At 39.5% G+C, this 60000-nt stretch overlaps 1 protein-coding gene across 1 annotated transcript; it reads left to right on the top strand.

Moving 5' to 3' along the window:
* Positions 1 to 5076: 5076 nt before the first annotated feature.
* On the top strand, positions 5077 to 36066 carry LOC121864307 (ATP-dependent RNA helicase SUV3 homolog, mitochondrial-like). Its single transcript, XM_042363399.1, has 17 exons — positions 5077 to 5465; positions 6913 to 7051; positions 7994 to 8126; positions 9546 to 9646; positions 9899 to 10020; positions 11624 to 11792; positions 14676 to 14787; positions 18485 to 18654; positions 21561 to 21729; positions 24754 to 24859; positions 25800 to 25941; positions 26962 to 27120; positions 28579 to 28758; positions 30058 to 30206; positions 31838 to 32031; positions 34351 to 34535; positions 35125 to 36066. The coding sequence occupies exons 1-17, from the start codon at positions 5314 to 5316 to the stop codon at positions 35188 to 35190; spliced, it is 2448 nt and encodes an 815-aa protein (XP_042219333.1). The 5' UTR covers positions 5077 to 5313; the 3' UTR covers positions 35191 to 36066.
* Positions 36067 to 60000: the final 23934 nt, after the last annotated feature.

The following is a 60000-nucleotide window of genomic DNA, read 5'->3' as shown; positions in this document are numbered from 1 at the left end:
CCATACATTTATTTATTTATATATTGTGCAGTTTTGGTGTTACAATGATCATTCATTTGGTGAAATTTTTTTTAATTTGCTGTATGAAACATTGACAGCTGATATTAATCGTAAAGCAAGTACTGTACCAATGATCATGTTTTGATAACTACTGTACTGCTTATTTATTATCTGGCACAATTTGTTTTCATTGCTTATATGAGATTAATGATCTGGTTTTCAAATACATTCAGTTCATAAACCTGAGACTGCCTGTACAGTGAAAGACACATCCAGAAATTATAACAGATTTGAAAAAATATTGTTTTTTTTTAAATAGCCGAGGCATTTGATATTGATAAAAGTAAGAATGAATTGGATGGGGACAGAAGACTTGAAAAATAGGATTGTCAGTGATTATTGTTTTGCATTGCAGTTTAATATCTTTGAAGATGTATATTTATTAGCTAATCTTTCAGTCCTTGTTAACATATATGTTTAAAATGCTGTCAGGACAGTGTTGAAATACTTTTTGTCCAACACAATTGCATCAGGTTAGATACTTCTGTGCAATAATAGTTCTTATGAAGATTTTGTTTATAAGCAAATATATGATTGACCTCCCTTAAATTTTGAAGAAAAAATTTACTAATGTGTCACAGTATATAAGATAATGCTTATATCTTTTAAACTTAATTCAATTGGCCTTTACACATAGCTGTACAGAAATCTTTCTGCAATAACTGATAACATGAAAAAAAAAAAGACATCTACTGACTTTAATTTTAGGGGGTTGCTGGGGTGCCATAATGGTTCATGTTAACTACTGGGTAAGTTTAAGTTTGTGTACATAGACTATTATAAAATAAGAAATGTTTGTGTTAATACCCTACAACAGGTGTTGTTTTAATAACCCACAAGCCTTAGCACCCTCATATAAAGTTCCCCTCGAGACCCATTGTGAGACCTCATACATGTACAAGGTTATTATTTGGCGCTCAAAATCTTAAAATCAATTGACTCGTATTTTTGCATACCATCTGAAGGCCTTTGGCATCCTTTCTGTGGCTACAGAGAAATTTTAAGACAAAGCTCACTCATATTCAGGGTAGCATCAACAGTCTACCAGCTCAAGCCCTGGAAGTGAGAACAGTACCGTACAGATAATCCTCTGTTTACGGTATCCCAATCTAAGATAATTCACGTTAACGATCTGATATATTAAGACCACTTTCCTATTTGCAATGTAAACAAACTCACATTAACGATATCCATCATTCCGCCAAGTTGGCATATAGAATACATCACTCACTTCATTTGTCAGCTGAGGCGTCATCTAATTGAAATGTCACCTCGTGGCCATCTAGTGAACTACTGTACAGTTCAGGCATTGTTTTTTCTTATTTACATGTGTGTAAAAATGGAGCTTGTTGCTTATCGGACATCATCAGTGTTTTTTGTTTTTTTTCCTCTACTTTGCAATGAGAGGACATCACAAAAGTTTGCATTGTACTGTACTCTTTTTTAGTGACTGCAGTTCTTTATATGTGACTGTGAAGTGCTTTCTCTGTTTTAGTGACTGAGAAGTTCTTTTGCTCTGACTGAAGTGCTTTCGCTCTTATCCCCCACCCCAACCGGACATTACATCGGAAGGTCAGTACTGTAATATGAGACCACTAACCCCTCCACCCCACCTCTACTGCAAATGAGAGGAGTTTATATACAATAGGTGGTGCATCAGGTGAGGCCAGTTAACATGACACCCACTAATCCCCTATCACACCTTCATAAGTGTTAACCCTTAAGCACCGGGTTAGTGTGCCACTGGCAGTACCCCACACCTGGGGGTAAATAGAGAAAAATCAACTTTTCCATAAATAATTTTTAACCTTTTTAAATGATAAAACAATAAAAAATAAGTAAGAAAAAACTATATATTGACCCTCTAGAAACTTCCCTGGTCATGCGGAGGGGGAGAGATGAGGAGACATTGTTGGTTTGACAGCTGACGCTCGTGGTTCTTACGCACTTTGCAGCTATTTTTAGTTCACCTTTGTGTCAGAGGTGGCCAATAATACATACTGTATACTGTACCGGTATTTACTGATCTTAGTAATTATTTGCTCTAAATAATTCATTTAGAATATTTTATTTGCATTATTTTTCATAAAAAGTGCCTGGGAACACTCACCAGTCTGCCTGTCTGTCTTTGTGTTTGGTGGAGCAAGTAATGCATAAAATAATAATAATTCCACAATTAAATACATTTATAACATAATCATAGCATTATTTTTCAGTAATACTACACTACAATATAACTACACTACTTTTAGCAATATTACTTTGATACAACATGGTAAAATAGACAAACAATGAAAATAAAACAAACACAAAAGTAGGTAATTATGTTCAGGAAGCTTCCCTGTGGCCGAGCGTGTGGTGTGACAGGCAAATAGTCACACTGGAACCGGATAACCCACACTGGGCATTTAAACAGTGGCGGGAATAGGCGGACGTCCTGGAATGTCACCCGGGGCACGCTGGTCGGACGTTCTGAAAAGTCACCCGGGGTGCGCTGATCAGACGTTCTGGAACGTCACCCGGGGCCTAAGGGTTAAAAGATGCAAAAAGTGATTACAGTTATTATTACATTCAGCAGATTAGACAGTATATTCCTTCTGTAGGCTCAAGACGACAATAGTAATATACATTATTTTATTTTTTTATGATATATTGCACATATACAGTGGTGTACAGTATACCTACCTGTGGTGTAATGGTCAGCATCCTCGCCTCGCAAGCGAACGGACCTGAGCTCAATCCTCGGGTAGGGTGAAACTATGGGCAGTTTCTTTACGCCATTTGCCTCTGTCTACCCAGCTAATTGGGAACCTGGATGTTAATCGATTTGCAGATCGTGCTCCGGTAAGAATCCCCTTAGCCTTGAAGGGGACATGGGCATGTGATGACGACTAGACTTCTTAATTAGGTGGTGAGTGTTGTTTAATTGTGTTGTAGTGCTATTAGTATTTTAGGATTTTTTTTATATACATGGGTGTCCAACTGGTTAGGAACCTATTCCATTGAACCCCATGTTATAATGAACCTGATTTACAATACAGTAATCTGATTTGCAATTGGGTTTCCATTAACCCAACCCCATTGCAAACAGAGGTTTACCTGTACAGTACTGATACTTTTCTCAACAAGAAAGCAGCATATGAAACTTAACTCAAGACCCATCAACCCAATATAGTAGGAGTTATGAAACTGTTGTATAAAAACAGGATGCTTGGAGAATTTTGAAGCCACATGCAGTTATATTGAGGAAATTAGAACATTGAGAAATTTTTAATTAACTGTATATTTATTGATAGTGTACAAATTCCCAACACACACGCACACACAAAAGTGAGGCATGACTGGAGTCATTCATGTGGTTTCAAGTCGACCAGCCCTGATATAGCTACTACCGCACATGTGGAGGCCCCCGGATAGTAGAGGCCCCTGGGCAGCTGCCCACTTTGCCCACTCCTGAATCCGGCCCTGGAGCTGAAGTTCTCGGGTCATTACGAGAAGAAGGTAAATCAGGCAAATAAATTATTGGGTCTTTTAAGAAGGTCGTTCAGATCTCTAGATGGTCCGTCCCTCGTAATGATCTTCAAGAGTGAAGTGCTTCCCCATCTGGAGTACTGTTGGCAAGTACTGGGCATGCACCGGCTCCTGAATGTACCTGAACCCGCTCCAGTGTTGGTCAAGTCTGGTCTTGAAAGAGATCACACTCGGTGCCGTCACAACACTCGCTGGTAGATTGTTCCAAGAGTTTACAACCCTCACTCCGAAAAAGTTTGCCCTCACAGTTTTCTGGACTTGCGGCTTCTTCAATCTTGAGTTGTGACCCCTTGTGGGGCGAGCGTCCGCCAACTCTAAGTAAGGACACTCGACTGAGTAGTGCCCCCTGAGATGCTTATACACCTCAACTAGGTCCCCCCTTGCCCGTCTTTAGTATAAGTTAGGCAAGTTCAGATGCTCCAATCTCTCAGGGTAGTTAAGGTGCCGAAGTGTAGGGACCAGTCTGATGGCCCGCCTCGGTAACTCATTGTTACCGAGGCGGGGAAGCGGCTGTGAAGACCTCCATATTAGCCTCTTTTTTTTTTCCTTTTTTTATGGGATTAGCCTCGCCAGGGCACAGGTCAGTGACCCACATCAGGGCCTGGGGGCGAAAATATAATAATACTCCCTGTCCCCCACCAAGCATGCCGGCACCTGGGGCCCATCCACTCCAGTTCTCCACATCAATTGACCACCATGTGGACATGCTACTGGACTACGTATCTACGCCAAGAAAGACGTCCCCTACCAACCTCTCGACGTCTCCCTTGAAGCCGTACACGCCATCACAATCACACTAAAAGATATGTCCCTCAATATTGTTAATGCCTATGGCCTGGCACTTGGCATTATTAGGGACCTGCAACGCTTTGCCATAAACAGATAAATTGTACCGGGAAATTTCCCCCCACACACTCATCATTCTGTCACTTTATATAACGTGCTGACAAAACCCATGACCCTTCAGGCTTTTACGCCCTTAATGCATGAGTCATAGAGGCAAGTATGAACTCCGCATGCTTCCCAGATAGGCGCTGTAAACGCTTCACCTTGCACAGGGTGTAAGGGGTGCCCAATAAACTAACCCCCGGGGGGCAATCTAAAAAAAAATAATAAAGGACCACAAATAAATATAAAATATTTAAAAAGATCAATAGTGAGAAACTATATATGTATGTTGTGTTGACACAGTAAGAGAAACAATTGAAACCCTGCAATTGTATGTAAATTAAGCAGAAAGTCAGTTCAGCAACCTGAGAATTTTGGTGATGCCATATGGCAGCAGGGTCTAATGTAGATTAAAAATTTACACATGGGTATGTATTTGTTTATTTTATTAATTTTTTTAGGCTAAAGTTACAAGGGCATATTTGAAATATATATCTTTTCTTACATATAGTATAGTTTAGGGTCGCTGCCTCTTGAAAATATTACCATATCAATATTCGTTTAGATCCAGTAGGTGAGTGTGGGAAGGTTCCTGTTTAATAAAGATAGGGACATACTTATTGAGTTTCTAATATTATTTAAAATTATTAAGGACACTAATAAACGTTAAATTAACATCAAAAGGTGGATTATCATATAAACGAGAAAAGTTGACCTTGAACCTGTAGTATATAACATCCAAGTGTTGTTTACGGACGAGTGTACAGTGTGTGAAAGATACTTACCATAACATGTGTTACCTGTTGTAGTCCAAGAGTCTATACTTATATAAAAATGTCACATAGACTTAATTTACCAAGAACTTTACACAGATATTGCTGTTTTATGTCCAGAAATATATCAAGACAGTTTGGTGGGTCGTCTGCCTTCAGTACCTGGTTATCATATAATTGTACTAGTCTCACATTTACGGATAATGTCAGAAGGTAATTAACTAAGAAATAAATTAAGTATGAGGTTATTTAATGGATTTGATATAAAATTGTGGTAATAATATTGAGATTAGTAACACCAGGAGGAGTTGGATTTTTGTTAATTTTTTCTATGTTCTTATTACCGTAAGTATTTTAGAGGTGATAATTTTTTTTGGTTATTATGGAAGACTTTACAGCCACTTTCCTCTATCTCAGTAACAGTAAGTTCACTCAATGCATGTGTTAAATTATGGTAAGTTAGGTTAGGTTAGGTTAAGTTAAGGGGTGTGCCTCCAACTCGGCCCACCTTGCACTCTTCAAACTAGTATCTGACTGGAGGTTCAGGAATGAGTTTAAGTTATGTTTTATGTCTCTTTTGGTTCCAGCAATTTGCCTATAATTGATGTTAAACTGACTGGATAGTAGTTAAAGGATAGTGATCAATCTCTCTTCTTGAAAATCGGTATCACATTCGCTATCCTCCGGGATTCTGGTACTACACCTGTTTTTAATGATATGTTAAACAAATTTGCTAAGGGCATACTAAGCTCTTCCTTACAGTCCTTTAATACTCTGGCAAATACCTCATCGGGACCTGGTGACTTATTAGGCTTTAGCTTGTCTATTTGCTTACTAACAGCGTCGCTAGTCACTACTATCTCGATTAATTTATTTTCTTCACTATCTTTGAATATATTCGGTGCCTTGGGCATCATGTTTAAATTTTTGGTGGTGAAAATTTTTTGAAACTAGCTGTTCAGATTATTGCTCATTTCTCCGTCGTTAACAGTTCGCTTGCCGGTATTGGTCCAATCTTGTCTCGTGTTTTAGTTTGATACATTTGAAGGAATTGTTTAGGGTTTAACTTCACCTTCCTTGCTACCTTGCTACATGTAGATGAACATCTCCAGTCAAACTGTAGATGGTAGCCTATTTTCAATATTTCACTCGTTAAAATTTCATTTTGTTAGGCTAGATTTTCAGTTTTCTTCTAAATGTTCCTAAATCTTTAATTACAATGTACTGTACTGTACCAGTATCATCACCAACACTACATGGAGTCTCTGAGCATAACTTACAAATATTTTTATTCGGGCTGTTGACTTCATATGTATCAAAGGGTGGGGAGAAATTTTTTTGTCAGAAGTCGCATTGAGAGTTATTATAGTGCATAAACAGATCAAAGTGCGTGTTAACAACAAAACATTCTTGTGGGAGAAATGTTTGTTAAGACATTATTTTTATTGTACTGTACATCAAAAATATTATTTCTACTTCATGCCAATCATAATATGCACACACACACACACACACACACACACACACACACACACACACACACAGCTATCCTTTCATCATTAGGTCATCATCTCATCACTATAGAGATGTCAGGATCAGCTGAGCGGCTCTTCCACTGTGTCATTGGATAATTTGCTTATTTTTATTTTTTTTATTTCAGACAAAAGGCACATCAGCCTTTGTGTATTCATCCACCAGTAATTAGCTGTGGGAGAAGACTAAAGCACAGATACTCTCGCGGTGGTGATGGTGGGGGTAAAGATGAAATATCACATCTCTTCATTCCAGTGCCAGTCAAGGTAAGAACTGTGAAATGTTTCAAGTTTGATATAAACTTTGGGTAATACCATCCAGTATATTACCTGGTACAGTATGGTAGTTCAGATGGACCACTTGAAGAATCTCCACCCTAGCTGTAATGTACAGATACAGGGGGGGGGGGGCATTTTTACTTGTGTACAAAAAAATGTACTGGATATTCTCTTTATGCGTTTGCCCTTAGGAACATTATTTCTTTTACGTGTATTGTATATACTGTATGTGTGTGTGTGTGTGTACACACACACACAGACAAATAAATAATACTGTATGTACTGTAATTGGAAAATCCTTCCACAAATAATCAGAAACAAATTTATTAAAAATATGACATTCTACCCTCAAGTCCGTGCTTTATTACTTATTAATAAAGCACGGACTTGAGGGTAGACTGTTACATTTTTATTAAATTTGTTTCTGATTATTTGTGAAAGGATTTTACAATTATTATTTATGTGTTTTGTGTGTGTGTCTACACATGCGCACATATTTACAATACAGGTAAAGGAAATTACTGTCTCTAGAACGAATGGCTCCCTGTCCCAGCCTCGAAAGTGCCGGCAACTTTAAAACTACCCACAGAGCTTCTTGGGTACATTCAGGGTGTCATCCGCGAATAATAGAGGACCGCGAAATAAAAATCCGCAATGGTGGGGGCCCCCCCTACTGTAATTATTGTAGTTTGAAGTGTAGCTCAACAGTTAACACCAGTTCTGACATTATTCATATTTTTCCATTTGATCTTTTTCTGAGCTCTGGGCTTACTGTAGGCAAATTTGAACTTGACGGCGTGTGTTATGTTGCATTGAAATCATCGAGTTGATTTGTCATATATCGGGGTCTACTATATGTCAATGGAATAGAACCGTTTTCTATCTTATACAGACTGGAGAAAATAGAATAATGTAAGTTTTCTCTTACAGGCGAGGCAGGATGAAATTAATGTGGGCGAGGAGATGGCTGGACCACTAAAGAAAGAGGACATCTTACGTGTCCTGAACCGTTTCTATACCAATGAAGATATTAAGGAATTAGCTAAAGAAAATGGATTAGACAGTAAGTGTTTTATAAATAAAAAAAGCTATATTACTTTTATTTATATGGTTTTTACTATTCCTCCATCTCTCTCTCATTTATTTTATTTTTTTTTACTTTGTCCTTATTTTTCTTTCCATTTCTTTAATTTTTCTCCCTCTCCCTTAGTGAAAGGACAATACCCTCTCCTGTGGCACCCTCAGGATCAGACAGGTGCCAGACCCTTGATATCCCCAAACCACAAGATGGTCAACTAAAGTCTGGTGAAAGAATCCTTATAATTTTCCAATTTATGACATAAAAATATAATACAGTACAGTACTGTGTTCATTAATAAAAAGTAAAACATGTGCAGTGTAGCTATAAATTGAAGCTTGATTCTGGTGCCAAGAAATATTGCCATATTCCCAAAAATGTATCATTAATATATATAATGGAGTAAATAATACAGTAATAATCTGCTGATCTTGAAAGCAAAACTGCCTACAAGTCATCAGTATCATCATTTTAATTCTATTTTCTATGCTCACTTGAGTTATCCGTGACTACTTGATGGCAGCACTCACTGATACACGATCTTTTGTAGTATCTTGTCAGATTCCTAAAGGCGTGGTCACACATGCCAAATATCGATGGGAAATTCAACAATTCAAGCAAATTTGTTTGTCAGAACATACCATGCCCAGTCACCGCAGTGACAGTTGATGTTCAGACTAGTCAACAGAATACAGTACGTACTGTATATCGTTTTAAAGTTATCAGTTGAGACAATTCTCTATTGTATGTACAGGTATTGATATATGAAATTTTACAGTATTATTTCAGAATATATCCTTCACAAATTATCCTCATTTGTGCCTGAAATTGGTCTTAGTTTGACACATATTTTCTCTATTACTGTACAGTATGAAATGGAAGCTAAAATTATGAAAGTAATGCAGTAAAAAGAAACCCGAGTACCAGATTAACTAAGCCACAGTGGTGTCGTTACTCAGACAGAATCCATTACATGGACGTCCATATCAACAGGGAGGTACAACTGTTCAAAGCAATAACCAGCATATTACACTATTACAGATATGCTTATTTAAGCTAATACAGTCTGAGTGACTGTGTTGAGGTGCTGGTGTGTGAGCCCCACCATCATGGTACCTGTTCACCAAACTACTGAATGAGTGTATGTCTGTTTGCCTTGGAATTGACTTCTCTCCAGCCAGGGGCGTAAAGAAACTTTGGTTTGTGACTGTACATCTACATTGTGTGATTTTCTAAGAATGTCAGTTTTAGATAGCAGTACAGGTGCCCTCAATGAAACTACACTAATGACAGTTGTCTGGATGACATCCTAATATCAAGTACCAGCCATAAAATGAGACTTACCAATATCAGTTCATGATTCTTTTGAAGTTGCTCTTTTAAATTTCATAATTTTTATTTCAGATTACCTGTATCAACAGACCTTCATAAGTTTCCGAAAGTTCTGCCTTGACTCAGAATCGTTGCCAGTTGATCTCCACATTATCATTAGTGATATAATTCAAGTGAGATTTAGGGCATGTTCGTTTGGTTTGTTGAGATATAGACAATACTGTATACATCATTCAATAATTTGCTATTTGTTTTGAATTATTTTCTCTTCATGTAATTTTTTATTTTGCTTGAGAGTACTGTACAGTATCTCACTTTGTGAATCGTATACTACAGTACTGTATAATATTTGATTCTTTAAAAAAGATTATGTCTAATTTGTTATTGCCAAGTTTCATAATGTACTTAGTGATATATTTCCATAGGGTGCAGGCCATATCCACGACATATACACAAGTTTTATGAAGCATGCCCAGAAGATATTCCCACACTTAATCTGTATGGATGATCTTTATAAGATATCAGATTTATCAAATCCTCCAAACTGGTAAGTAACCCTTGACTTGTTACATTATACTAAGATATACTGTACTGTACAGGTAGTTCTGCTATAACGCGATAATTGTGTTCTTGTAAAATATCGTGTTATAGAAAATCGCGTAATAGAAATAACAGGGCTTATGGAGAAAATAGGGTTAGGTGCAGATTACTCGAAATCGAAAAAATTTAGTAGTTAGCCTAACACAAAGGATAGCACAGTCTAAATAAATGTTACATTCATATCTAATAATGAAATCATACAGTAAATTTAACACTTTACCTTGAAAAAATATGAATGTAACTTGATGGGGGAGAAGGGTGATTTTGAGGTTGATAACATCGAGCTTCTCTTCAAGTGTTATATCCTTTCTTTTACGATAATCACCGGGAATTCTATCATCAGAACGCTTTTTGGAGATATTCTTCTTTACCATATTCACAGTTAATACCACAAAATTGGAGAAATAGTAAGCAAAAATCGCGTTATAGCAAACAAGCGTTCGCGTTATACAAATATTGTTCCGAATTCATGAATCGCGTTAGAGCAAATTCGCGTTATCAAAACACGCATTATAGCAGAACTCACTGTATTAGGAGGGTATCCAAATTGAAGTTTTGTATTATTTTTTACTTTCTCTCTGCAGTGTAAAATTTGATATTAAAAAATACAACACTACATAAAATTTTCATTAGCATGAGGAACCAATAAGGGAAACTGTTTACACATTATGAAAATGTTCCCGGTTTAACGTGAGCTGTTACCATATCACAGTGTCATCATGCCACCTTGTCTCCGATAGTTTGCTACCTCTGGCTGCTCTCTGGGTTACACAGATATCTCTTGTTTTTTTTTCAGTTGTCCTTATTAGCCCCTCACCACTGTGAAAGCTAAGTGACCCAAAAATAACAAGAATGATGTTGACAGCAAGAGACAAAGTAAATCTTCATTAGAGAAGAAAATGAAAGTGATGGAACATTTTGAAAAGGGAGACCACACTGCCAATATTACAGGTGCAATGGGTTTTTATGAGGCAACAATATGTATCATTTATACTAATGCAGGTTTTTTAAATACCTGTAGTTCACAACTCCTATTGTCACAACATTCTGTGGCAGGTTATTAATGTACAGCCGTTCACAACTCTTACTGTAACAACATTTTCTGGTAGGTTATTACTGTGCAACTTCACAATTTTGAATTTTCTTTACTTGGGACTGTGACCTTGAGTGTAAGAAGACCATTAAAAATTATGTCTTAAATGTTTCCTTCGTGGAGTAGCAGTGCACTGTGTGAGATACGCAGTTTAGACGTGGAAACATTCGCCAATGCCCAGAAAAGTTCCTTAGATGTTCAATTTTTACGGGGATAAAAATATTTGTCTCAATACCCGGAAATATCTCAAACCCGTAAACACCAATTGTTCCCTCTAATGGGGAGATTACTGTATTACAATTTATAAAATGAGAGTTATTTTACAACCATCTAGAGTATTAAAGTAAGCATTACTGAAATTGAAGTATTTTATTTTGTGTTCCTAGAATAGATTGAATTTATTGCATTAGATTTGTGTTCTATTGTGTTTTGGTCATTCCTCATTTTTCTGTTTCAGGTATTCTGAGGCACGAGCATTGAACCGCAAGATAATATTTCATGCAGGACCTACCAATAGTGGGAAGACGTATCATGCATTGGAACAGTTTCTGAATGCTGAGTCTGGGATATATTGTGGACCCTTGAAGCTGTTAGCTACTGAAGTCTTTAATAAAAGTAACAGCAGGGTGAGTATAAATCAACAACAGTTAAATAAGCAGAGTTGTGCTTTGATGGGGTTTTCATAAAGTTCTTGGACAACCCATTTATGATTTAATCCATGTTGAATAGGTCAATATAATCTCAGGTTACAATAAGGCTGTCCTTGGCTGACCAGTTTGGGGAAAACATTTAATATTGAAGCATTATTTCTGTACTTATTAATATTGTATGTAAAGTAATTGAATTATAGCATTTCATTATTGTGTATATGCAGTATACCTGTAGATGATATTTTGCTGTAATTTCTGCTAAAACATAACTGTGTGTGATCTAAAGGTGAGTGGATGTGGTGGCAGAGAGTGTATAAATGTCTGGGCTCTCAAAAGCAAGGGAAGGTTAAAAAAAACACACAATGACAGTGGTAACTCTTAGTCCTTCATATAGTTTAACAACCATTTTTTTATGTACATACAGCTTTATTTTGCATTGTACTTCACTTAGTGTGCAGCACTGAGCACGCAGTAGATCTGCAAATATTGATGTAATGGGGCTCATCCTCATAGCTTACCCAAAATACTATAATAAAAATGAAAACTATTGTTGTACCTCAATACACTGGACTAATTAGGGCAGACCCCAGTCAGTAAAAAGTGAATCTAGGGGGATGGACATAACCCTACTTCTCTGGACTATTTCAAGAAAATCAGACATACGTCTGATTGTCAACACTTGTTTTCACTGATATGACTGTTTCATACTGTAAATTGTCATATGTAAATACTATACTGGTAACCAATAATGGAAATAGGTTTTAAGAACTAGGTACATGTTTGGGAAAAAAGGAGCACGCACACACACACACACACACACACTCTAAAATCATGATAGTTCAGTTGATTTCTTCATGTGTACAATTTCGGTTTTGCAGTTCAAGTAACAGTTCTGACAACTTTAGCAAAGTATCCATCACCAAGCCCAAATTATTTACAAAAGCTGATGGTTGTAGTACTTTTTTCAGCCCCTAATACTTTGCTCTCTCTGCACTTGATCTTGAAGCATCACTGTTTGTTCTTTAAAAATGCTTTATGAAATTGCCATATTGCCATTACAGTTCAGTAAAATGAAGCAACCCATCTCTTACTAAAAACACAACCAATTTTCAACAGTTGACACTGAAGAGCCTCGGTGCACTCAGTTAACTCATCTTGATTATTAAGAGACCTATGATATATGGAATATAATTTATCACAAAATATCTGTAAATTATTTAAATCTGCAACTTCATTTATAGCCTCATCTACACCAAGGTCAAGCCTGTGACTAGCACCGTGCCAAACAGTTGCATTAGAAAAGTCCAGAAATAGTTTAGCAATCCTGGAATTTTTCCCTAATATCACTGATGCTCCAAGAGTTACAAGTGATATCACATTTTCTTTTATGTACTGCATTTAAAAACCACCAATTTATAAGCAATTTAGAAGACCATCATATATAGATTTTGCTTTTGCACTAAGTTTCATATATTCTAAGTCAAAATAGAATGATATAGGATGGGAAGATTCACCAACTGCTGCTCTCAAGCACACTACTAGAATAGTTTTGCCATCAATGGTAGTTGATTCATCAGTTAAATAAACATTTTGGATTGTTTTGAAATTACTGGATATTTGTCACCACTGTTATTCACACTTGATTCCATATATGTGGTGTGCAATATCTGCACACCTACATCACATTAGGCACACAATTTGAACCATAAATGCCAGGTTACAATGGCCAATTATCACTAAATATCAAGATATCCAACATATACTGTAATTTATATTATATCGACAAACAGGTATGGTATATACAGTATAGAGTTGTCGATATTTACCATAGAACAAACAAAATCATCGCTGGTTAATAGAAACTTGACAAAGGGCAACAATTAAGCATCTCCATTTGTACAGAAATTAAATAAAAAAAAGCATAATTGAGAAGTAGGTACGTACACACCATGTACCGTTGTACCCATACATTTCCATTACTGCTCGTAACCACAGAATTTGCGGAAATGTCATTTTAATGTGTTTGTGTTCATTATGAATAAAGAAAAACTGGGAGCAACAGGTGGCAGGAGGTAGCATTGGTGGATGGACTACTGTAACACGTGTTTATGCCGTTTCACTATAATTCCTATATTATTTAGGTTCATTTGGTACTGGGTTGATATAACATTATCATGAAATACAATAACCAACTTAACTGAAAAATTAATCTGACACTCAACCTCAGATGAATCATTGCGTCATAATAAGTTCCTTATTTTCAAGCTTGAACAACTGATCACTCTCTTTCCCTCACCTTGTTAACAGTGCTCTCCATCTCTTATGCTTACTACAACATCTCTCTTAAGCACCTATTAAATAACATTATAGTGTATTTATCAACAATTAATCAATAATATTATACAAGGTAGTGTATTATGCAGCTGCACAAGTAGCCAAATTTCAAGCCATATATATCACTCAGAAGTAATATACTGTGTGTGTGTGTGTAAATATCTATTTTAGTATTCAATACAAAACATCAGTTTTCTTACCTGTAATAATATTTTATATATGTTTAAAACAGTAGCTATAGCAGCAGTGGCTAGAGCGGTACAGTACTATGCAGTACTAGTGACAAGCTTATGACTTCTAATTAATCTTGTTTTTGCATTGATTATGGCTGGGCCACTGTTCCTTATTATGTGAGGTGAATATTTAGTATTATTGAATATATTAATAATATTAAAAGCTTGTAATTAGTTTTCAGTGATGGGCTAGGGTAATTTTTGTCTGCTTTTTTACTGCATTGGCAGACAAAGTAGACTTAGATTCTCATTAAAAAAAGTTATATTTATGTAATCATGTTTTTTCCTATAGGGTACACCCTGTGACTTGGTGACTGGAGAAGAAAGAAGGTTTGGCAACACTGATGGCTCGGCAGCAAGACATGTAGCGTGTACTGTTGAAATGGCATCTGTGAATAACGCTTGTTAGTTGTTTGTACACTTATTCCACCTTATGTTGAGGAGAAGAGAAAGCTTTATAGGTAGATGGAAGGCTACATTGAAAGATTTATCTAATGGGGTGTGTGCTATGTTAGTACTTGGAGCACTCTCAGCCACTACCTATCTTTTCTAGTTGGCTTGAAATTCACAAGTTACTGAGTGAAAGGCTGAAAGGCATTAGTCATAAATGAAGGACTAGCCCTATTATTCCATTTCATGACTTAGCCTGGTAGCTGACAACTCAGATAGAAATACGCTGGAACTGATTGAATTTGACACTTGAAACCCCACTGAGACTGGGCCAGATGAAGGTCAGGTTGTGTTTATGGTGTGGTGCTCACAGCTCATTCCTTATTACTTTAAATGATAAACTGTTGCTTCTAAAGATCCTTGTCCATTATACCTGTGGATTAAGCCCAGAATACCGCTCGGGACTCATGGCTAAAATTCACAAGTTATTTGATATTTTTAAATTTGAGTAACTAAATTGGAAGTGTAGATAATTGATTTTAACTCTGTCTTATTTTAGACAAACAGTCTACTTCTATTAAATTTCTTGACTGAGGACTAAGAACCACTCTTAGTGTCAGAATGCTCAAAGAAGAATTCCACCTTAACCTATGGTTCTCCCAATGTTTTTTAGGGTCTTTTCTATTTATATTTTTGAGTGAATCACATGCAAACTACTTTTGGTTTCATCTATATTGAGAAATTTGTAAGGATCATGTGAATAATCTTGCTGTCCCGCTCTCCTCTCCTCCCAAGATCTGCACACTAACTCACACACGTGTAAGAAATGTATATTCTCATTATGTTTTTATCCTTATAATATGTTTTTTTTTTTCATTTTTTGTGTGAACGATTGTGTGTACATGGAACAGAGTAAAAAAAAAAAAATAGAAAATTAAATTACTTTCAGTATATTTACCCAAAGTTATGAGTTGAAAAATACTGATAAAAAAAATAACACAGCTTGGCCTGGTAGGGGGAGAGCTGGGGGGACATGCCAAGTCCACACACACAGACACACCAATGCTCCTCATTTTTTATATTTTATAGTTTTATATTGTACAGTATTTTCTTTGTCTAAGCCACATTAGAGTACTGTATTGTAATGATATGCACCTGGGGCACAGAATCCCTGGTTTTTCCGACTTCCTCTCGAGTTTTGCCCACTGATTAGAACATTGCGAAACCAAAAATTGACCATCGTTAAACAAGAAAGGGTGTTAAAAAGTTTTATATCACTAAGTGAATGATTGATAAATGAGGGATACCTGTCGTTAAAATTTAAGTATGTATACGGTATTTTCTAATGAAACACTGTTATATATGACATGGTGGTGTCTCGATAATTCTTGGGTTAGATACAAGAAGACATTGTGAATTATAAAATCGTGGATTACAGTATACGTAGTTTAAATAATTTAAATTAAATTTGTATGGTTCCAGAGGCCAAAAAATACCTATACCCCCCCTGTACTGTAAACTGTTCCAATACTGCTTTAATAAACACTAAACATCGTACATAATACAAAACAAAAGTCGTTCAGATTTACTTAAAACTCTTTTTCATGGAATTTAATACCACAATAACTCGTTTGCAGTTTTGTTTTGTTTTTGGGGGGGTATTATTTTACAATAATATTTTATTACCCCGATACCAAATACGTAAAAGTAAATACCGTATTATGGGAATTTTGCTGAAATTACATGTTGTTTAAGTAAGAAGGACAGAGGGGCACCAAGCACTCAGGAATGGGGGAATGTTCAGTCCACCACCTCACCATCACAACTCCCACATACATTTCACTTCGCACTTCTCAGTTTTCTTACAGTTTCATTTTTTTTCTGTATCTAAGTTACATTACAGTATTGAATTTATATTTATATTAAATTTTCTTTATTTTTAAGTCAAATTAAAACATTGAAATGATACGTCTTCAACTTTTATGGTATCTTACGGAAATAAACACTGCGACAGCCGGTGCCTGGTCACGAATTATGAATATTTTACCACAAAATTTAAAATAAGAGTTAGTTATAGGGGTCCCACATGGGTAGACCAGAACTATTCATGTTAATCCAGACTCAATCCGCATTAACAAAAATTAGTCCATAGTAGTTTGCCAGAATCCGGATAAAAAGTCTGAGTGAAGAGGGTTTTGCTGTAGTATTTTTTATTAATTCCTCACATTTACTGGTACAGGACAATATACAGTACAGTAGTACCCCGATTCACGCGGTCAATTGAACCCATGGGGTACCGCGGAAAGTGAAAACCGCGTAAAGTGAACAACAGAACATATGGGATTAATTCCAATAGAGACTGGAGTTTGGGGGTCGGGCCAGTCTACCTACGTTGTAGTAAAAATAACATCTTAAATTTATGATGGTATGCACACACAATTAATAATTAAGAGAAATATCAATAATATTAGGTATTTTAACACTTACATTAGTAGAAAAGATGGCTGGGCACACGGGGATGGGGGGTTGGTTCCGAGGCAGAGGGCAGATTATTGGCCCTCACCTGTATCACTTGTATCAATTGTATCACTATCCACCACATAGGCTTACAGGGCCTCTTTGTCAAACCCCTCAAAGTTCATACAAGTCCATATCCTCACTATCACTATCACTGACTTGGGCCGGCTGTGGTGGGTGGCGGGTGAAGAACTCAATAATGTTTTGATGACTGGGCGATCTTGTGCGTATCCTGCCCGCGCCGCTTCCTGCGTATATGAGTAGATGCACCGCGTAAAGTGAAAGTCCGGTTCTGGCGAGGTACCGCGTAAATGCGAAATCGCGGAAAGTGAAACAGCGTAAAGCGGGGTATTACTGTACTGTATATTAATTTATCTTATTCTTAAAAACATTTTGATAAGATCTACTGTACAGTAATGTGAATCATCACAGTCCAAGTTGTACCAGTCTTAAAAATAATTAAATTTTAGTCCCTTTATTAATGGAGGGTGAGTGTACGTATGTATGTATGAATGAATGTAAAAACTTACTATCAACTTTTATTGAGTACGTCAGCAGTATCAAGCCTAAGCCCACCAAGCTTCATGCTCATTTATGGATTTTTTGAAATTTAATATACAGTATATATATTTTGAATACAGTGTAATATAAATGTATTATTTATATTGTACACAAAATTTTATTAAATACAAATAAATATTTGGTGTAACTTGAATTAGGTTCTAAATTAATCAGAGTTATAAATGTGAATCATCATTATTTGAACGGTCATAATTGGGGCTTCTCTGTATTATTGGCTTGTGTTTCTCTATCATCTTAGGCAGGCTGTTCTTTTTTTCCTGCATTTATCTTCACCTTTCAGCCATGGGATTGGGATATAGCTCTTTTACTTTTACTACCCATCTGGAGGCCTTTTACCTGCTACAATATGGGGAAAAGCCAAAAAAGCTTAGGGAGTGAGAAATTTAACTCGGGAGTTCATTAATATACGCACTGTCTTCCTATAATTGCTGTCTTGCTCACTGGAGAGTGATCGGTGATTCATTTAGCTTCCACCAAGTTGCCAGATAGTACCGCTCTTTGAATGAATCGAACTGGAAAAAGTGACATCACTTCTTAGGCCATTTGTACATAAGTTGTTACTGTAGTACAGTAATGAATAATTTTTTGATAACATATCCCTATTTTCTGCAGATGATGTTGCTATAATTGATGAAATTCAGATGATACGTGATCCAATGCGCGGCTGGGCTTGGACTCGAGCATTGCTAGGTCTCTGTGCGAAGGAGGTTCACATCTGTGGGGAAGCTTCAGCTATTGGTCTAGTAAATGAACTTGCAGTTGCAATTGGAGAAGAAGTAGAGGTAAGTCTGTGAAATGTTGTTTATTAGAACAGTATAACTTACTGCAGAAGGTATGGGATATCTTGATTTGAGAATTTGATGGAAGTTCTTAAAATTTTCAAGTAATTAAGATAGAAAATTTAATACACAAAATAGAGAAGATTCTGAGGAGTAATAAGTGTCACATGCAAAAGATTTTATATTTATGAGGAGCTGCCATCTTTAATAAGTTAATACGAACAAGGTTAAGTAAGAAGATAATATAGAAAAGTTAATACATTATTTTGTTTTAGTCTGGATGTTTGTACATGTCAGCCTATGAGTGCTCCTGTTATTTACTGGAGCTAGTGAGTTACTATGTAAAATTCTTGAGAATTTCTTCCTGAACACTAACGTCACCAAGAGACTTTGTTGGTGGGAGAGACGTCAGGGAGTCAGGTTTACTAGGATGATGGCGTGGTAGTTGGTTAGTTACAACTTTGAGTAGACCTTAAAGTCTTTAAAAAAAAAAAAACATCATTTCAAATCCTCCTTCTTTAAGACCTATCAGTATAATGCAATAGGAAGGATGGGTAATCAGTTTCTCCAAGGGATTAGCATATTAACCCAAACTGTCTTTTGGAGGTCCTGTACAGTATAATGATAATCAACTGATGGCCCTCCTGGAAACTCACTTGGTATTACAAGACCTTACTACTTGCTTTAGGGTTCCACAAGAGAGAGAGATATCAGTATCAGTCCTCCATTTGAAATATATATAGTTTATATATATATGGGAGGGGGGGGGGGAGGATACTCTATAAACATGGGTTGCTGTGTTATCAAACGAATGAATAAGCAGTTGCATTCTTAAGCTTGAAGTGCCTCAAGAAGAAGTTCCATTGGACAGCTAACATTTGTGGTGAAGATATTTGGGTATTTCAGAGTCTGTTGTATCGATGGCATTTGCCAAATTTTATTTTTTAACTATTGAAATAATTTTGCTGCATTCTCAAATTTGTGAATATGATTTACACTGTTGAAATACAGGAGAATGCCACAAGTTTGAGTACAGTACAGTACAGTAGCATCTCAGAGTACATAGGGGGTTACATTCTGGGAGCCTCATGTAAGATCGAATTTCACGTATACAGTACTGTATTTGGGTCCCCGCTGTATGTATATATTGAATCCATTTTTTGTACTAACCTAACCCTACCCAACGTAAACAACTGTGTGAATGTCCACAAACCATGTACCCTGTCCAGTATAGAAACATCTTAAATGGTCAATAAGTGTATATAAATTTTATAATAGAAAAATCAAAAGGTGTTTGCGTATCTCACTTTTACAATGTTTGATGGGGCACACGGAAGACTCTTTCATGTGTAACTAATGTGTCACTTCAGAGTTAGATACGCCACTCCTTGATTACTCCAATATCTTGACTTTTTCTTCAAAACTTTTCACTGTATGTTCTTTTATATATTCATCATTCTCACCACCACTAGCACTGCAACTAAATTTCCTCTTAGGGGCCATGATTGTTGTAAAATATACCAGTAGAGAAAAACTTTACCAGTGTGGATGACTGGGAGATGTTCATGGAACCATTGTGAAAAAGAGGATGCCAGAGTTAGCACTCAGAGCTGGTGAACTATGTTATGGTTATTTTGCAACTTATAATTTCAGGTAGATATATGAACTTTGCTTCATAATGTTTTTATTGTTACATGCACACACAATCTTTCTTACAGAATGTGCAAAATAGGATATAAAAGAAATAATTATCATATGGTCAAAAACTTGCAGAAAATAAACATGTCTTCGTATTATTTTTATTTATTCCACAGTACAGTACCCTGTATATATTATTTTATGTACAACGAATAGCACCTCTGGGCGATGTGACACAGTTTAGCCGCTCAGCCATCCAGCTGACTCACATCGAGGAAGGGAGGAAGGGGCGCTGCAGTTACAGCTCGCTGCCTTCACACACAAACATTCACTTCCCACACATACAAGTCCATGCTCTTCATTTGTCTTATTTTGTAGTTTTATATTATATTTTCTTAATTACCTAGCCACCTGTTGTAATGATTATATTTTTAATTTTTCACAAATGAGCGCAGATAAGTGATAAATACCAGGAGCTAGTGAGAGATGCTGGGTGGGTTGGCTTGCTCAAAAGCGGGTTCGCATACTGTACTCTGGATACTTTTACATTGAAACCCTACTTTACACTATTCTCAGGACCAAGAGTCTAGCAAACATAACAGCTTTGCCAAATACAAGTAACTTATTATGCTGGCAGATAGGGTTGTAGGATCTCACCAGAAATATCAGGTGCATGTAACAATGCCATGTCCACACTTCACCCCAGTGATCTAGTACTCATTTAAAAATGATCTTTGCATGTGAAAACATAAATGCATATTCATGTTATACATACCTGTTACAGTACACGAAATTCTCTCTCTTTCATATATATATTAAGCTGTTATTGGAATATGTTTGATCTTTTTCACCATGAACAAATCCAAAATTAAATAATTGTACAGCATTTAAAAAAATATTTGTACCAATAGTTTATCTGAAGATTCTATATTTTTTTCACAATTTGTTTATTTTATTGTGTATGGAAAATACAAACTACTACTTGCACTTTTATAACATTAACTCAGTTCATATGATTTTGAGATAAATTGAGCCATAATGCAAACCCTCAGTGAGCAAGCTTGTGGTGTTTTATTATATACTGTACTGTACTCATAGCTAACTCTGAAATACCCCTGTACTTTTATTTTGGAATTTAAAACTAGAGTTTGGGATTTTCAAGTAAAATATAATGTAGATCTGGTATACAATGCCCAATATTGTTTTTATTATTGTTTTCATTTTTTAAGCACTCATACCACACTCATGGTACATTTCTTATTCTTGTACAGATTAGAAGATACAAAAGGTTGACAGATCTAACTGTCGAGAATTATGCTCTGCAAACCTTTGACAATGTTCACCCAGGGGACTGCATTGTTTGTTTTAGTAAGAGAGACATTCACCACGTCTCACGTGAAATAGAACGGAGGGGCCATGAAGTTGCTGTCATTTATGGAGGTAAGTGAAATGTTGGGAAAAGTGCAAGTCTGAGAAAGTATAGCTTTTCTTGGATAATTAGTTATTATTTATGGCCTATGTTTTGATTAGTGACCCGCAAGATTCTCCTACTAGAACATTCCCTTAGTAAAGCCTGCCTTGTCTAGAGGCTCTACAGTCTAGAGCCAAGGATAATGTCCTGTTGGATAATCTAAAGGTGTGTATAAACATCCCAGTCAAAATGAAGATTATGAAACTAACTACAACCCTGGTCAAGTTATTGTTTTGAAGGCCAGAAACCCACAAGGGACAATCACAAACAAAAAGTCTTATTGCCTCTACTGCTGCTCGTCGAACCCAGAGTTTCAGACTCACAAGTCTGAATTTTGGGGTTCATGGAGCAGCAGAAGAGGTGACAGGACTCTTGTTCGCGATTATACATTGAGCCAAATCCCGTGGTTGGTTCACTTGCCTCAAATCCTTGAGCCTTAAAGATATATCCTAAACTTCACATGTGGTCAACTGTTGCTCTGCTGCTTTCCTTTTTTATTTTTTACACATTATCATTTCTTTATTAATTTAATCTATTTATTGTAAGTTAATTAGTGTTTTGTGGCTAACCTGCCATCTATTTTTATTTTATTTTTTTACGGGGAATAGCTTACCCGGGCACAGGTCATATATTTTATACAATATTTAATGTGTAATTGTGAATACCTATTTACAATTTGATGTTATAATTGCCCCATAAATATATTTTCCAGGGTATTTTTATGAAATTTTCAGTATAACATGGTGTGAAAGGCAATGGTTTTGAGCAGATTATGCATGTATTGTTATTGCATTTCAATGACCTTTGGAGAAGCAAATCATGAATTGGGTGGAATCTACTTTATCTACTGAACTTGGTTTTATTTTTATTCAAGGAACTTAATTCACGGAGTCAGAATCTGTTTTCAGACAAGCTAGAAGTGTTCACTCGAAGTCTAACGATGTTTTGAACAATTGGCTCATAACACTGTAAATCATGGGTAGTGATTTCAGAGATGCTAGCTTTTATTCTGTTGTGGGTTTTTTTCTATTGGTCTGGAAAGCTCCTTGTTTAGTTATGAACATATCTTGTGCTTGTGATCCATAAAAAAATAACTCATAATTTTACTAATGGCAACAGTGTTTTAACTGTAGCATCCAGACTTAAGGTTAGGCATGTGAATACCTCCCTACTTGGACTTGTGGTTGTCCCTCTGCTGAACTTTTGATTACTGTGCTATATGTTGTGTGCAGCCTGTGACACTTACAGTAATTGTGTGATGCAGATGTGAGGTAATTTTAAAGTGATGATTCTTAATAGAAGATTATAAATCCAGTCACTCTTTATTTTCCGATAAGAGAAAGGGGGAGGGAAGCAACGTTAATTCTGACTACAAGAGATAGTGGTCTTCCAGTGGATGGCAGATTTACCCATTTTAAAGGGGTTTTGGAGGGATCCTTGGGCATTTAAAGTTGTTTCAGAATAATTGGAGTGTAAGATGAAAAAACTACATAGCCACATAAGAGTACTGTACAGTATTGTAATGATTTCTGCACAACTTTACAGTTTCACTACATGTAACAAAGGCAACATGCCATCTCACACACCACCTCGTCCCCCAGTTTCCCCCCTTCCCAGTGAGTTAAGCTATCACTAAACAAAATTTTGACCTGACGTTTAGTGAGAAAGGGCCTAAAAAAATTTTAGCGATAAATTGAATTAACATTCAGTGAATTATTACTAAATGAGGGATACCCATATGAATTTACTATATGTACAGGTATGGAACCATGGGACCATTTATCTGACATGCTTTGGGGTTTACCAGATTTTTTTTTTTTCTGTAATTTGGAGCACCAGGCCAAAAAAATTACAAATGCAGGATACTGTATACTGTAAACCCTTTGTAACTGACTGTAAAGACTCTGTTCAAATCACTAGATTCACCTCTAATAGTAGCTTAAATTGTACATTGTAGTATTAAAACTTAAAATTGTGGACATATAAACGTCAGTAGCAAAAGCATATAAAAGCCATTAATAAAGGAAAAGTTGCCACAAGTTACAAATTATCGCTCGGGTACGGAAAGATCCTGATTATGTACTGTAGATGATCACCTTTGTTGAAGGACCTAAAGTTTTCATTATCTATTGATGATGATTATCATTTAAGTGTTTAAATAGAATCATTTGAATTCTTGTGTGAATAAGCTGCTATTTTTCTGTATACAGTCGACCCTTGTTAAAACGGACTAATAGGGGGGGGAAGGGTGTCCGTTTTAGCCGATTGTCCGAATTAACCGATTTAGGGGTTAATATTGCATAATATTGCATTATATTTCAAAGAAAATACAGTGAGTTTGTCCTTAGCCTTGTGTATGTCCGAAACTGTTTGCTTTTTAACACCATACTCATCACAAACTCTAGACACCGAAGCACCAGCCTCTAACTTCCTTGTTAGTTCCAGTTTCTGGTTCACAGAAAGGGTCACATACTTCCTCTTTATTACTCCCCCTTGAAGACATGATGTAAAATACAAGGCTGAAAGATGCCTAATCACTGAAATAACAACGAAAATATCAGGTCAACACAACACTGATACTCAAATATGGCGCTAAGTCAACAATGACTGGCGGTCTGGCGAGCACGCGCCATCTATCGGACAATCCCAGAACCAGAAATTTGACACGGACAGTCCCTCGCTTAATTCAGATTTCGTCCGATTTATCGATATCCGGATTAAAGGGGTCCGTTTTAACGAGGGTCGACTATCTGTAATATGATTCAATATATATTATAAAAGAAAATTATCAATTTAGTAAAAAATGAAGAAAGATGCAATTAAGAATTAATATTTCTTCCCAATCAAGTGAGAGAAAAGGGTGAATACAGTACTGTATAACATGTTTCATAACTTTATATACAGTATTCTTTTGTTTGGTTGTTTAAACTGAAACAACTCTTTCATTAAATTTCTACCAATGGATTTACAGTTTATTGTATTATGTCTTTCAGGCCTCCCTCCAGGCACCAAACTTGCTCAAGCTTTTAAATTCAATGATCCCAGTCATCCTTGCAAGATCCTTGTTGCTACAGATGCTATTGGCATGGGCCTCAACCTGTAAGTTATATTCTTCAGATCATTACAGTCTCAATGTGCATTACAAATTTTCATCTTTTTAGTATTTGAAATGCAATAAAGTTCAACATTTAAGTTTTTTGTTTAACTTGAACTGTTAAGTGTTTTGGGAATTTTGTTTTTATAAAATTTTACCAAATGTATTTTTAGGTTTTCAAGAAATTCACTGTGTAATTTGATGTCTGTACATAATTGTTACCACTAAACCAGGGGTCGCCAACATACAGTATTAGTGTGGTGTTAGACCCTGATTATGGACACAGGAAGGTACCATAACATCTGTAAAGTACCAATGAAACTGGCTTCCCTGTATGTCTCTACCTATTCTGTCTTTCCAACATGAACTGCATCAAATCTAAATTTTGAACCCATCTGCTAGATGAGCATCTGAGTGATGACTCCATCACAGTTGCCCTCTCAGGATACAGACCAGACTATGCAGCACTAGTGGACAGTATGCAGTGTCTAGTTTCACACTAAAGTAAAGATAAAGACACATTTTCTCCACTTTAAATGTGTATTTCTGTAATTGAACTGTACTATACTGTATAGTTGTACACCACTGTACCCTTATCAATTCATATTTTTCCCATTTAGTATGTTTTAGTAGCTCTTGAAATTTATCCTTCAGTTACGATGAGCATTCATTGTAGGAACTTTTGTATCTTTTTTTTTTTTTTTGGAGGGGGGGCAATATCCTAGCATTTTATTAGCGTTTTATCTCCATTCTCTAATTCATTAAATATTTTAGACAAATTTGCGACAAAAAATTAATGGCCATTTTGTATTGGTTATATATCAAACCATGTTTTTCCCACAAATTGTGAATCAATTTGCATTGTGCACTGTAACTATGCAGAACACAATTCTGGTCAAATGGTACTCAAGTATATAATATGGAATATTTACATTATCTTTGCAGGAGTATTCGTCGCATCATCTTCTATTCTCTCATACGACCAAATATTAATGAGAAGGGAGAAAAGGAGATGGAAACCATCAGTGTATCTTCAGCATTACAAATTGCCGGAAGAGCTGGTCGCTATGGCACACAATGGGATCACGTAAGTTGTGTCTACTGTACTTTCAAATGTCTTAATATATGTTCTCTTTCGATTAGTTAATTTATATCTTTTTCGTTGTTTCATGGTTTACATTACACACTGTTCTTTTATTCATATATTTTAAAAATATAAGTTTTTCCTAACATAGTGAATTCGAAGTGACAGAAACGACATGTACAAGAGCAGTGTGTGGCATAAACTGGATGTGAAGGAAAAGAACTCCAGAAATTAGTTGTTAAAGTAGTATATTGGGCAAAGAAAAGGTCAGGGTCTCCTAAGGTGGCATAGACATAATGAGGGAATGGGATGTGAAAGGTTAGTAAAGAGGGTTTATAATTCAGGGGTGGATAGTAAGAGGGAGAGAGTAAACCAAGAAGGAGATGAAAGGATAGGGGAAAAACTCAGAAGTAAGGGAATGGACCTTTGGGAAGTAGTATCTTGTGTGATTAAGCAGACACTATGGGTGATGCAGGCTTGTGTAGAGTGGTGGGTAAACCAAGACCAAGCAGACCAATCAATCTATGTGGAATATTTGCTTGTTCCGGGGAAGTAACTTTTGAGATTTACTTGCCCGGTGTATCTTTTATTTGTTTACTTACTTATCCCGACAAATTTTGGAGGATTTTTTTTTTTAATGTGAAAAGTTAAATAAACATCTTAATTTTGTTTTAGTTTATTGTCTGTATCAACTCAGAGATCACTTGTGTTCATCTAAATGCCTTTTGCCCTCACCCTTTTACTTGCTTCTTATTCATATTGATACTTTCACTTCAAATTGTAATGCCACTGGTTAGTCAGCAATTAATGGGAGGGAATAGCTATGATGTCACTGAGGTTGTAGCTTGTGCCTCGGCATTCTTACATTAGATCATTGTAGGAACAGAAAAGTCGGATATATATATATATATATATATATATATATATACTTCATTTTTAGTCCATATAACACGCGGACAGTAGGTCGAGGGTTCGATTCCTTGCTGGTGAGGTCGTTGATTATATATTATATATTTCCCCCAGGGCTATGTAACTACCATGAAGTCCGAAGATCATTCAACTTTAAGTCGACTTCTGTCACATGTGCCGGAGGAGATTGAACAGGCAGGGCTCCACCCGACAGCTGACCAAATAGAATTGTTTGCTTTTCATCTGCCTAATTATACTCTCTCCAACCTCATTGTAAGCATAAAATATTTTCAATAATAATCACAATAATAATAGTAATGTTGTTAATAATGATATAATAATCACATCTAGACTTCTTTTAACCACAGATCTCCAACAATCATATATTTATAGAGCTGTCAGGTTCTCTAACATGATCTTCTTTTTTTCAGTTACTTATGAAAATATTAGGCCTGTTACTCTTAAACCAAAATATACTTTTATGCATTCAGATATAATGAGTTTTATTGTGTTTAACTCTGACACGCAGGTTACCCGTAGCCTGGAGACATATGTCATGGTGTTTATAGGTTAGTCACATGATAAGATTTCCTTACCCTTAAATCCCTCTGTTTCCTATTGTTGTAAACACAAATTTAAGAGACTTAGTGACATTCCTACAGTGATCCAAATTGACCATTAGGGATCCAAATGATTATGTAGTGATCCAAGTGATGGCATAGTAATCCATATGATGTTATAGCAAGTCAAATGATCCTTTTGGGATTCTTATCTATTTGTGATCTAAATGAACTTGTTAGTGATCCAAATGATCCTGTAGTTATCCAGTTGGTTGTTTAGTGATTCAGATAACCATTCTGCCTTTTCACTACCCACACCTTGGTTTTGGGTGGGTGTAAACATGGTAACTATGAAGATGATGATGAATTGTTTGATTTTTTTTCTGCCTTTACATTTGAATAACTACTTATTGAATGGAGCAAAGATGAAACAGGGTACAGTTATGTGAAATGGCTATAAACATAGATTTGAAATGAATGTAAATGTTTTTTTAAAATCTTGTGAAACATTTCCTAGATTATTCCAAATTTGCAAAATCAGGATCCCTCCTACCAATTTGTCCAGTTTAACAGAGATGCACTGTACAGTGCTTAAAAAATGTGTAACTGATCTTAGAATAACTTTTATCTCTGTTGTAAAACATATGCTTGGGTGATTTTTTTTAACATTTGTATTGGTATACCATTTTCAGTCAAAACATTGTTAGTGTGCTCAAAGTTTTAAACATGGCTCATTTATATCAGGAGATTTCTTATTGAAATAGTTTACATGTTAAAAAGTTAGTAAACAAACACCACAGTCTTGTGTTTAAGTCTTTTTGCTTAAATAAAAGATACAAGACAATAAGAGAATACGAGGGTGAAGCAGATTTGACAGTTCTAATGGAAAGATAACGAAGAGTGGAAGTCAGTGTACAAGGGGAACAGTGTTGGTATACTGTAAAGTGAATGTGACCTAAAAAAGAAGCATTTGAAGAGTAGGTGGATTTTTTACTTTATACAAAGAACCTACATGTTAGGTTATGATTAATTAATATATGAAATTTACAATGAGCAGAACAGCAATAAAGGAAGACATCTAGGCACTAGTTGCAATAAGTTTTTGAGTTAGTCAGTACATGGATGATTATATTGTGAATTTACAGTAATCCTTAAATGTCTCTTCCAACAGGATGTTTTTGTGAATCTATGCACTGTGGATTCGTCACTATACTTCATGTGCCTGATGGATGATTTCAAGTTCCTTGCTGATTTGATTCAACACATCCCTCTCCCACTACGGTCTCGTTATGTCTTCTGCTGTTCCCCAATCAATAAGAAAATGCCTTTTGTGTGTGCAATGTTTCTAAAGGTAATATAACATATTAGAATTGGTAATACAGTATTGAATTTGGAAGCCACCCTTATGGTTCCATAGCTTAGATGGTAGAGTGATGACCTTGCAAGCAAATGGTTATTCGTTCAATTCCCAATTGGAATGGAGGATATGGCTCCCTTCTAGTACACTATTTGTTTGTGCCTCCAACAAAAAATTAATATCCTACATCATAGGATGCACATGCCAGTGGTGGAACAAAATTTTGGAAGACTAGCAACTCACCAAGGAGGTGGGGTAATATCCTAATTGCTGGATGATAGAATCAGATTATTAGCACCTGCCCAGCCACATGTTTAGTTTGCTAGCCTGCAGGCTGCCACTGTCAACCCATTTTGAACACGTTCTAATCCTGTTAACACTAGTTAGTGGTGGTGAATGTAGTGATGATTATGAGTGTTGGTGGTGATGATGGTGAGTGATGTGGTAGGGAGTGAATACTGGCAACATGCCGAGTCCACATACACGTTCACTTCACTTCACTTCACGGTATTCATGGCTGATTGTGTCCTAGTACAGTAATGTACTGCACACACAGATTGTATGCAGTGAGTGAGCGAACAAACTTGTATAATGACAGCAGACAATGAGCTAAGGGTCTCATGGTACTAGAATGTGAGGAGATAGACCATGAGATACATCAGCCAATCATAGGCATCCTTTGCAGTCGCTTGATAGTAGTAGTCAATCATAATGCATGAGCACTCTAAGCCTACCCACCCATGCGCTTTGCATGTGTCAGCACATAATGTAATTGCTCAGAAATTCATTAGAATTCTGGGATCAGAGTTTTTTTTTTTTTTTTTTAGTGCTCGAATTTTATTTTTCCAGGTAATGAAAAGTTCTGCGGATCAAAAATTCCAACTAACGGGGATATTAATTTTCTTTAGCTTGGGATACACTAGCCAAAAAGCAAGTTACACAAAAAAGGAATTTATTGTGACCTTGTCTTACCATTCTGTTTCCTCTTATTGGTTAAGATACTTATAGTCTGATGAAGGTGGATGGAAGTTAATCCAGTTTGGCAGACTGTGAAGATTAGTCTTCGTAAAGAAAGTTTGATGAGAACTTTTCTACAGTATAGTTTGCTAAACTCGCCATACTGAACACTTCCTGCATAAGTGGTGTGATTTGACTCTTTGTTCTTCAGAAATTTCTCACAGGGTGACTCATTAAATATGAATTTTGGGTTGCTGTATGGTCTCTGATTCTGTAAAAATAATGAATATAATCTTTAGAATTAGGATGAGTAATACATTTCTTCATTTTCCACAGTTTGCTCGCCAGTATTCTCAAAATGAGCCGGCCACGTTAGATTGGTTGTGTCATCAAGTCAAGTGGCCCTTTTCAACTCCAAGCACTCTTTTAGATTTGGTACACCTAGAGGAAGTTTACGATGTCTTCGATCTTTACCTCTGGTTAAGGTTAGAGACTTAATTTTTAGTTTTACAGATGTTTGTTAAACTAATTTGAACTGTCTGTGCTTCATATACACGTTTACCTGGATGTGCAAATTGCCATATTATCAAGAATTATTTATTTTTTTTTGTGGTATGCTCTGACCTTGGATAAAATAACAGTTACACCTTCAAGAATTTGCATCCAACACAGAAAGTTACAAAAGGTAGAATGCGACCATTTTGCATACTACTGTTTATAGAATTGGTATACCTGTACGTGTACATATACAGGTAGTCCCCAACTTACGACCGACTCGACTTACGTCCACCCGCACTTATAACCGCCTCAGTCGTACCAAAATGTGGTGAAATTATGTATTTTTGAGTCCCAAAGTCAGTACACAGACAAAATTTTCATCTGTAATTCACTTTAAAATGGCTGGCAAGCTTAAAAGTGAGTGTTTTGTTGTGCTGAGAAGAAAAAGAGACACAAATTTTCGATTTTCTATGTGTTATTTAAGCATTTCCGACTTACGACCATTTCGACTTAAGAACCTGGATGTCGGTCCCTAGCCCCGTCGTAAGTCAGGGAGTACCTGTACATGTACAGTATAGGATCTTTGAACCAGAAACCAAAAATAACATATACAGTACAAGTATATACAGCTGTACTCTCCCCAATGTACTTCACTTTACGGTGAATTTATTTTGATGTTGGCCCTCTTCTGACGTTAAAGTGACAACAGTGGCAACGTTGAGTCTGTACCACAGATTTTGTTTCAATATACGATTCGACAACTTTCACTTTTTTTGCCGTAGTCAAAACCATATTGCCGTAAACTCCCAAGTGTCTCCTTCAGTTATCTGCAAGTAAAACAAAATTATTTAAAATTGGTAACATATTATTGGCGAACCCTGTAATATTGTGGCCTATTTATCAGAACTTAAAAAAAAAATATTATGCATCTCCATGTGCACTGGTTTATTCACTGATCAGTTAAGTGCAAAAATAGCCAAATTTACCCATCATGTATCTATTAATTTTAAAATAGAAATTAGAAATTAAAATGTTATAAGACAACAGTTTAGTAGTGCTGTTACTGTGTGTGCTGTGTAAGTGCCTCATCACCTCACCTCCTGCCTCGTCACTTCAACCCCTGCCTCACCAGCTCACTTCGCAGTGCGTTGCATATTTTTTATTTCTGTATTATTTACTTTATTATTACTGTATGTACATTTAAAAAATAAATATCTTTCCACAGTAATTATAAATAGAATATTTTATGTGGCAGCCAACGCAAGGCAAGGTGCAAAAACTGAACAGAAAACGAACACAAAAATTCAGAAATTGTTGAATAATGTGAAATTATTCTGAACTCGGTTAATTCATATTTTTCGGTAATTTGAGTGACCCAGAGCCCCGTTTTTGTTGAATTAATAAGGGTATAGTGTACCTTAACTATATTCATATTTATTTGCTTTAGAAAATAATATTGGTTAATTTACAGGTAAATCAAGTATTTGAGGTAATTTATGCTGCTAGATGTTACTTGAAGTGTTTGGTATTTTAAAGAAATGTAGGGATGCTACTGCAGATAGGTGTATAGTAAAAAACATGACCCAAATATATGTTTATGTAAATTGTTGTTTTTCAGTTATCGTTTTCCTGACATGTTTCCTGAAGGAGAGTTAGTAAGAGACCTACAGACTGAACTGGATGGAATGATTGATGATGGGGTTACACAGATTGTCAGACTTCTCCGTAACGGGGACACTCGTATCTCAAACACTGCAGCAGACACAGAGGACACGTTCATCATGGATCAACGGAAGAAGAACAAATTTAGAGGTAAAATATTTCTTTGTCGTGCATACCAATAATTATTAACCTTGTAATTTGCTCTCTTCCTCTGTCCTCCTCCTCTCTCACATAATGTACAATAAATACAGTAGACAGTAGAATGCTGAACTGGACAGGTATCTTGTATAAGTTACAGTACTTGTAAAACTTTTGGCTATCTGTGTTGTATGTGACGGATAGAGGGAGAGAGTCTTTCAAAAGTAAAGAAATTTGTTTATCTGGAATTCATTCCCCATGTAAAGTAAGGGACTTACAGACACTCCACGGGTTACAGATGGGTTCCATTCCTGGAGGCTATCTGTAAGCCAAATTATCCATAAACCAGAACTGACTCTTCCATAGGTATTCATTTTTTTTTTTTACGGGGATTAGCCCACCCTGGCACAGGTCACTGACCCACATCAGGGCCTGGGGGGCGGAATGTAATAATAATAATAATAATAATAATAATACAGTAATAATAAAGAACCATAAAGAAATACAAATATGAAAAAAAAAGATCAAAAGTGAGAAACAATACTGTATATGTGTGTTGTGTTGTTAATAGTAAGTGAAACAATTGAGACCCTGAAATTGTGTGTAATTGAGGCAGAAAGTCAGATCAGCAACCTGAGACTTGGTCACAATTTTTGTGATGCCATACAGCAGCAGGGTCTACCATAGACAACACATTATGCTTCCAATATCTTCCCAGGCGGTAGTACCTCTTGGTAGCTGCCTAATACCTACTACCTGTAAATTGAACAAACATAGTACACATAATGTTTATACAATTACTGTACAGGTATGGGACCATTTATTTGGCATGCTTGGGACTTGCCAGTTGGGGTTTTTCTCATTTGTAAACAAAATACAGTAATTAATACTGATATCTTCATCATCAATATCATTATTTTATTACCATTTTCCACCCATGTGTGCAGATTTCCTAGCTGCAGCTTCTCTCATTAGGTTCTTTTCTCTTAGGTATTTTCTCACAACCTCTCATCTTGTTATTCTTGGCCTGCTCCTAGCTCTTCTCTCCTCCACATTCAAGCCTATGCATCTTCTTGACCCAATTGGTCTTCTCCATTCTCTTCACATGCCCAAACCATCTCAGCATGTCTCTGTGCAAAACCTCCCCAATTCTTTTTCATATAAGCTCACTTAAATCTATGTGTGTCATTCTCTATAACAGCCCATGTTTTACTGCCATACATCACACTTCTCACACTTGTGGTATACTTCTCTTCTTTCACATGAAGAATTGATGCTCTGCATCAATAAAGGCAATAGCTCCCTAAAATTCTTCCAGCCACCTTTGACTCTTGCAACTGAGCTAGCTTCTGCACCACCTATGGCACTGATCGTGTCATCCAGGTACCATAGCAGAATTCATTGACACAGTCCAGGGATATATCCCCATGGTTGACCTTTTCCAGCCTTGCAAAGGCCACATGATCACCTGCAAATAAGCACATTCAAATTCAGCAGTATCCTGTAGTCTGCCATTTACACCCTGCACCTCTTGTCTACCCACCTTCCACACTCACTACACAATATTGAATTGTTACGAACATCCTTCTTACAGACAGCACATAACCATTTTCCACCACAGATTTTTCACCCATGACATTATTAGTTTTGTTCTCTCTACTTTCACCCTCATCCATTGTTTTAGATACAACAGGTTGTTCTGTGGAAAATCCTTGTGATTAGAGGTCAAATAATAGTATGACATGAATTCTTGATGTTCTACAGGGTGTCCATAAAGTCACACATCATAGGAAATTACATTTATTATGAGTATATAGTTGTATTATTTGTTTGAAATGATTTCTTTGAATGTTCCTTTACATTTTTGGCTGTGCATGTTTAATCCAATCCAAGTCTTATCAATGCCATTTTCATATGTGGTCTTTTCATATCATTCCTTTACCACCAGTCTGAGGAAGGAAATAGTAATTCTGACTACCTGCTTGTGGCTAGGTACACGTACAGTAGTTTGAAATAGTAAAAAGATTTATAAACTTTGAGTTCTCATATACATGTTATACTCCATAGAGTGTTGGAGCTTCATACTCAAGTCCAATTTGTTTACACCTGCCTAAGGAAGCAAACTTAATGTTGACAACTGCTGTCATTTTGGAATTGGAAATTGGCAGATATTTCAATCCAAAAGCAGTGGTATTGCACTGACAGGTTACAGTGTATCCATTTTCCTTCCAAAACACAAAAAAGGATTTCACAAACTCAACCAATCCTTTCTTATGAAAATGAATAGATTGATTTTGTTATTTTATCAATTAAGTTTCATGTTTGTTATAGATCGCACATTCTCTTTGGGAAACTCAGAACATCTACGCCAAGGTCCAGAAACTCAAAAGTTAACACTTTCTGGTAGACCCAGCAAAAGAGCTCTTACTCGTGGCAGTTTGACAGAGCGGCTCTTAGCACAGGGTCTTCTGTCACCAAAGATGCTGGCTGAACTACAGCGGGAATGGCAGCAGCAGGTAGGTCATGATAGAGTAATGCAACCCACATATATAAATACAGTAGATATTTTCTTCCCTTGTCATAGATTCAGTTTGTTTGTTGAGAATTGTGGATAATATTACACAAAGCGTAATTTACTGATGTTTATTTATTCACACTGATGAAGCAAGATTTGTTTTTTGTGGGGGATAATCTCCGAGATTTTAAGTTTTAATGGGCCTGGACCCTCCTCCTTCACCTTCATGTATAAAAGGGACTGAGCCTTTCCATGCTCAGAAGTAGTAGTGCACAACTTACACTGTACTGTACATGAGCCATGAAGTTTGTCATCTGTAACAGAAGTGAATTTTATGAACTGAATCTATTTTGTATCTTCTAATTTACTTTTGTTTAATGACATTTATGTTGTAGTACCATATACAGTAATAGTATGTAATGGAATGTAGAAGTACAGTATTCCTTTGAGGTACAAGAGAAATTTGTCAGCCTAGGATTTAATTGCAGGTAAATGTAGTAAACCTGATTCATTTGTACATTTGATTTAATATAAAGTAAAATATATTGATAATGGGATAATCATGTAATTCAAACTACTTTTTATTGCAGAACAATGATGATGACAATGACAATCCACCTACTAAACCAAAGAGAAACAAACCAAATAGACGATAAAAGTTATGTTCTTGTATAGTAAAGGTCACAGTGAAGTGTCAGTAAAGTGAAGGAACACCGCTGTTTATAATTTATGAAAAAAAATTATGCAATGGCTTTGCTGTTCATATGTTCATAAAAAAGTTTAAAAATGAATTAGAGCTCACATTTATATCATTGTTATATACAGTGTTGTATTATACAGTTGAGGGTCCCTGACTTACTAATGCCCACCGATAGGAATGTGGTTAAACTTGAAAACAGTATTTTATTTACCTGAAGTCTTATTTTTTTACTTTCATTTACTTTATTTTGTCATTCTATTTCTTCATTTGTCTTAAATTAAGTGATTTTAGATGTATATAAGGACTTAGGCTATGATATAGTGGGATTTTAAACATTGTTCTGTAAGTACGGTAAACACATACAGTAGCATGTGTTTCGACTTACGTGCAAATCCAACTTAAGAACTTCCTCGGGAACGGAACCTGTTCGTAACTCGGGGACCCCCTGTATGGATTTACAGGCAGTCCCCGAGTTACGACCGTCCGACTTACGATCATCCGCACTTGTGAACGGGATCCCAATGCATTCATCGGAATTTTTTTAAATTAAAATCCCATTTTTTTACATTATTTTAATTAATTTATATTGTTTAACATCACTCAATTTACAAGGTATAGTATTTTCATTATTTGTTATATATGGGATATTCTTGTTGTTTTGTATGGGCAGGGTTGTGCTTTAACTTAACCTAAACTATGGAATTAACACTGTTCTGACTTAACAACAAATCAATTTACGGTCAGGGTCCAGGAACATATCCCTGTTGTAAGTCGGGGAGAGCCTGTATACTTGTATATATACTGTACTGTATTAAATAAATTTTATAAAATATGTTTGCCTTATCTAACCTCTTAATGGTCACTGACATAAATTACTTCATCCCTTGCCATGCACTAATTGGTTACTGACATAATTTACGTCACGTTAAGCTCGGGTTCCAGAAGCTTTGCTAAGGGTTCCAGATCTGTAGAATATCTAGTTTTATATGACTTAGCAACTCGTCACTATAAATACATGAGTGTGTGGAGGTCGCAAAAACTAGGTAAGGAGCTTATCGGCGTGCTTTTCACTGCTACACATGATTTTGGGGGTCCTTTGGGGGTTGTTTTAGCCAACAAAAAGAATATGGAAAATCTTTGATAAACTGAGCATGACTTAGGTTTAATTAATTGATCATCTATGGGTTAAAAAACTTGCAAATTTTTTACAATGAAGCTTATCTTCAAAAACTTTCCTTATACTGTACAGGAAGACTTCTTATAATGGACAAGATACATTCCAGAGAAGTGTTCGCTAAGGAATTAATCTGCTTATCGACGTTATTATAACATGGTGCTGAAATAAATGCATTCCTGAGTGTCAATTCTTACCTTATAATTGTCACATGATGGCTTCTGTGAGTAATGGTGAGGGTTCGTCAAACGTTACTATGATTTTTTGTAGATGAAGCAAAGACAATACTTCTCTATTATTTATAACTTACCAATACTGTACAATATCTGCAACAGTTATTAACACATGTTTTCTCTTTCACTCACTCTTGCTTGGAGCCTGTCTTAAAAATTTTATAGAGTTTAAAAGTTAAAAAAGGGAAAGGGTTTGTGGATGCTTGTTTAGAGCTCCTCACTGAATGGCAGATAAACACCAATTCACACCATGCAATCACTAGGCTCAAAAAAAATTTCTAGCTACCTTGTACTAGAGAGTTCCAGAGATCAAAGATTTGGCGAACGGAGGGATTACTGTTGTGGTGAGAGTGGGGTTATGTCAAATATGTAGCTGTCGGGGAGTTTTAAATCCAATTTTCATGCTTTTATTGGTTAGCTGCAATTAAGAAAAATAGGATTTTCTGAAGAAAAAAAATCCTCTGAACTCTTGCATCCTTTAGCTACATCACTGCCAAGTATATCTGATGTATGATAATATCTTATGCCCCCCAAAAATCATAAAAGATGCCTTACTCCATAGACAGTTTTGGTGATTCTCATTTACTGTTGCCATCATAACAGTATTACTGTATGAGAAAATGGTGTGTTTTGTTTTATTGGTATATTGTATATAGTACAGTATGCCCTTAAAATTTGTGGGGGTTAGGTTCTCAAAATGGCCTCGAATAACATTTGCTGAACGGAGGGGGCACATTTTTACTCGTGTGCAAAGAAATGTACATATACTCCCTTTATGTGTTTTCCCTTAGGACAATTATTTCTCTTACCTGTATTGTATACAGTATACACACACATACAATACAGGTAAAAGAAATTACTGTCTCTAGAACGAATGGCTCCCTGTCCCAGCCGCGAAAATGCCGGCAACTTTAAAACTACCCTTAGACATTCTTGGGTGCATCCAGGGTGTTATCTGCGAATTAAAAATCTGCAATTTTTAAGGGCATGCTGTATTGTATTTTTTTTATTAAAACTAAGAAAAGATTCATTTGGCAACACCTATTAGCCAGTCTGCTGAGATGTATTCCTTCTCAGTGTTCAGGTACCCTGTTTAGAGAGTAGATCTATGATGCATGTCTCATGAACTCCCTTGGAGCTCTCTCGTGCAAATAGCTATTTGTGTAGTTTCCTCAGTCAGTTTTAGACCACATCTTTGGCTATTAGGCATTTTATTTGTTGTTCTCCCGTGTTTAGTGCCACCAGTCCTTCCCTTATAACAACTTGAATCGAGATGCTTTAGCTCGGCACCACCTAACAGGCAAGTAGGCAAATTTCAGAGTATGAACCTCGTTTATTCTAATGAAATTTACAAATCTGGGGCATTCTAATGAGTTCTAAGCCTGGCAACAAAGAGGAAGGTGGTGCCTGTTGACACCCTTGCTCTCTAGCAACTAATATCATGCAAAATCAGGAGGGCACCAGGTGCCGAGAACTTGAAAGTCTTCAAAGGCTTGTAACCCAAAATAAACATTTTGCAAATAAAATTGGAAAATACTCCAAAACTTTTTAATGGATTTCCAATTTTAAAATATCTTTAGAATCAGTAAACATAGGAGCTCATTTTCTTTAGACAACCATTGTGCAGTTCTAAAAATTAATTCGCCAAAATACATGGAATCGCCAAAATAATTTGGTGGTTTTGTGCGGTTTCTGAAATTCGGTTCTCGGCAATGTAGGCAAAGGTAGTAGGTAGTAGGCAGCTATCAAACAGAGGTACTACCGCCTGGGAAGATATTGGAAGCATAATGTGTTGTCTAATGGTAGACCCTGCTACCATATGGCATCACAAAAGTTGTGACCAAGTCCCTGGTTGCTAATCTGACTTTCTGCTTCATTTACACATAATTGCAGGGTCTCAATTGTTTCTCTTACCACTATCAACACAACATATATATATATATATATATATATATATATATATATATATATATATATATATATATATATATATATATATATATATATATATATATATATATATATATATATATATATATATATATTGTTTCTCATTCTTGATCTTTTTTTTTATTTTTGTAGTTCTTTATTATTATTATTATTATTGCAGTGTTGTTATTATTATTATCGTTATCATTATTATTTTGTTTTATATTTTTTATTATAAATTTTACTTATCTGAATTATTATTATTATTGTTATTATTATTATTATTACATTATTATTATTATTATTATTATTATTATTATTATTACTGTACGTGCATGTATTACATTATTACAGTATTATTATTATTATTATTATTATTATTACATTCTGCCCCCAGGCCCCGATGTGGGTCAGTGACCAGTGCTTGGGTGGGCTAATCCACGTAAAAAAAAAAAAGAGCATATGGGCATTTCAATCTACGAAATAAGTATCACCAGAGCATGTATTTCCTATTAAAAAATCACAAGCAATTCTTATGAAACTTTATGTGGTCCAGTCTTTTCGGACTATTCTTTGACACTGGGTCATGCAGCTCATTAACTCAGGGTGTGGTTGTTGTGTTAGCGACAGCTTCTACACCTTAAGCAAATTCATGCCTAGGTAGCCCATGGGCCAACCATCCTCGTTACACGAGGGGCAACCATTATTATTTTATGTCATTTCCTACGACCTTTCCCCATATTCCTGGCCTGCTCCTGGCTCTCCTTCCCTCCACATTTAGACTCGTGCAGCTTTTGACCCAACTGCTCTCGTCTATTCTTTCCACATGCCCAAAACATCTCGGCCTACCTCTATGCAGAACTTCACCAATACAGTAAATCCTCATATAATGTCGTTCCGCTTAGCATTGTTTCGGTACTACGTCGTTAATCTTTAGATACCCAAAATTTGTTTAATATCCCGATGACTCGGTACAACGTCGTTTTGTGTCGTCACGGACTACTTTTTACGGCACATCACCCTCTCTCGGCTCGGCAAAGTCTCGGTGACTCACCGCCCTCCTCCTCCGCTCCTGCCATACTCCTCCCCTCCCGCCATCCGCCTCCTCCGCTTCACTACCCACCACACACTCGCTCAACCACCTCCGCCCATCAGTGAGTACCAATACAAACTTAGTACAGTAGTTGTATATGTATGCACTATTTTCTATAGAAATGGCAATGATTTTCTGTATATGTAATGTATTTCTTGGGGCAAAGGGCGGCTCTGGAACGTAACTCCCGTATTTTATCTATTTCTTATGGGGAAAATTGATCCGCTTAACGTTGTTGCGTGTAACGTCACGTTTTTAGGAAAGTAACCCCGACGTTAAGCGAGGACTTACTGTACTGTATTAGCCACCCTCATGGCTCTGAACAAAGCCTCTTGTTTTTCAGTGCCACATTGCATATCCACCTCACCATTTTCCTATCAGCTCACTCAAGTCTGCTTATATTATCCATTTTAACTGCCCATGTTTCATTACTGTACAACATCACTTCTCATGTAAACCTCATACATTCTTTCATGTGAATGGAAGATCCTCTATTGCCAATAAAGGTAAAAACTCCTAACCTTCCTCCAGCCACTAAAGACTCTTATAACTAAGCAGGTCTCAGGTCCCCACTGATTGCATTGATTATGTCATGACATAATCAATGGTCGTTGTTGGCACTTTGTTGAACCAGGAACTGGGGTCCACACAAATAATATTGAAGGACTTTGGGAAATTATAATCGTGGTTTCTCCGAGCAAGAAAAACTAGACTGCATTAAAGGATATATTTCACTAAATTCTTGTTTGTCCATGCACACCCGAAGCATAATTTCAGTTCTGAACCACTTCTGCAAAGAGATTGCCCAAGCATACCTACCACCACAGTAGGTAAGTTTATAAAAATACATTGGGAGTTTCATTAGGTTAATTAGGTTATGGTCAGGATTGGTTACGTTAAGTTAGGCTATGTATTTTTAACGTATTTAACCCCACATTTTCCATCAGCTTCAAAGCCTTGCTCACTTGTATGGGAATTTAATATTCTTGGGCAGGGGAGTCGTTAGGTACTGGCATGTGGGGCCCGTGCCCTGAATGTTTTCTGTTGTGCCCCAAACCAAATCAAGATTAATGAAGTGAGACATTCGGCTTCTGTCTTGTATTGGTGAGCTTTAGATCTGTATATTCGAATGATTATCTTATTATGGTGGTAATGTTATATTAGATCTCCAGCTACGTTCATATATCTACCAACATTTATATATACGTAGTGCTACCTTTGGAAAATGAAGTAGAAAAGACCCCCAAAGGAGTCCCGGAGGGCCCGGTTTCCTAAATCGTTTTGGTAGGAATGACGCCCTGCTCCTGGGGGAAAAGAGCCATAACTCTGAACACAGCGTAAAAAAAATGGTCGAGACTACGTTTTTTTAAAGCTGAAATCGTCCGTCTGTATTATCTGGTTGTTTTTTGGTCTTTGAGCCTAAAACACACACACACACACACATATTCAGGTCATAAGATACCGGTAAGTGACCAGGTGAAAGGGTTGGGTCACTTACCTTTGACTCGAATATGGTGGACACCTGCTGTCCCTAGAGACTTGATCTAACTCTCCTTTACTGTAAATACTGTATGATTCTTGTCAATAATTACTCCTTAGTCTGTACTCACCCCTGAAGATATGAATTACACGAAAGCGCTTGGGAACTTCGTGCTTTCTAGTTTCCTCAGTGGCTATCAGCATATACAGTACGAGGATCACACGCACCTACAGCGATTTATTTGCACACACACACACACATATATATATATATATATATATATATATATATATATATATATATATATATATATATATATATATATATATATATATATATATATATATATCATAGTTATCCTTAAATCAGTCTTTTCTCCGTTTTCTGTAAATATTGTGTTACTTGGGTCGGTCAACAACAGGTGACACCGAGAAACGGCCTCACGCAGAGCTGTAACTAGAGACGAAAAATCTAAAGCTAAAATATATATCTTAGTTCGCCATATTGGGCAGCAGTTTGAGTAAATCTATCTTGACCCATTAAAGAGTTTACAAACTAACGCACATAAAACGTTATTGGTGCTATTTATGGTTTTATATATTTGCATTCACAATCGAAAAATTTTCCTTTAATATCTTGAAAGTTAAATCTTAAACGTTTTCCTGAATCAGGAGTCATTCAATTAGTACATTAATGTTATTTCTATAAACTATAATGCTTAAAAGGTGTAGTTCAATAAGCAGTATACCCTTCAAAATTTCTAAAAGTTTTCTTTGAAATCTTATAACCTCACCAATAGGTGGCGTCATGGTTTGGCTGTGTCAACTCTTAAATAATGGACATATGGGATAGTTATACTTCTCTTTATAAATTCCTTGTTTTGAGTTGAAATAATGAAGTTTGTTAATTGTAAGATGGCTTCGCTGTGTCCCGGGTGTTCTTTCTAATAATTGCACTATTCAAAGTGGTGTTTTTAATAATGCAGCTGCTGTTGACATTTTCAAGGCTTTTGGTGTACAAACTTCCGTAATGTGTCCCAAGTGTAGTGGGGTGGAGACTGCCATTACCGTGAAGATAGGTTTGTTTGGTTTTTCACAAAAGGATGCAAAACCGCCAAAATACAGGTAAAGTAAGATTTTTTTTTCCATGCTTTCACCCTGCAATTTCCTTCTACTTAAAACCCTGGCCACTTTGTGCGATCAAATTTCAAAATTGTACTTTCTTAATTGATAGAAATTTGTTTGGGATAAAAACGAATTTTTACCGTATTTTTTTTCCTATCCCCCTATATAAAAATTAATATAGAGTTCTGTGGTTATACTCTACTGAAACTTTACCCAGTATCCTAAGAGGTGACAACTTTTTACTTTAATCATTAAGTTTTTTTTCCGCCTACGATCATAAATCACCTATAGTGGGCAAGGCATGGAGGATGAAGGAAATTGCGAGGTAATGCACGGTGAAAAACTGATCGTATGGCACCTAAATGTCTGTAATTTTTACGTGAAAATTTTTTTTTTATTTATTTACCTTAAATATTCCTCCAAAAAATCTGCAGTCACCGAGTGTCGTCTGTTAGTTTACATCCCAGCCGCTGGTCTGAGCGTTTTGTCCCGTCCACAAAACGCATAAAATTATACCATGGCTGTTTTACAAAGTTTCTTTCACGGTACCAGATATTAAAGTAAGTACTTTCTGTTTAATATGGCGGGGGATCCGGGGGGTGGGGAGCGGAGTTTCCTGGTTGGGTTGGTTTCTTTGATTGGTTAGGTCAGGACCGTTAGGTTCTCTTAGGTTCTGTGTATTGCGGTATCGTTTTTATTATTTACTATCATGATAATTACCAAAGAACATCTTTTTAATTTTTTAACAAAATCGAAAAACTCCTGGTGATAGTGCTGCGTCCTGGAATATCAAAGAGGGAGGGGGTGGGGTGGGTGGGTAGGGAAACATGGCGAGCACAGGGAGGTCACCCAGCTGGGGGAATTGTGGGTCGCTGTAAGCCTCCCCCAGCTTTGCTATTTTTTAGTTCGACAAACCAAATTCTCTCCGTTTTCCTTTAACTCAACTTAAGAGGCCATAGATGAGGGACACGTGTAGTTTGCCTTACGGTCGTCAAACTTAAGACAAAGTCAGCAAAGATCCCAAGCCTGGGATTGGTGAAATTTTAATTACATTTAAAACATAATTAGGTGTTTCCTTAAGGAGCCAGGCGGAAGCGGCTATCATATGTGACCTTGTTTCAAGTGGTGTATGTTATTGTAGTACACTTACTGGTCAGTGTTGGCAGTTAACCAGAATCTTTGAACTGCATTTGTTATATATGTTGTGTATAATTATATTACGGACGAAGTATATTAAAAAGTGTGGAAGATTAAGTAATTATTCTCATTATTAGGTCCACATGTGATGACGTGACATAATACTTTTAAACTATTAAATTCCGTATGCCATCAGTTAAGACCACGTATTAAAGAGCTGAACCGCAGCTAGGAAGAGTTTTATATTTTCGTCAAAGAATTGTAAAAGTTATGTGTTAAAATACATTGCACTATGTAAGGTACGGTAATTTACTTGTGAGATCTGTCATTGATGCGTTCACCATCATTATTCATCAACAAACTCGCTCAACCAATGATCACTTTATTAATATTAGTATGAAACATTAAGCACGCCTCTCCAATATACCATTATCAATCCAGTGAACATCAATACCACCTTTAACCAATGACCATATCTCTTGTTTCATGTACAAAGATGTATTATAATTTATTCCCATTGACTCGCTGATTTTTTTTATCTCTATCTTAGACAATTGAACCTTTAATAATTCCCTAGTTAAAAAAAAAATGTTAAGTGGAGGAACATAACGAATAATGTAGAAACAAGACCTCATAGTTAACAAGGAAACAAGGCTGTCATGACCGAGCAACTTTCTGGCGCGTGCTCAGTGTCGACATAAGGGGGCTGTCATTTATCATGTTATTTGTATATGGAATCACGCATTTTTTTACAATATTAAATAAAATTAGACTTATTGGATATCAGTTAGTGGTTACTGTAAATTATAGGAATGTTTAAGTAAATTGTAAAGATGGATGACTTGGTAGGCTGTTATGGCGAGGTAGAGTCCTCTCGCGGCCAGTAGTGGGACCCGCCAGTATTGATTCGACAGTGCGTTGTGTTTGATATGCTCGGGATATAATAATCGGCCTACATTATGTCGAGGGTAAGTACATATTTTTTTTTTTGTATTAATTACGACATGAGAAGCTTGATGCAACCGGGAGAGGGAGAAAATGGAAGGGTGTTAGTTGTGTGTTTGTGTTGGTGCGTTTCAACCAATTGACACTCGCATGGGTGTTGTTGTTGTCACACAGACACCAGAAATTCCACCCTACTTTGATATAGCACGCAATTTATGTTTCCACTGCAGTGACTTAAGTTAAATTTACAACTCCACTTTATTGTTCACCAAATTTCACAGACGAAAGAAGTACATTTATGGGCGGTAGTGTGGGACGCTCAAATGCATTATCAGAATGCAAAATTTAAATGCGCATATCTTGACAGAAAACCTTTCCCGTCGCGCTTAAAACAGTCGTCTAGGTGTTGGGCGACCACGAAGGATGTATGTGATGCTTTGTAACGTGACGCTGAGCTTTGCAAAGCCTTGTGTATCACTGATATTGAGCCTATACTGGACAAGACCCCAATTTCCACACTCCTTGGCTGTCTCTGCTTCTTCCAGCCAGTGTGTACCTCTTCCAGGCAGTGTGTACGTCTCATTGACTGTGTGTGTACGTCTCCTTGATTGTGTGCACGTCTCTTTGACTGTGTGCGTCTCCGTAACTGTGTGTGTATGTCTCCTTGACTGTGTGTGTACGTTACCTTGACTGTGTACGTCTGTGTGTACGTTTCCTTTACTGTACATTTTCTTGGTTGTGTGCACATTTTCCTTCATGTGTATGCATTATCGGGGTTCATTAGCCTCTCTCTTTCTCTCCAACATCCGATTAGACATCTGTGACGGCTGCCACAGGGGGATGGTATACTGCAGTAGTGTGTGTGTGAGTAAAGACCTGGTGACTATCATCCGTAGAGCCCAAACATTAAAGATATTCACTTATACTTTGTTGATTATAAGGAAACTATAAAGGGTACTTCCAATTAGGGCATTCGGATGGCTATAATGTTCGGATGTTATATATTTATTTCGTTAAGACAGACCAAGAAATACTTCCGAGATATTCAGATGACACTCCGGGAAAATTAAGTACTGTTTAGAACTCTGAGGAGAATCAACAGACTTCATTGTAGTCAGGAGTGGTCATGTTCAGGCAGTTAAATATATTCCAGAATTTCTTTACACATACACACACACACATACACACACATAAAACGAGATTAATTCAAGAAAACATAATTAAGAGCCATTGCAGTTTACGAAAACCTTCACCAGCTGAAGAAAGTCGGGTATACAAAAAGAAAACAATTTAACTTCAGGAACTTAGTCGACTCTGTTTCGAAGGCAAAATATCTCATGGGCGACCAAACAAAACTTCGATTTTTTTTTTCAGGCAACGAGGAAAGTCCAACATTACTGAGCAAGAGAGTACGACTGTTTGATGTAGTGAACGCTTGTGGCCCAGGATGGAGGGATGGGACGAACAGATATATTAATAAATAATAATAATAATTAACGGTTTATTGAAAAAGTTCTGCAGCCCGAAGGCTGAAAATATACATTGGGCATAAATGACTTATTACATACATTGGTGGTTTAACAAAAGCCTTCATTAGAGAAAGGTGAAGGAACATACAGTGAACATACAGATTAATGTAGGTGTTGAACAGCAAACACGTAGTGTAGTAACTCCCTCCCAGATGGTGTTTGGAGGGACCTCACGTGGTGTAGTAGTTCCCTCACAGATGGTGTTATGAGGGGCCTCACGTGGTGTAGTAATTCCCTCACAGATGGTGTTATGAGGGGCCTCACGTGGTGTAATAATTCCTCAGATGGTAAGCAGGAGGGGCTCTACGTGGTGTAGTAATTCCTCACAGATGGTGTTATGAGGGGCCTCACGTGTGTAGTAGTTCCTCACAGATGGTGTTATGAGGGGCCCCCATGTGTGGTGTAGCACCTCTACAGATGGTGTTATGAGGGCCTCACGTGGTGTAGCACTCCCCACAGATGAAAGTTATGAGGCTCACGTGGTGTAGTAGTTCCCTCAAGACGGTGTTCTATGAGTGAGGTGTGGTCCCAGGCCTTCTATCGTATGTAACAAGGACAGTGTATGTAACAAGGACAGTGTATGTAACAAGGGAGGTGTATGTAACAAGGACGGTGTATGTAACAAGGACGGTGTATGTAACAAGGACGGTGTATGTAACAAGGACGGTGTATGTAACAAGGACGGTGTATGTAACAAGGACAGTGTATGTAACAAGGGAGGTGTATGTAACAAGGACGGTGTATGTAACAAGGACGGTGTATGTAACAAGGGAGGTGTATGTAACAAGGACGGTGTATGTAACAAGGACGGTGTATGTAACAAGGAGGTGTATGTAACAAGGACGGTGTATGTAACAGGTGTATAAAAAGTGTATGTAACAAGGACGGTGTATGTAACAAGGAGGTTGTATGTAACAAGGGAGGTGTATGTAACAAGGACGGTGTATGTAACAAGGACGGTGTATGTAACAGGACGGTGTATGTAAAGGACGGTGTATGTAACAAGGACGGTGCATGTAACAAGGACGGTGTATGTAACAAGGACGGTGTATGTAACAAGGACGGTGTGTAACAAGGACGGTGTATGTAACAAGGACGGTGTATGTAACAAGGACGGTGTATGTAACAAGGACGGTGTATGTAACAAGGACGTGTGTATAACAAGGACTGGTGTGTGTAACAAGGACGGTGTATGTAACAAGGACGGTGTATGTAACAAGGACGGTGTATGTAACAGGGAGGTGTATGTAACAAGGACGGTGTATGTAACAAGGAGGTGTATGTAACAAGGACGGTGTATGTACAAGAGTGTATGTAACAAGGACGGTGTATGTAACAAGGACTTATTAAGAGGTGTATGAACAAGGAGGTTATAACAAGGTGTATGTAACAAGGACGGTGTATGTAGGATTTGTATGTAACAAGGACGGTTATGTAACAAGGACGGTGTATGTAACAAGGAGGTGTGTATGTAACAAGGAGGTGTATGTAACAAGGAGGTGTATGTAACAAGGGAGGTGTATGTAACAAGGACGGTGTATGTAACAAGGACGGTGTATGTAACAAGGGAGGTGTATGTAACAAGGAGGTGTATGCATAAGGACAGTGTATGTAACGAGAGTGTATGTAACAAGGACGGTGTATGTAACAGGACGGTGTATGTAACAAGGACGGTGTATGTAGGACGGTGTATGTAAGACGGTGTATGTAACAAGGGAGGTGTATGTAACAAGGACGGTGTATGTAACAAGGACAGTGTATGTAACAAGGGAGGTGTATGTAACAAGGACAGTGTATGTAACAAGGGAGGTGTATGTAACAAGGACGGTGTATGTAACAAGGACGGGATGTGAACAAGGACGGGGTTGCGGTCAGCAGGCAGGGCGTCAATAAGAGCTACGAGAGGAAGGTCACTAGAGACGGGGAGGCGCCAGTGAAGGGAGGGGGAGGCTGGACGACACTGCAGTGGATGATGCCGAGGATGGTGCTGTAGTTGTTGTTATTGGTGCTGTAGTTGTTGTTATTGGTGCTGTAGTTGTTGTTATTGGTGCTGTAGTTGTTGTTATTGGTGCTGTAGTTGTTGTTATTGGTGCTGTAGTTGTTGTTATTGGTGCTGTAGTTGTTGTTATTGGTGCTGTTGTATTTCATGCTTCACCACAACTACCATCTTTACCACCTATCATCACCCCACGCCACCACTACCATCACCCCCCGCTACCACTATCACCCTCCGTACCACTATCACCCCTGCCACTATCACCCCCACTACCACTATCACACCCGCCACCACTATCACCCCCGCTACCACTATCACCCCCATACCTACCTCTCCCGCCACCACTATCTCCCCGCCACCATCACCTCCCCGCCACCACTATCACCCCGCCACCACTATCACCCCCCACCACTATATCCTCCCCGCCACCACTATTACCCCCGCTACCACTATCACCCCCCCCACCACTATCAACCCCCTACCACTATCACCCCTACCACTATCACCTCCCCGCCACCCTATCACCCCGCTACCACTATCACCCCCCGCTACCACTATCACCTCCCCGCCACCATATCACCCCCCACTTCACCCTACTCACCCCCAACCACTATCACCATCACCTCCCCGCCACCACTACCATCACCCCCGCTACCCTATCACCACCTTCACCCCGCCACCACTATCACCCCGCTTCCTACCACCCCCGCCGCCACACTATCACCATCCTCCCCCGCCACCACTACCATCACCCCGCCACCACTATCACCATCACCTCCCCGCCACCACCATACCATCACCCCCCCACCACTATCACCACCTTCACCCCGCCAACACTATCACCACTCCCCGCCACCACCACCTTCACCCCCGCCAACCTAACACCACTCCCCGCCACCACCACCATCACCTCCGCCACCATCACCCCCGCCACCACCACCACCACCACCACCACTTTTTTCTTTTAAGTGGCTCAGCCTCCCCAATAGCCACACCTTCGCCGCCATTTTATTACCTTAATATTAAATATCCTAATACATAGAAGCTATCCTAGCTGTGTTTGAATTAGTTGAGCCACAGATCTATGCGGCATTCAGTGACTGTTGCCTCATAGTCAATATCTGCAGCTGTTGTCGGCTTTGGGCCGAAGCTCTCGTTCTGAGGCAGAGCAAAGCCGACCGAAGAAGAAGAAGGACAGTCGACATCATCCAGGCTGTAACATAACCTCTGGGCTGCTGCTTCTGTTCGGAGATCACCTCCGCGAGTCTGGCGTAAAGCATCTTGCACTTGGTCCCATCCACCAGAGGTTGTGAACACTAGAGGTGTGCCTTGATCAACGTTCTGAATTCTCTCCCCATATGCCCTTATCTTGTAGTTCTCGTTCCTCCTGTGTGCAGCATCAAGAGCTAAGTTATGGTGTGGCCATGGGATCAAAGATCGTGATGTCGAAGAAGGCTCGCTGTCCCCGCGTCCAGAATCCTCGAGCACTGACGTCAACACGGGCTTCCTTGGATGTGTTTGAAATCCTATGTTGAAAAATCTCACCGTCCAATGGAAGGAGGGTCGGTTCTACCCTGACATCATGGCAGATTTCCTTCAACATATTTGCTGTGAGGTCCCTTACTTCGTCATGCCTCATACATATGAAGCCCCCTTTCTTGCACACCATGGCGTGATCGGCGTCATAGGTAGAGCCATACACGCATTGGGAAGGCAAACCTTTCACTGGCCTACCGTACCTTAGAGCATTGGCATCTGTAAATTCTTGTCTATTGAGACTGAAACCATTTGCCCTTATCGGTAACGTAGTTAACCAGTTCGAGGCGCCCACCTCCTGCGCTATAGCTACTTTTTTTTTTTTTTTTACAACTACTACTACTACCACCACCACCACCATCAATACCGCCATTGTCACTAAGACCATCACTACTACCGCTTCTACCAGTCACCACCAATATCACCACCACTTCACCACCACTTATCACCACCATCACCACTTCACCACTACCAACGTATAAAACTTCTGCTCCGTCGTTATGATTCGGTTTTAAGTTACTATATGGTTTTGGGTCCGTGTGTGTGTGTGTGTGTTGTGTGTGTTGTTGTGTGTGTGGTTGCAGCTATATATTGTATTCCTTCTGCGTCGTATTAGTTCACTGTTAGAGGGACTTGTAAGTCAGTGGGCGAGTGTTGGAAGATATCGACGTCGTAGTAGTAGTAGTAGTTGTTGCAGCAGTAGTAGTAGTAGTAGTAGTAGTAGTAGTAGTAGTAGTAATCGTAGTAGTAGTATTAGAACCATAAATGTACAATAATAAAGTCATAGGCAAAAGTACCGTCGATATTTCACGTGAAAGAGATGTGAGAGCGAGGCCAGTGACCCCTAGTCGTGGTAGCCTTATTTACCCCCAGACTGCAGTGAAATAGTTCAGGTGTTTAAGGTGGTCGCTAACCTTCACACACCGAAACACGTACACACACACACACACACACACACACACACACACACACACACACACACACACACACTTCTCTACCGTTTTTATTCACATTATAAAAACAGAAACGATCGTTCATTTTCTTACAGCTTGTCGTTTTCGTGTGTATAACTGTATGCTTGTATTTGTATGTATATATATATTTTTTACTACCGGTATATATATAATGTATCATACAAAAATAATAATAATATTTTGAAAGCCGCACCAGCATAAGATAATAAATTTCAAGGGTTTTATTTGAACCAGTGTGTATAATAATCAGAATTCCTCTCTTGATTTAATGTTATTTCATGCAAGTTCGTTCTGTCTGGTATTTTAGATTTTTTCTCGTTAAACACCGTATACACACACACACACACACACACACACACACACACACACACACACCAGGAAAAAAATACATACCAAACCCTCTCATGTAGGTGACTGTGTGAAATACATTGTTACTCAGACTCGTTATCAAATTGTTCTTGTGTTGTGCCGGTTGTTATTTGGGCGTAAATTACTTAAATCCAATTCCCAGATGACGGTTTCCGGGTAATTAGCCCTTACAACCCGACGCATATATCCTTTAGTGTTACTTTTATCATTATATTGTTTTTGTGTGTGACGTAAAATAGTATACAGTATTTTGTTGATGTCATATATGGCTTGAACGGTAATTGATGATAGTAGTAGTAGTAGTAGTAGTAGTAGTAGTTGTTGTTGTAGAAGTAGTGTTTAGGTGAAATCTTTCCTCAGTCTCTGGTAACGCTTTGACTATTATCGACACACAACGAATAAATTTTTCCTCAGAATATCTTAAGACCTTAATGGAACTTACCTCATTTATAGATCAACAACTTAGGACAAAGTTGGGTAAAATTTAATGAAACTTGACACAACTCCATAGAGCTGAGACGAGTTGGCTCTATAAAGGCTTAAGTGAGTCAAGGTGAAGGAAAGTGAGGGTTCAGGGCGGCCGATGATGTATAAGTGACTCCCTCAGGTGTTTATTGTGTGAGTCAACTGGAGGTGTGAAACATAAGGGGGTAGGTTAGGTTAGGTTAGGTTAGGTTATAGTTACAGTTCATCAGTACATTACATTAAAACGCAAATGATTATCAGAAGCGCTATATAAAACAAGCGACAGTGTCATTAATAAAGAGAGGTATATTTTACGTCCTACCACAAGGCTACTTATTAAGGAAGAGAGAGGAGTTCACAGTTTCATCGGCCTCACAGTATTGAGCGACGACGGAGAGAGTGAATCACTTCCAATACATCGAGGCCGGAGCTGTAGCGTTATGAGGGGGGCAGGGTAACGAAGCCTTTTTTTTATTTATATAAGGTGGCGGCGAGCCTAAACAGTGTTCCCTGATGATCCAATATTGTGATCTTGTACAGGGATTACGAGACCTAAATGACCTACCTTGATGTTCATTACGTCGAGGTGTCTTCCAGTATTGCCCACACAGTCTTGCAGGTGAGGTATATGATGTAGGAGGCATTTGTTAAGGTACCTCTCTCTATCAGTAAAATCGACCTGACCCTTAAGAGGTTGTCAAGAGATGAAGTCGACCGCTGGGTTGAGTGTTAGGTCGAGCACCATTACCACTCGAGCTATCTGGGGGTGCTAAGTGATGTGCATAAAGATAGTGGTTAATTAAGTATAGATATAGTAATCAGCTATATAGAGTTTACTGACCCATGAATATAAAGTAGGGTCAGATTTACCTTGTCTATGTATTGTTATGTATGTGGGTCTGGTCACTAACTGTGCTCTAGCGACACTCTGGGACTACTGCCTGGTGTGGGGCGACAAATTCAACCACATCATTCACTACAGACCCTCAACCTGGGGTGAAGGGTGAAGTTAGAGTGTCCAGTCACTCTTATCTTTCAAAGTCAGTAATAATCCTCCTTTATATTTTCCTGAAATACGTCGAGCACTGAGGAGGTCTTCGATCAGCTCCCTGTGTCACCACCCAACACAGTTTCACATTTGAGTCAAGTGGAGGCATTGTACTGTGGTTCTCGTGTTTTGTCGATAGCGTTTCTGTTCGAGAGTTTTTTCTTGCTTTCTTTTTCACTGAACTGATATTCATGTGTTGTGTAGATATTTTGGTTTCATTTTAATTTATTTCTGACTTATAGGCTATTTGGTTCTGTAGAGATGTATAGTAAAGAAACCTAACCAAATCACTACTCTTTATGAATATGGTAATGTCTACCGTCATTATATTTGTTCATCACTATCATTTTTATTAGTTATTCCAGCCGTGCTGATGACAGTCATAAGTATGTTAATCATGATAATGTCAGCGTCCCACCAACTTCACCAAATTTATTATTAATATATAACTAATTTCTTTTTTGTGTAAAATATTTGTTTTCCCTAGAAAAGGGAGACTTTCCTTGGTAGAAAACCTTAACTGTCCAGCACGACATATTAACTCAGTTTTAAGCAGTTAGTAACACGCGGCATCCACTTTAATTAGTTGCCACACTCACATTATATGCAACTTATGACAACTAGTTCAAGAAAAATAAGACATACGAGATATACCAGAAGCATCACTTCATTATACGAACTACAAGTTTGCTCTCAATGAATTCATAAATCAAGCTCAATTGCATGTGCAAATACATTCGGGAAAGCCGAACCTCTCAAAAGGTCAGAGTTGGAGTTAAGTAAATGAGACCACACACACCACGATGTCGTCCAGAACGTGAAACTACTATATATACAGGGGGTATATATACACCTCTACCCAAAGTTTAATTATACCAAGTCAACCCACTTCGAGTCGAAAGCTCGTCCTTCACTGCACATGACGCCATCTGGCCAGTAGCCCAGGGTGGTGGGGGCTCAGTTACCAGCTAGCCGCCGTGGTGTGAAGGTCTATGACAATGCCTGATAAATGCTCCGTATTTGAATGCATATCAGATTACGAACTCCATGATAAAAGTTTGGGATTTCATTGATTTCCAAACGGCGGAAAACAGAGAAAAAAGTGGATTTATTGTGCATGTAGCAAATATATAGAGTGCAACAGGAAGAAGGGCAATAATTAAGAGCTATTGGCAGGTTTAAAGTTAAATTCCCTAAAGTCTAACTTTCGGCCAGGAAACCGGATGTGGAGAGACGAGTACCTATGTGTTGCTTGAAACTTGTGTAGCCTAGTCATCTGTAATATATTTAGTGGCCATATTGATAAATTTAAAACCTCTACACATATATATTTGTTTTCACTGATTTACTGTAATAGTTTGGTGAGAGAGAATTATAATCTTTAACAATGTTATTATTTCCTTAACTATTTTATTTAATTCTTGTATTCCTTCTGTCCCCCCAGTCAATAGCTAGCCCATATGCCTATGATTACTGATACTGGCAGCAAAATTGTAAAAGTATAAATAATAATAAAGAGAGGAAGAAGAGGATTGTTGTTAATAATTATAATCAATTTTTAATAATAATAGGAATATCATAAAAATACTGATTACATGAGAAGTTCAAGTGGCTAACTGAAAGATGGTGTGCCAGGGGATGAGGAAATATGGCAAGAATATCTTCTAATACTGTGGGTTGGTCTCACCCGTGATAATATATTAGTCCTCCCTTACTACCATTTTCTAAGACTACGGCCAATGACGTCACATAATAAGCTCTGCCCATGCGCGTGGATAGACTTGGTTTTAGACTTTGTCTCCACCCACACACAAGACAGTCAGATGCAAAGGTTACATTATGCAGCAGAACTTCTCGAGCTGAGTGTGTGTTACATCAGTGGTCACTTAACCACTAACAACGACCTTAAGGAGTAGTTCAGTGTTGTATTACTACGGCTGTAGCTTTTGATCTATAAAGCTTCACCTTCGGGGGATTGTAATGTTGAAAATATTTTATTTGAAGGACGGAGAAGGACCTATTAACTCCAAGTTGAAGAAGAACATGACGACAGTGCTGTAGTGAGTCACGAACGCTATACTGGTGTGCTCCTCCGCCTCGTGACCTGTACTGTGCCCCGATATGTTGACGTCCAAGTGGGAAAGGGTTCCGGTGATCAGTGTGATTGTGTTGAACCTCAAGCAAAAGGGAATACTTGCTGGACGTGAGGCTCCATCTCCAGCAGGAAGAGAGGGAGGTCAGGCTGGTGTTGGGCCTGTTGTTGCTGCTCCTCTATAGGTGTCGTCTCTGGCGGCGTTTGGTGAAGTGCAGCATCTAGGGTAGCAGCTGTAATCAGCCCCAGGGCAGCTGTAAGCATTGCTGTTGTGAGCAGTTCCAAGGCAGCTGTTAAAATAACAGCTGCTCTTAGGCTGCTCACATCAATTATTGATGTGAGCAACTTCAGTGTTGTGGAGCAGCCCCAGGGCAGCTGTGAACAATGTTGTGAGCAGCCCCAGGGAAGCTGTGAACAATGTGAGCAGCCCCAGGGAAGCTGTGAACAATGTTGTTGTGAGCAGCCCCAGGGAAGCTGTGAAAATTGCTGTTACTAGCAACTCCAGGGCACTTGTGAACATTGCTGCTGTGAGTAGTCACAGGGTAGCTGTAGAGCGCTGTTGCTATATATACCGTCGTATGTGTATGAGTGTTATTGGCTGTGTTGTCTACGACCTGTTGTTGGACTAAATATTTTGTGTCGGATCCACTGGTTATGGGTCCCTTACAATGACAAAACCACACAACCACGAAGACACAACCATGAAAACGACATAACTATTATAACCACACAAACACGACAACCACAAAATCACGGCAACCATAAAACCAAGACAAAGACACAACTATGGCTTAATTTTGTTGTCTCGGTGAATTTGGGGCCAGTGACCGACTAACAAGAACTCCAGGTGACTTCCGTGTTGTTTTAGATTATATGATACTAATAAGCACGAGTCAGGTCAAATTCAATGTAATTATTCCATGAAGGAGGGAGACTGGCCCAGGGGAGAGACGCAGGGGGAGACTGGCCCAGGGGAGAGGGAGACTGGCCCAGGGGAGGGGGAGACTGGCAGGGAGACTGGCCAGGGGAGAGACTGGCCCAGGGGAGGGAGACTGGCCCAGGGAGGGAGACTGGCCCAGGAGAGGAGACTGGCCAGGGAGGAGACTGGTCAGGGAGAGGCTGGCCCAGGGAGGGAGACTGGCCCAGGAGAGGGAGACTGCCCAGGAGGGGGGAGACTGGCCCAGGGAGAGAGACTGGCCCAGGGAGGAGACTGGTCAGGGGAGGGAGACTGGCCCAGGAGAGGGAGCTGGCCCAGGGGAGGAGACTGGTCAGGGAGAGAACCAGCCCAGGGAGAGGGAGACTGGCCCAGGGAGAGGGAGACTGGCCCAGGAGAGGAGACTGGCCCAGGGGAGGAGACTGGCCCAGGGAGAGGAGACTGGCCCAGAGGAGACTGGTCAGGGGGAGGGAGACTGGCCCAGGGGGGAGGAGACTGGCCCAGGGGAGAGACTGCAGGGGAGAGACTGGCCCAGGAGAGCTGGCCCAGGAGAGAGACTGGCGGGAGGAGACTGGCCCAGGGAGACTGGCCCAGGAGAGGAGACTGGCCCAGGGGGAGGGAGACTGGCCAGGGAGAGGGAGACTGGCCCAGGGAGAGAGGGAGACTGGCCAGGAGAGGAGACTGGCCCAGGGAGAGGGAGACTGGCCCAGGGAGAGGGAGACTGGCCCAGGGGGAGGGAGACTGGTCCAGGGAGGGAGACTGGCCCAGGGGAGGGCTGGCAGGGGGAGGAGACTGGCCCAGGGAGAGGGAGACTGGTCCAGGGGAGGGAGACTGGCCCAGGGGGAGAGACTGGCCCAGGGGAGAGACTGGCCAGGGGAGAGACTGGTCAGGGGGAGGGAGACTGCCAGGGGAGAGACTGGCCCAGGGGAGGGAGACTGGTCAGGGGAGAGGGAGACTGGCCCAGGGAGAGAGACTGGCCAGGGAGAGGAGACTGGCCAGGGGGAGGGCTGGCCCGGGGGAGAGAGACTGGCCCAGGAGGGAGACTGGCCAGGGGAGGAGACTGGCCCAGGGAGGGAGACTGGCCCAGGGGAGGGAGACAGCCCGGGGAGGGAACTGGCCCAGGAGGGAGACTGGCCAGGGAGAGAGACTGGCCCCAGGGGGAGACTGGGTCAGGGGGAGGAGACTGGCCCAGGGGGGAGGGGCTGGCCCAGGGGAGGGAGACTGGTCCAGGGGAGAGGGAGCTGGTCCAGGGGAGGGGCTGGCCCAGGGGAGGGAGACTGGCCGGGGAGAGACTGGCCCAGGGGGAGGGAGCTGGTCAGGGGAGAGGAGACTGGCCCAGGGAGGAGAAATGGCCCAGGGGAGGGAGGCTGCCCAGGAGAGGGAGACTGGCCCAGGGAGAGGGAGCTGGCCCAGGGGGAGGAGACTGGTCAGGGAGGGAGACTGGCCCAGGGGAGGAGACTGGCCAGGGGAGGGAGACTGGCCCAGGGGGAGGAGACTGGCAGGAGGGAGACTGGCCCAGGGAGGAGAGGGAGACTGGCCAGGGAGAGGGAACTGGCCCAGGGAGGGAGACTGGCCCAGGGGAGAGGAGACTGGCCCAGGGAGGAACCTGGCAGGGGGAGGAGACTGGCCCAGGGGAGGGGAGACTGGGCCAGGGGAGGAGACTGGCCCAGGGGGAGAGGAACTGGCCCAGGAGGGCTGGCCGGGAGGGAGCTGGTCAGGGAGGGAGACTGGCCCAGGGGAGGGAGACTGGCCCAGGGGAGGGAGACTGGCCCAGGGGAGGAGACTGGCGGGGGAGGGAGACTGGCCCAGGAGAGGGAGACTGGCAGGGAGAGGGAGACTGCCAGGGAGGGAGACTGGCCCAGGGGGAGGGCTGGCCCAGGGGAGGGAGAGCTGGCCCAGGGGAGGAGACTGGGTCGGGAGAGGAGACTGGCCCAGGGGAGGAGACTGGCCCAGGGAGAGGGAGACTGGTCCAGGGAGAGGAGAATGGCCCAGGGGAGGAGAGCTGGCCCAGGGGAGGGAGACTGGCCCAGGGGAGGAGACTGGCCCAGGGGAGGGAGACTGGCCCAGGGAGGGAGACTGGCGCCCAGGGGGAGGGAGACTGGCCCAGGGGAGGGAGACTGGCCCAGGGAGGGAGGGAACTAGCCCAGGGAGAGGAGACTGGCCAGGGAGAGGGAGACTGGCCCAGGGAGAGGAGACTGGCAGGGAGGGAGAGGAGACTGGCCCAGATGGAGGGGAGACTGGCCCAGGGGGAGGGAGCTGGCCCAGGGGAGGGAGACGCCCAGGGAGAGGGAGACTGGCCCAGGGGGAGGGAGACTGGCCCAGGGAGAGGGAGACTGGCCCAGGGGGAGGGGGGCTGGCCCAGGGGAGGGAGACTGGCCCAGGGGAGGGAGACTGGCCCAGGGGAGGGCTGGCGGGGAGGAAGACTGGCCCAGGAGAGGGAGACTGGCCCAGGGAGGGGCCGGGGAGGAAGACTGGCAGGGAGAGGGAGACTGGCCCAGGGAGAGGGAGACTGGCCCAGGGGAGGAGCTGGCGGGAGACTGGCCCAGGGGAGGGAGACTAGCCCAGGGAGAGGGAGACTGGCCCAGGGGAGAGGAGACTGGCCCAGGGAGGAGGGCTGGCCCAGGGGAGGAGAAGACTGGCCCAGGGAGAGGGAGACTGGCCCAGGGGAGGAGACTGGCCCAGGGAGCACCTGTGTTGGTCCTATTATCTTAACATAAGGCTCCCACTCTACGAACTTGGCTGAACCATTTCGAACAGCCTCGTGGAGAGTTATTTGTGCAAGGGAGTATTTGGTAATAAGTGGTTAGGGCCAATTTTTCAGCGGGAATGGAGCTGTTTCTACTGCGTCTATAGGGTGGTTGGAATGCCTTAGTAGCTGGTAGGTAGACTTAGTGATTAGATTGACGGAGACATTATCTAAAAGTGAGATGAAATTTTTTGTAGGTCTAAATACTCAGGTGTGAAGGTAAAGAAAGTCATTTTCTCTTTAGCAATTAAGTCTCTAAGGGTGAGTAAAAAAAAATATTATCGAGTAAATTTAAACCACAATTTTATTTGCATCAGTCAAATAGCCAACACTACCGGCAGGCATTATGAGTTTGGCGAGACTGATGCCCGGGGATGGACCGCCTCGCCCTCTCATGTGTGTGTGTGTGTGTGTGTGTGTGTGTTGTGTGTTTGTGTGTGTGTGTGTGTGTGTGTGTGTGTGTGTGTCACTGTTCCTCTCTCTCAAATCTGTAACTCAATTTGCATTTGTTTACCATTCCTGTCCAAATCTCTCTCTCTCTCTTCATCCCTTATCACCTGTCCACCTGCTCTCCGACATGCCCTCTTCCACTATATTATCATCCATCGCCCCCCCCCTTCTTCATTATCATCCATTCCCTTCTTGTTATGTACCTCACCGTCACTCACCTGGTACTGTTCCTACCTCACTACCTCACCTCTCACCTCCAGCCCTCTCATTCAGCCCTCTCCCCAAGACAATCCCTGACAGAAGAGACACCCCAAAGCAACCCCCCATACACATACACACATCAATTACCTTCACTCTCCCCACTCACCTCCCTCCCCACTCACCCTCCCTCTCCCCACTCCCCTCCCTCTCCCCTCACCCCTCCCTCTCTCCCCCACTCACCCTCCCTCTCCCCACTCACTCTCCCCCACTCACCCTCACTCTCCCATTCCCTACGATCTACCCAGCCGGGGACCACCACGCCACCCAACGATCGATGTGTCAAGGACCTGTTTTGTCCGGCCACTCTCTCACACTTGGCTCACACACACACACACCGCGCCGTTTATATCCTAAGGCAAGTTACTCCTCTGATGGTGTGTTTTATAGACTGTACTCGCTCTGGTTGCTTGGTTTCTCTTGTTTAGGGTGTTGGTTGTCTTTTGGTTGGTTTCTCTTGTTTGGTTGCTTCCTCTCGTTTGGTTGCTTGGTTTCTCTTGGTTGGTTTGGTTTCTATTGTTTGGTGGTTTGGTTTCTTTCTTGGTTGGTTCCTCGTTTGGTTCTTGGTTTCTTGTTGGTTTGGTTTCTATTGTTTGGTGGTTTGGTTTCTCTTCTTGGTTGCTTCCTCTCGTTTGGTTGCTTGGTTTCTCTTGGTTGGTTTGGTTTCTATTGTTTGGTGGTTTGGTTTCTCTTCTTTGGTTGGTTCCTCTCGTTTGGTTGCTTGGTTATTATTATTATTATTTTTTTATTACTATTTCTTAACTATTTTTTTCAACTGATCTTTTTAAGGTGTCATATTTTTATATATATATATATACTGTAATAATTTTCATCGAGGTTACGTAATATAACTTTGTTTTGATGTGACCATTTCCAGCGTTTACCAGAGGCATTATAGCAGGTGTGTATACAGATAGTGAGAAACAAACACTCATTATACAGTGGTGGTGAGTAGCGTCAAGCGTTTAGGACCCAAATATACTACTATGTGTCTGTGCCTTTGTTTATACAAGAGAGGTGTATAACATGTGTAATTGTAACATGCATTATGAGTTCTAAGACAACAATAAACATGGAGTAGGTGAACAAACATGCCGACGCAGATGTTCCCGTGTGAGGTCATTGCCTCCTAGTAGCAGGTGTAGCGTTAGGGTGTGCTATACTGCATGCCAGCGAACCCAGGGCTGAGCTGGGACTAACTGGACAATACGGTCGATAATACCCCCCTCACACCTACCACTCACTACCTACCTA

The sequence above is a fragment of the Homarus americanus genome, unplaced genomic scaffold, assembly GCF_018991925.1.
Source record: "Homarus americanus isolate GMGI-L3 unplaced genomic scaffold, GMGI_Hamer_2.0 scaffold59578, whole genome shotgun sequence".
NCBI lineage: Eukaryota > Metazoa > Arthropoda > Malacostraca > Decapoda > Nephropidae > Homarus > Homarus americanus.
This window is presented reverse-complemented; position numbering and strand designations above follow the sequence as displayed.

Bases quoted from the DNA above. Each gene is read 5' to 3' on its own strand.
- LOC121864307 (XM_042363399.1), top strand. From the start codon at position 5,314: ATGTCACATAGACTTAATTTACCAAGAACTTTACACAGATATTGCTGT. The intron at 30,207-31,837 runs GTTAGAGACTTA...GTTGTTTTTCAG, and splicing joins GATCTTTACCTCTGGTTAAG to TTATCGTTTTCCTGACATGT. The intron at 32,032-34,350 runs GTAAAATATTTC...TGTTTGTTATAG, and splicing joins GAAGAAGAACAAATTTAGAG to ATCGCACATTCTCTTTGGGA.